At 43.3% G+C, this 70683-nt stretch overlaps 4 protein-coding genes across 5 annotated transcripts in view; 2 read left to right on the top strand and 2 right to left on the bottom strand.

Annotated features, from left to right (window-relative positions):
- The window catches only part of AGPAT5 (1-acylglycerol-3-phosphate O-acyltransferase 5), a 60764-nt gene extending 60127 nt beyond the window's left edge, over positions 1-637 (top strand). Inside the window, exon 8 of the mRNA XM_005009206.6 lies at positions 1-637. This exon is cut by the window's left edge and continues 1938 nt beyond it. The gene's annotated coding sequence lies outside the window, so the exon portion shown is untranslated.
- Positions 638-36264: 35627 nt separating this feature from the next.
- TMEM14A (transmembrane protein 14A) lies at positions 36265-44602 on the top strand. Of its 2 annotated transcripts, none has more exons than XM_027455111.3 (5): positions 36265-36400; positions 38287-38372; positions 39857-39958; positions 42912-42999; positions 43985-44602. In XM_027455111.3, the coding sequence occupies exons 2-5, from the start codon at positions 38297-38299 to the stop codon at positions 44022-44024; spliced, it is 306 nt and encodes a 101-aa protein (XP_027310912.2). In that variant the 5' UTR covers positions 36265-36400; positions 38287-38296; the 3' UTR covers positions 44025-44602. The 2 variants fall into 2 exon arrangements, with proteins under 2 accessions (XP_027310912.2, XP_021123567.2); XM_021267892.3 differs by lacking the exon at positions 36265-36400 and adding an exon at positions 37579-37646.
- A 1003-nt stretch (positions 44603-45605) lies between these two features.
- LOC101798048 (glutathione S-transferase) lies at positions 45606-58120 on the bottom strand. Its single transcript, XM_038176366.2, has 7 exons — positions 57963-58120; positions 55147-55252; positions 54187-54238; positions 53788-53920; positions 52248-52389; positions 48338-48469; positions 45606-47481 (listed from the first exon to the last, which is right to left on the bottom strand). Exons 2-7 carry the CDS (start codon positions 55231-55233, stop codon positions 47359-47361), a joined length of 669 nt encoding a protein of 222 aa, XP_038032294.1. The 5' UTR covers positions 55234-55252; positions 57963-58120; the 3' UTR covers positions 45606-47358.
- An 851-nt stretch (positions 58121-58971) lies between these two features.
- Positions 58972-65502, bottom strand: LOC101797566 (glutathione S-transferase). Its single transcript, XM_005009202.6, has 7 exons — positions 65457-65502; positions 64276-64389; positions 63255-63306; positions 61621-61753; positions 60866-61007; positions 59881-60012; positions 58972-59341 (listed from the first exon to the last, which is right to left on the bottom strand). Exons 2-7 carry the CDS (start codon positions 64360-64362, stop codon positions 59222-59224), a joined length of 666 nt encoding a protein of 221 aa, XP_005009259.1. The 5' UTR covers positions 64363-64389; positions 65457-65502; the 3' UTR covers positions 58972-59221.
- Between the last annotated feature and the right edge of the window lie 5181 nt (positions 65503-70683).

Here is a 70683-nt window from a genome sequence, read left to right as displayed (position 1 = left end):
TGGAGTTATTTATATCGGTGATTGATTCAGGATATGTTGATGAACTGTTTTAAAAACAATGACTGGGAACAATGTTGAAAAACAGTATTGTTATGAGGCTGTGAAACCAGAAAAAAAAAAGCCATTTTATGTAACAGCCAAATGTGCTCACATATAGTTCTTCCTATTCTCAGCTGACTGTTTCCAGTAGGTATAACCAGAAGGCAGTGTTTCTGTGTTAGTTTGATTTTGAATCATGGAATGAAATTTTACTGTGACATGATTAAATTTCTTTGTAACAGCTAAGAATAACATTTAATTACACATCAAAAATAAATGCAAACAGCTTAACTCATTTGTAGAAAAAGAAGTGCTGTTTTGGAGAGCCTAATTACCACAAACGATTGGACCTCTCTTGCTGTTTAATTACCAGGAATATAATTGACGCAGTGCAACAAACAGGATGTTTATTTTGAACGTTACTCTCTATGTTACTCTTAATTTTTTTTTCCTTGCAATTAATTTATAAATTTTTGAAACTGTAATTTGCTGATGTATTTGGCGTTGGGAGTATCACATGCTATTTCTAAATATGCACTGATATTAACTTGAAATATTTCTTCATTAAAATAAGAAGAGCCAATGCTCATTCAACTTTTCTGTCCTGTCTACTTGTTCATTTTTTTTTTCTGCATTTGTATGTTTGTAACTTGGATTAACAGGAATCATTCACACACACAAAAAAAAAAAATTCTGTGTGTGTATGGTTTTAGGTCCTTGATGGAAGTGTTCGTGTGAGAAGGAGTCAATGAAAAGAAAACAGCTTTGTCCTAAAATGTGTTAGAATCAATTTGTGCTTTATGTTCTAACCCAACTAACATACAGCCAGCTGGACTGGAATAGCCTTTTCACCTGCGCCAGTTGTTCCTTATTAATAATGGTTGTTAAGGTGCAGTACCACAGTGCTGAACAGGAATCCAGCAGGCTCTGATGCAATAGGTCTTGTATAGACAATGCTGGCAGGCAGCATGATCAGGCTGGGCAGAAGCAGGGGATGGGAAGAGGTATTGCAAACAAATACATGAAGTGTATCTCAGTAGCAAATGCCACATAAGTTTTAGTGATTAATTAAACCTGAGGAGCAAACTACATTCTCAAGAATGTATTATTATTTTTCCAGCTCTATCAGTGCACCTAATACTCCACACAAGTATTTTCTTGTGCATCAACTATATGTAAACATTTTATATTCAGCAACACACCCCACCACATGCTTGTTCCAGGTTTTTGTACTTGGGGAACTTCTGTACTTTTGTGAAAGGAATTGGGCTAATAAGGAAGCATTAACTTAAATAATGGAGAACATAAAAAGTAAAGTGAGACAGAAAACTAAGACAGTGATTTATGCTACAATGAATAAATGAACAAGTAGGACATGTGAGGGGAAGATCAATTGGGAAAAAAGAGGAAGGTCAGTCAAAATCAGAAATTTCTGCAAAGCTCTGTGCTCGGTCTTGGCTTTGTAGCTGCTCCAAACCACTGCAGTCTTTTGCTAACTCCTCTGAAGCATTTTCGTTGTGAAATACTTGGCTTTTCTCCATTCAGTAGAATGTAGCATACCTGTAAAAACTGTTGGCAGCAGCATATTTTTAGTACTTAAAAGTTGGCCTCTGATTATTTTGGCATTTTAGAGTGCATAGACTATATACTCACCTTGAGGAGGAGAAAGGTATCTATTTTAGGATTGGATAATGAAGGGGAACAGGAGGAGGTTTGGGATTTTGGGCTTAGTGTTGCTAAAAATGATGAGAGACTTCTCCCCTCTCCAACCTCCAAATAAAAAACCCTTTTAATGGCACAAATTTCAGGTCAATCATACTCAGAAAGGCAATGGAAAAACAGTTAAGGGGTTCAAGATCTTGTCACCTTCTTTATAAAGTCTTTATTAAGGCTTTTCCTTTGTAAATATGGATACCAGTGGTTAGGTCTAGGTCACACATTTTAGCAAATTGGCTCTGATGACAGGGCTCAGAGTGAACACAGTGGGGTTTCTCTTGTCCTCTTTCTTTTTATGTCTTTGTCTGTCTCATCAATTTGCAGCTCTGTGGTCCCAGTGAAGCTCTGTAGCATGCTACAGAATTTGCTAAGCCTAAGAGAAAAAAAAATAAAAATATTATTTTAAGTTTGTATAATGGCAAAAGTCATGCAGCTGAAACAAAATATGTAGCAATCCAAGGAAGGAAAAGCAGCAACAACCTAATGCAACAAGATTAGAAACATCAGCTCCAATCAGGCGAAATCACATGTGATTGATTCCAGGGAATATCTGTTTTCCATGTGGGGACAAATTTCCCTGTCTGCATGGCAAATGTTTCTCCTACCAGACCTCTTTCAGTCCCAGCTCTGTGCCTCCACCCTTGACTGACTGGTCTACTGTTTTCCTAACGAGCAGTCCCTCATCACCAGAGCCTGATTTTTCAGACACTGCTGTGAATCTCAGGTTTCCTCCATTCTCCTCCCTGACCCAAAGCATTTTTGTATTTGTATTCTGCTAGATAAACTGCTAATGGTTCAGTAATTATATACCAGTGCAGACGCTTACCTCCTTCAAGCTACATTCTCCTTCTGAGGACTGGCATTGGGTGAGCAAAGCCTCTCCCTGCTTGTGAAGAGCTGAGGTCTGTTGCTAGTGGACTGGGACAGAAATTTTGCTGTCGAGGGAGGTTATTTGTAGCTCTGCATTGAATGTGCTGGATGGGTTTCTCTTCCACCTCCGCTGGAATGTGCTCTTACATTGACAGGCAGTCTGCATGGCTGTAAGTAAATACACAGACTAGAAGCTACCCTCAGAAATGATGTTCCTGACACATATTTGTAATGTGAAAACTTTGTTAGTTATGCTTGTACAAACTGTGTTTCACAGCCATTCTGCTTCCCTTTTATCTTGTGTGGGAATTCGGCGTTTGAATGACATTTTGATGCCTCGTGTTTGTCTTCCCTGCATGACTAATTCGAACCAGAATTGCTCTAACCTGTTTGCCTCGTTGGGAGACTAGCCCAAAGATAACACAGAGGAGACAGATGCTGAGCGGCAGAAGTTGCTGTTAGCCAGCTGGGTTGTGTGGTGGCATCCCAAACTCCTGCTCCAGGCCACCAGGCTGCCCACAAAGCCTGTGCAGTAGAGGGGCCCCTCAAGTCCCAGTCCCATCACCACATGCCGAGGCAGGAATCACCCAGAGGTGTCAGGACAAAGGGTGCAGGAGAGAGGCATGTCCTAAAATCCAGCCCTCTCCCGAGAGTACAAGTGAGGCAGTCACAGAAAACGTTTGTTCGCAAAGTATCCAGGACTGGTGCTCTCCCAGTCCTCTCCCGGCCTGAGGAACACCAGAGCTACAGCGCTTCCCCAACACCCCAAGTCCCTAGCAAGTCTATATCAGGCCTCTTTTGATTGCTCTGGCAAAGATCTAAAAAGAAGTCAAGGTCTGTAATGCCACCACATCTGTAAATGGTGACTAAGGCACATGGAGTCCTCATTCAGATGCCACTCTGGGGTGTTTCGTCACCCAAAAATGAACAACCCAAGGGACAAGTTGGAACCAGAGATTTTCCCTAAGCGTGGTGGTTGTATCCTCAAGGCTGTGGTTACAAAATAAGGAAAAGGGGAAGGATTCTTCTCCAATGTGCTGTTTGTGTCTGAACGTGAGCCAGCAGCATGCCCAGGTGGCCAAGAAGGCCCATGGCACCCTGTCCTGCACTAGAAACGGTGTGGCCAGCAGGACTGCAGAAAGGATTGTCCCCTTGTACGTGCCACTGCTGAGGCCGCACCTCAAGTACTGTGTTCAGTTTGGGGCCCGTCACCACAAGAAGGACATTGAGTTGCTCAAACGTGTGCAGAGAAGAGCAAGGAAGCTGGTGAAGGGACTAGAAAACAAGAGTAATGAAGAGCAACCGAGGGAAACTGGAGCTGTTTAGTCTGGAGGAGGAGAGGCTGAGGGGAAGCCTCACTGCTCTCTACAACCACCTGAAAGAACGTTGATGTGAGGAGGGTGTCAGTCTCTTTTCTCAGGTGGCAAGTGATAGGGCCCAAGGAAAAGGTCTGAAGTTGCACCAGGGGAAGTTTAGGTTGGCTATTAGGAAAAATTTCTTCACAGAGAGGGTGGTCAAGCATTGGAACAGGCTGCCCAGGGCAGTGGTGGAGTCCCCATCTATGGAGGTACTTAAGAGACGTGTGGATGTGGCAGTAAGGGACAGGGTTTAGTGACAGGACACTAAAGGTAGGTCAGGTAGGTCAACCTGTAGGTCAGGTTGATGGTCAAACCTGGTGATCTTGAAAGTCTTTTCCAACTTAGATGATTCTGTCATTCTATCATTTTTGAAGCACCTTTGTTTAGAATGAGCCTGGCACCTCAAGGGCACCAGAAAATGCAATGCTACCTTGTCACAGGTACGCCTGCTTTGGTCCCATACTCGCTGCACCAAGCCTCTCCTCCCCACCCTGTCTTCTTCAGAGACTCCCATGAAGGCTGAAATTGCCAAACCAATTTTGCATTTCTGGATGCAGCAAGCCTCTGGCCGTACGCAGCTGTGCAGCTATTTCATCCAGTTGGGACCACAGGGGAAACTGAGCGAGGGAAAACTAATTTGCATTTGGCCAAGATGCAGGAGTTAATGTTAATGGTCTCAAAAAGAATCAAGTGCTGTTCAACATCATTAGGCACAAATAAAAGAATATGCAGACTTCCCAAGGCTGAAACCTGAAGTTCAGGTATTAAATTAAATTGCTTTTCATGCTGTATGCTTAATACATCCTGGTTAAATTTTTTCACTTACACTTCAGCAGACATTGACATCTCTTATATTATAACATTGCATTTTTACTAGAAATTTTATTGGCATTGCCTTTATATTAGTTTGCACTCAAGTTGTTTAAGTCCCATTTGATTAATAGAATATAAAAACGTACCTCTCCTCTATATAATCTATAATAACTTTTGGCTTCTATAGACTAAGAAATCTTCACTTCTCGTCACATGAGGTATATGAAAAAGTTGTTTTTGACATCAAGGTAAATTCCTCTTGACCACAGAGAGTTGTATTATTGTGGTCATATACTGATGAAAGTTGAAAAGACATTTTAAAAAAGATTTTTTGTTTGTTTGTTTGTTTTGTTTTGTTCTGTGTTTCTTTTACAAGGAGGGAAGATAATTTAAAATGCAGAATTATTTCTTTCAGAAACCACACAGGTGTAGATAGGACACAACTGCAGTCATAGGCCTACCTGCTCTCCTAACAGTAGAAGAGTAAATACAGGTGGATGACATAAGCTACATTGCTGTTTAACAAGACAGAAAAGTAAAACTTGCTGAAGAAACTGTGTTTCTATTGCCCAGAAAATGACTGGTATTCCAAACAGCTGACAAAATAATTTTGCAGAACAAGTAGCCCTACCGCCAGTACAGGATGTGTTATTGTTTTCTGTGTTTAAATAGTAATAAGAGATTTTGTATACGTATCCTGATACTGTCAGTGGTATTCCTGTCCTGTGACAGGAATGCAAGAGATGCAAGGAGTCGCAATATTTAAAAAACATCCTCTTCTGCACTGCCAGGCTGGAAGTTTCAAGTGCCTGTTGTCGCTCGCTTGTCCTCGGCAGCCTCTTGAAAAGCTGTCAGGTGCTTTTGGAGCAGGTGTAGAGCGAGCAGATGTTCTTGGCGGCGCCGCGCTTGTGAAAGATGAGGTGCTGGCAGGGACACGTGGTATTACTGAGAATGCTGGTCAAGGTGAGACAAGTGAATCAGCCCACCAAGAAAGTGGGAAGTGGATGCTGAAGCCAAGTGGTGGGACCACGGGAGTGATGAGGTGACACTGTGCCCCTCCGAGCAGAGGGGACTTGAGAGCAAGCATCAGGTGTCCACAGTACAGCCATGTTCTTCCATGCACGGTTATGGCTCAGTCTCCCTTCTTCCATGGAAGCCTGACTTAAAACTAAGCATGGTTTGTGGAAGAATTGAGGACCTGAATGTGCTGTAGAAGGCAATGGAAACATACCAAGTGCATCTACAGCAATAGAGAGATCTCCTGGTAGAGCAAATGTCTTCATGTACTTCATGCTCTGATCAGGAAATGCTCCGGGGTCTGGCTGTTCATAACATGATGGCAATGCCCTTCCTTACATCTCGAGGGTGTTCTATGAGCACTTTTATTTCTGTTTTGCAGAGTTTGGGAGCATTTTAATAGAATTACCATGATGGCACCAGGAGGAAATGTATAATTCTGTCATCATAACCAGGTTTATTTAATGTGCACTCAGTAAGGTATGGGAAGGCCTTCCGAGTGAGAACAGCTCAACTGTTCCTGAGTGAGCTCAGGAAAGCGTGCTCAGCGAGGCTGAAATGAGATCCCTCGCATCCTTCCCCTGTGCGCAGTTTCCCAGTTGCCTTGCCAGACTCTGCTCTTTGCCTTCCCTTGATCTTCTGCTCTGATTTCCCCCAGCCTCCCTGCACTTCTGCCTCTCCCAGTGCTCATTTTGTCTGCTCCAAGTCTGCTTTTCCAAGTTATCTCCTCCTCCTGGACTTCTCGTTTCTTCTGAGTTCAGTTCAGCTGATGTCTTCATGTAGCCTGCATACAAGCAGGTTAAAAATACTTTATAAAAAAAGTCACCATGCTTTCAACTCCAACTATCTGGATTTAGACCTGCTCTGGCCCGAAGCAGTGAGGAATTGCAACAGCTAGGGAAGAAGTCCTGGTCCTGCGGCCCCAGCACTGGAGCAAGTCCCGTGCTAACGAACTCACCGGAGAATGAACCCCACAAGCTCTCGCAGGCTCTGCCGAGCATGTGTGAACGACAGCTGCTTTGGTTTCCTTCCAAAGCCATGTGAGTTGGCCAAATTGGGACAGACTTTTTGCCGAGATTACAGAAAGTCCATCTCAGCAGTAAGGTTACTTCTTTGTCCCGTTCCAAGTCCTCTTTCCAACAAAAAGCTCACAACAGCTTTTCAAAGAGGATTGCCAGAACCCTGGGAGCGGGACTTGGGCTCTTGTCTGTTTTAAACCTGGCTATGATTAGGTAAAAGGATGCTTTCAGAAACATTGAATTGTTTTGGATGAAAGCTTTGAAGGGAAATCAGCCTTCAACACATACCTGGCAAGGAAAGCTTTGATGTAATTATGTTCTGATTGGACAGAGGTATGTGCAATAAGCCCGGGAGGCAAAAGGCATGATGCATTGGGCAGCCCCAACCACAGCTTGCATTCCAGTCACGTGTGTAACCCACACCTTTTCCTGCCTCAACCTCAACCTTTTGGGAAATACAGACACAAGGATTGATGCAGAATCAGTTGTGATTTGGGCCAGGTCTGGCTTAGTGTTTGGTTTCAACTGGGTCCCTTCATTGAGCTCATTTTGTTGCTGTACATAGCTGAGAGTCTCCTGTCTGTGTCTGGCACTTCAGTCACATGAGCCAGACCTGATAATGCACCAAGACAGCCTGGCCACATAAATGAGGTTGTAAAGGTTTGTGTGAACCAAAGCACCAAAGCAGAGAGTAGTTAAGCCACCTACGGAACAACTAAGTGTTTCACTTCTTTGTGTAAGTAAATTGTGTGTTTCTCCACCAGCTATTAATTTTCCTGAGCACATCTTTGTCTGTCCAACGCCGCTGTGTTTCTAAAGCCATGCTCAGAACTGATCCAGGTGAGGTCAGTGGGGCTACCACCAAGCTGCCTGCTGGGTGTTACTGACTTCTGCCTGGAAATTTGGTCATTTGGTTTTAAAATGCCTTAGAAACACGAGATAAGGAAGGGGTGAAGACTGCATCCCTTAATTGAAAAGAAGAACGTTTTCTGCCATTAAGCAGACATTTCTGCCGGACCCAGTTGCTCAGTCATGCAGCATGCCTGGACTGCATGTTCAGCAACAGGCACGTAGCTGGCACGTTCAGGCTCATGGGGCTCCTTTTTGGGGTTTCAGCATCTTCCCCAGCTCCTAAAACAAGCAGTCGCAGCTGGAGTTTGCATCTTCATGCTGTGCGTGGAGGTCGTGAGAGGCGGTGCTGCAAGACCCCAGCGCCCTGCCAAGTCTCACGTCCCTCTGTTCTGGTTCAGAGAGGTCCTCTGACACCACCTGCGGTCTGAGCGAGTCCACAGGGTCTGCAGAGGAGCAGAGCCAAGGGGCAGCTCCCTGCGAACAGCAAGGGTCTCGGTAGGCAGGCAGCAAGGATGAGCCGAGAGGCCTGTCCAGCGTTAGGACTGAATTTGTTCGCAGCAGCAGCCGTTCAGTCAGCATCTTGGATTAAACCCCAGGGCTTGGGCCCAGCTGACCCCTGCAGATCTTATTCTGGCAAAGCTCCTATGCAGAAGGATTGGAGAAGATATTAACACTGATAAACTGAGGGTGAGGGTTGTCAGGAGGTAGTTATCCTGCAGAAAGCACGCAGGGAGGCTGAGCATGCTCGGGGCTATGTTGCTGCACCTCACCTCCCATGGGGTCTGCAGCTGAGCAGCACGCACACACAGGGGGGGGATGCACGTGTGTCTGAGCATGAGGACTGATGGCTGCCCCTGTTTTTCCATGTTTTTCCATACAGGTTTTCACTGCAGAGAAAAGCTCAGCGCTGGCTCCGCGAGGTTTCTACCAGTGCTTCACCCCTGGGCTGCGCACGGCGTGGTGGCTGCCCCAGGGTGGGTGCTCCCGCAGTGCTGGGGAGCAGGGTTTTGGGGCAGGTTTTGCCTGCTCTCTGCAGCAAATTTGGCTTTCCCACTGCAACATCCAGGTTTGTGTGGAAAACAACGCCTGAACCCCCGACACCACACAGGGAGAGCACTGGTCCTGGGGGGACGGGGTTAACAGCCCGGGTAAGACTTTGACTACCCAGGCAGGGACTATAACGTAAAAAAGGTAAGGGAGTCAGGAGAGAAAATGGGGCTATAATGAAAATGGAGTGTGTTACGAGCGCTGCTGATGCCTGGCATAAATCTGTCGCTGCGGAATGGTTTTGGGAAGGGGAAGAGTGTGCTCACAGGGCCATGGCCCCGAAAGCAGCACAGAGCTAGCGTTTACCACCATCTCGTGGCCAACTGGAAGATACCAGCTCCTCGCCTTTCCACCGACTGATTACTCAGAAGGGAAGGGGCAGTGAGCTGATCCTCATGTTTTATGTCCTCCCAGCAAGAGGCACCCACCGAGCATCGCTAACCGGAGGGCGATGAGCAGCTCGTCGCCTGCCCAGCACAGGCTGGGTGCGGTCCATGCCCAGCCCGGAACGGGCCTGAAAAAGTCCCTCTGACATAGCTGCACTCACCAGGCTCACAAAACTTTACAAAAAGAGCTGAATTCCAGCCTGAAAAAAAGAACTGGGGCAAGCTCAAAGCACAGATTTGCAGCAGCAGACCAGGTTTGCAGCAAAAGAAAGGATGGAAATAGGTTCATAAGACAGAATTGGAAGGGAGGGCAGAGGAGCAAGAGGGCTGCCCAAACGGCAGGGAAGATTTATGATTTCCTCTGAAAATATGCGAAGCAGTTTCTGAGCTGTGCTTTAGCTGTGTTCAGAGAGCAGCGACAGTAATATGTCTTAATGCCCTATGCATTATGTAGGAAACTCACTTAATGCACAGCGGAACAATTACTATGCTGGAGCTTCATTCCAGCCCGACCATAAATCACAAAAGGTCTCCAGAGTGTGCTGCAGGGGTTAGCTAGCTGTGCTCTGAAGCAAATGGAGGGAGCTGAGCAAGCACAGGGGCAGTGTGAGCCCAGCAATGCCTTCTGAGTGCTGTCAGGGAGCAAAGTGGGTATCTAAGCCACCGCTCACCCTGTCAGCTGGGTGTTTTACACCTGCTTTACCCACACAGAGCCCAGACAGTTGGATCTAGGGTTTGATGTATTGACTCACCTGTGTTCTACACAAGAAAACACCTTTTTTTCCTCCCAGTCTCCTACTTCACAGCAAAACCAAGGAGAGGAAGCAAGAGCCCTGCAGTCTGCCTTTCATCTCCTCTATCAAAAAAAAAAAAAATGTGGCTTAGCTCTCCCATTACTTTGAGGAATCACTAGCGTGGGCTGTTCTGCCTCTGGATGCCATGCCAAGCTCCCTGCATTCCTCCTCTCCCTTTTTGGCTGTCCAGACTAGAAAGAAGGTGTCTGATTTTAAATCCGTGGGTGGTGATCAGCAGGCCTGGGAGCTACATCTGAGCAGACAAAGCATTTGGCATCATACTCATCACAGATAATCCAAGACATCCACGATATTCACAGCTACAGCTGACCTGGACTCCCTTGGAGGAGACAGAGGAGCCCAAACCCTCTTGCTCCTCCTTCCTGGGGGCTGTTAACAATGATAACTTTGGCTGAGCTGCCAAAGAGCCTCGCCCAAGTAACTGCAATGAGTGTCTGGTTTGGATTCAGTGTCCTGATGTCCTCACAGAGGGTATCCTGCCCTCCTCCCTTTTGGGGATGGGCTTGGGGAGAGATCTGTCCTTTTGCCGGGTCTGCTTTCTCTGCCCCTTTGTTTTCTTGACATCCAGCAGGTGTGGAGCTACTTGTATTGTTCTGAGGAGAACAACAGAGGCTGTTATATTTAGCAATGCTCCCATGAAAAAGATTGGTCTTGTTAGGCAATGCCTGATGTTCTTCATCTCAATGCCATGTTGTGATCCAGAAATTTCCATTGCCCAAGCAAACAAACAGCCTGGGAAGCGTAATTATGTGCCTGTGTTTAGAAGGAATAGCCTAAACCACGGTGAGGCTAAAGATACCAGAAGCTCTATTTCTATCTTACTTTGGATACTTCTGAAGTGCATTTTAGGGCAGTCGGTGGTGTGCTGGTCGGGTAACCAAGACACCCCCAGGTCTCACCACCACGACAGAGCTGAAGGCCCCCAGGTTCTCCACAACGTTTGGGTTCAGCACGTCGTTCCCTTGGGGTTCAGGGCAGACTGCTCCCGTCCAGTTCTCAACAGACTTGCACTAAACCTTCAAGTCAGTGGACAGCTATAAGTTTTAGTTCTCCTCTCAGGCAGGATCACTCTCTCTGTGGTGTTAATGATCTCCTGAGCATTCCTGGTGTTTAACTTTCCATGCAGACCGGTGCGTGACGAGAGCGGAGCTGGATTATATTACATGACATTAGCATTTCTCCGACTGATAAAATGAAATACCTGCAGTGGAGCCAGACTGTCCGAGCATCCTGGTGTGTGCTCAGCAATACAGCGCATGCAGCTGTGCATATTTCTGTCTGCGCTGCCCGCTGTCAAAGAAAACCGAGGATGAGCAAAAATTTGTCTTGTCTCACATTAGGGGACCGGGTGCTACAGAAGGTTTTTTGCAGAGCAACTTGGGGCCTGTACTCTCAATGAGCTGTGGAAGGACAGACGAATGGAAAAAATGCAATTTCCTCTCAAACACTGGACTTTTGTTATTTGTTACAGCTTTTGTATTAGCTAGCACGCTTACTGCACCCCGTAACCTGCTCTGCCTCCACGCTGCACCCTTATCTTCAGGATCTTACACATACTTTTACTGCGTGCAGAGCACATAACTTACATTGCCAACAGCTCGGTTTATATTTGGTCGTTATTAAAAGCCGGGGGAAACAAATAAAAGACATTATTGGCTCTGAGAAGCTCTCTGCTCTGCAGGCAGTCAGATGAGATGACCTTGAGAGCTCCTCCATCGCTGGTTGCTGCAGCAATCTCTGCTGCTGCTGCTGAGAAAATGAGCCTGAACAAAATGAATTCAGCACACGATTTCGTTACATTTTTCTGCACTTGTTTTTATCTAAAAGCCTCCCACGCTCTCAGCTTTCAACTTTGTTTCTCTGCTGTTCAGTTGTCCTAGAGGTTTCTAGCCCCTTTGCTTTGTGTTGCCTTCCCTCTTTCTGTTTCCTTACCCTCCTTGTGGTTTCTGCATCACTGTTTTCCTAGACATGGTATATTTCTGTGTGTGCTGTTTTCTGGTACCCCAGACTTCTTTGCTGTATCTTTTGGCTTTACCCTGCACCCCCCCCTCTATACTGTTTCACCTTCCTCCACTTTGTGTTACCTTTTTCCCCATCTGTTTTTGCCTCATGCTTTAGTATGCTGGTTTATATAATGCTATTTGATATTTGGTCTGGTTCTTTGGGTTTGTTTTGTTTGTTTGTTTGTTTTGGTGGGTTGGTTGTGGTTTTTTGTTGTTTTTGTTTGTTTGTTTGTTTGTTGTGTTTTTCTCTTTTTTTTCTTTCTTTGTTTCTCTCTTTTTCCTTCCTTCCTTCCTTCCTTCCTTCCTTCCTTCCTTCCTTCCTTCCTTCCTTCCTTCCTTCCTTCCTTCCTTCCTTCCTTCCTTCCTTCCTTCCTTCCTTCCTTCCTTCCTTTCTTTTTCTTTCTTTCTTTCTTTCTTTCTTTCTTTCTTTCTTTCTTTCTTTCTTTCTTTCTTTCTTTCTTTCTTTCTTTCTTTCTTTCTTTCTTTCTTTCTTTCTTTCTTTCTTTCTTTCTTTCTTTCTTTCTTTCTTTCTTTCTTTCTTTCTTTCTTTCTTTCTTTCTTTCTTTCTTTCTTTCTTTCTTTCTTTCTTTCTTTCTTTCTTTCTTTCTTTCTTTCTTTCTTTCTTTCCATGTTTAAAATAACTGCATTTCTTTAATCTTCTCTGTATGGTCTCACTATCACTCACACTCCATTAGCTTCATTGATTTAACTGGCATGAGAAAGAATAAGAAGATAGCAAAATTTGGAAGAGATCAGGACCCAGACAGTACAAAGTGGCAAAATGAGGAAAGGAAAGCCTAAGATAATGATTAGGGTAGATACAGGTGCTGCACAGGGCAAACTCTGCCAGGAGTATGGATTTGCTACACCCAGGAGCAGCAGAGGACCTGCAGGCACTCCACAAAAGCACCTGAGCTTTCCGGAGCCAAGCAAGCAGCCATCAGTTTGCCTGCACGACTTTCCAGCTTCCTTGCTGAAGGACAGCGTTCCTCCACTAGCCACAGTCCCACAGTAGGCAGCAGGAGTGGATTTGGGGCTGCAGATGCCAAGGGACACTCCTGCTGTGCAATCTGCCTCCCTGTCCCCTTGTTCCCCAGCAGCCAGACAACAAGCTTTTCTTTTTCCCATGTTATCTGGGCAGCGAACATCTGTCCCTTCGTTCGGTGAATCTGCTGACACATTTTTATTTTTACATTTTTTGAAGACAGAGAAGTATTTGGACTGGGGAGATGATTTCTATTTATGAAAGCAGCACTCTCAGTCCAGTCCCTGGTGCGAGGCAGTTTGTACAGCACAGCAGCACCTCGCATCAGCTTTGTTTATTCCCTGGCTCGTACTCAGGTCAGCAGGACGGCCTCTTAATTGCCAGAATGTGCAGAAGGAAATGTGAGAGCAAAATTAAATGGCCAGCCCTAGTAACAAGGAGTGTGTGGGTCAGGCTGCCAGCTATTTCCATCACCTTCCCGACAGCTGAACTCGCAGGCCTGGTACTGCTGCGAGCAGCGTGACGGCAAGGAGGGGAAGGCCTCCAAGCAGCAGTTCTTCCTGTGCAGTCATAAAAAGCTGCATCTAATCCATCTTTATTTAGTCACAACGATTTAATATCCACAACACGTTCACCCTATATAATTCCCATTAGTTGTGTTCAGAGCTCTTTATGTCTTCCAGAACCCTTTCAAAGGCCCCAGGCCACAAGGACGAACGTATCACCTCACTGTTTCTTCAGACCCCATCTACATAAGGCCGTTCTTTTCTGGCTCCAGTTGAAGGACAATTTCACAAGTGCCCAAAACTTCTCCCATGCACTAATTTAAAAATCAAAACAAAACAAAAAGCAAAAGAACAATGAAACAACAAAAAGGACCATGCCTTGGATCTCAGACAGCCTCTGGATGCTGGAGAGATGCAGAACCACAGAATCACAGAATCATCGAGGTTGGAAGAGACCTCCAAGATCACCTAGTCCAACCTCTGATGTAACACTAACAGTCCCCACTAAACCATATCCGTCAGCTCTACATCTAAACGTCTTTTAAAGACCTCCAGAGATGGTGACTCCACCACTTCCCTGGGCAGCCTGTTCCAATGCCTAACAACCCTTTCGGTAAAGAAGTTCTTCCTAAGATCCAACCTAAACCTCCCCTGGTGCAACTTTAGCCCATTCCCCCTCGTCCTGTCACCGGGCACATGGGAGAATAGACCAAGGCACAGCTGTCCCCAGTGGTGACAGGAATGAGTGGGGACCTCTCTGAGCACTTCACACTGCTCCTAACACACAGCCAGAATTGCTGTAAATGTTGAAATTGCTGAGAAAAAAAAAAAAAAAAAAAAAAAAAAAAAAAATTGCTCTGTGCCTGGCTAAAGGGTTTAGCGAAAGTGGCTAAAATGTGGAAGTGTATTAAGTCACGTCTTTACAAATTGCATAATATTACAAATTTCTCAAAACAGCTGCACTAAAAGTTGTCTTGACAGCATTCCCAGTGAACATAGAGTAATTTTATTTATTTTACCTCGAGCAGATTATAACAGGCATATGAATAGTCCGTCTCTTAAATGGAATTGTCATCTCTTTTAGTGAAATAAATTACTCCTTTGCACTTTATAATGGATATATTTTTCATAACAGGAATGTTTAAGACTTACATTTCATTGTCCAGAACTGTCAAGTCTGTATGTGCTGGCTGAGCTGCGCCTTGCAGTTTTGCCTCAAGCTTTTCACCCATCTCTGTGCACGTCCTTGCCATTTCCCCTCCCTCCATCAGTTGGAGCTACATCCCATGCCCCAGCCAGCAGTCCCCCAGCACCTCACTCCTGCAGCCCAGCAGCCTAGGTCCCTGGGGGCTGCCCATGGCCAAGTGCCTCCAGGAAGGTAATATCTTCTCTTGTTTGTCTTTTTACAGAGGAAAAATATTACAAGATTTGCATAGGTTTGTGTAGAGGTGGCTCTCTGAGTTGTTTGGTGGGTCTCTCCATGCAGACCAACCCTTGACAGACCAACCCTTGACAGACCCTTGTCCTCCACCCTGCTCCATCACAGCTCCTGCTGGGAGCCCAGCAATGTCCAGGCTGCAGAAGGCATGAGGCAGAGAAAGCAGAAAACATGAACTGATAGGGGAAAATAAGGGTGAAGTGGAGAGAGGTGAGATAAGCCTAATGAAGAAAGATGGGAGGTTGGGATATGAGTTAGGGAGCCCACAGAAAGAGGTAGGAGAGTGAGATCCTGAACTGAGAGCAGGTTGTTAATGGGAGAGGGGTGCATGGGGTTTGCATGCCACATACCAGTGTAGTGAGATAGGATCTTATTAAAGGAAAGGTGAGGTTGGAAGTATGTCTTCTTTATTAGTGCTCATGTAGAGCCCATCCCAGGTGTATTTGCAGTCCCTGGTGACAAGTGGTCTTCCCTCCTCACCTTGGTCTTTCCCTGAAGCCTGATAACCAGGTCCCAGCCCAGGACTCTTTTTGTACTGTCTCACTTTTCCTCCATGGGTTCTGTTTTTCTCCATGCTCAGTGCTGTTAGATGTTCCAGCTGCGGTGATTTTTATCATGCTCCTATCAGGCAGGAAGCCCGATGCTCCATCAGCCTTTCAACTGTGGACTGTTTGATCAGGTGCACAGAGGTAGCAGGGAGGATTCAAATAACGCTCCATCCATACAATAGCTATTGTTTCCTCTATCTCTCAGCTCCAGAGCTAGAAAAGAAAGATGTTGCTTCCCATCTTTGCTTCTGAAAGCCAGGGTTTTCAAACAGCCTTTTGATCTGACTTCCACCGACTGCCACGGCAGTGGGTTCCCGGCTTGCATACAAAGGGCTCTCGCTCTCCCTCTCCTACGTACTTCATTAAGCTTCAGGGCCTAACTCACTGCTGCTGTTCATTTCAAGTTGTGAAACTCCACTGCTGCCAGGTTTACAATGCCTCCGTGCAATTTTTGGAAACGAAAAAGTTCCAAAGTTTTTGAAAACTTTGGTAAAGTTTCGTTTCTGCTTCCCAAAGCAATGTGTAAATCACAGAGAACAAGGCCTCTGGTATTAATTTCCTAATCAACCAACTTGTACCAAGAAAATCATCTCTCAATCACTTCAACATGACTTCAAGTATGTCTCCAGAAAACCAAAGCACTGACCATGAGAGCAATGGACAAAGACAGCAATGGACAAGGAGAGAAAGCAGGCAGATAAGCCCAGTGGTCTTGATTTAAAAGCTGTGTGGATGTGAGATGTCTGCATTTGATTACTTTAAAGAAATCCATTCCTCTCATCTCCTTTCCCCTTTGCTCAGCCTATGGCAAGGGAGAAAATTCATCCCTGCTGTTATGTTAGCCAACTGAAGTCATCCTGATCTCGCTGTTTTTAATGCTCACTGCTGTGCTTTTTGTATTTATATGAAGAAATAGCAAAAAGAAAGAAAGAAAAAAAAAAAAAAAAAAAAAAAAAAAAAAAAAAAAAAGGATGGAGAGAAAAATTAGGCAGAGTTACAATAACAAGTGAGATACCAAGCAAAGATTAAAGTAAGACGCAAAAAGTTACAGCTCAGCATGGGGTCAAACACGCAGAAAAGCAGCATTTTATCTTTAACTCTAACTCTCCTCTTCCCTCTGTCTATGCATTGTCTCATTAGGCAGTTTGTAATGAGCTTGACATCTCACAAAGGTCTGATACATTTTAAATCTTAAAAATGGAAAATGGAGGAGAGATGAAAGTTTGCTTTTAAATAAGGTGGATATACTTCAAGCACAACAGATCAATTCCAACTAACACTAATGTGTTTGTGTAAAATACAGACACGCTCCTGGGATCTGAGACCTCAGCTGGGATTCTTCCCCCAATAAGTCATTGTTAATATATCTGGACTTCACAGTTGTGTGCCTTTTTTGCTTGTTTTATTATTTTTTTTCTTTATTGGATTCCTGTCAATGATGGCCCATCCTGTGGCACAACTTGAGCAGGAAAGTCATCTTCCTGTCATGATGGGTAGCTGTAGGAAGCACATGAGTAAAGGTCTCTCACTTCCTGGACCTCCGCTTTAATATTGCATTCTCCTCATATAAAATTCCCTTTTTCAATGTATCATCTCTTCCTTTCATGAGTTTCTCAAGGAAAAGCAGATACTTCTCGTCGCTGCGAGAAGCTCAGCCCATGCCAGGGCATACCACAAGGAGCAAACTGAAGCTGATGTGGAAGGGACCCTCGCTTTCTGCTCCTGCTCTTGATGAGCCAAATGCTAAGAGCTAAAACTTGCCAAGGCTTTGCTTATTCACCTCTGTTTCACGTATATATGTGTGTGTGTACATGTGTTTGTGCTTGCAGTTATGTGTGTTTTTGTATGTGTTTGTGCTTGTAGGTGCACATGTACATAGGTAATGCTTTAAAATCAATAAAGCTACCATCCCATTGAATCTTCCAAAGTTAAGGGCAGAGAAAGAGTAATTTTCAGAATTGTAAATTCACATTGACATATCTAAATCTTGTCTATGTTCTCGTTTTGTCTGGACCTGAATCTCAGTGTATCCAAGGTACTTATTTTACATGGTACCACTGCGTGGGGGTAAAGCCTGGGATAGAAGTCAATTTTTCTCTCATCTCCCAGACACTTTTTGTTTAGAGAAGAATAAATTGAGCAAGTTAACTGACAATGGAAAATCACAAGCTTTCAGGGACTCGTTATGTTAATGAATAGTGGCTAGCAATAAATAGTATATTTTGTCTTCCTCTCTCTAGTTATTTTGGATACTGCAGTATCACCATTTACTCTTCCAACTGCGAAGTATTCTCACTATGGCCATGAAGAGCACGCTGTTGCCAGCACTAAGGGCAAGCTCTACACACGCTTGGGGATATCTGCTGTATGGACTGCAGTATAACACAGAGACACCCACGTAAACCTCAGTTTTAGAGGTAACCAGTTGCAATAACTCTGTGTCCCGAGGTTGCAAAGCTCATGTAATAAGAAAGGTCAAATAGCAACATCGTGCTCGCTGCCTGGTGTTCGGTACTACTGCAACTGCTAGTCAAGGTGTTTGCAGCACAGCCCTGCTCTACACAAGCACAGAGTAGCAGTCAGGGGCAGGCATAAAATGAGGAGGCCACAGCTGGAGAGCTGCCACTTACATGCCAAACACTTCTGTTTTCTCTCTGAGGTAAAATTCCTGTGTTGTCTGGTTGCAGCTGTGTTTGTGAGCTCAGCTAAGGGCATCAGCCCTGATAAACGCATCAAAGTGGATCAAAGACAAAGCTCCAAATACGGATGTTGGTGGCAATACAGAGATAATAAAAGTAGATGTGTACCCAGCTTGTTGGAGAGGAAATACAGTTGTATAAACACGGCACTTGTCTTTGAACATAAGGTGGCCATCTAATCATTTAATGGACTTGCTTAGGAGAATGCCACCCTGCTGGGACATTTTAAAGATACTGGATGGCAGGTAGGATTTCCCCATGTGTACCTCAATAAGTCTCCAAATACAATGAAACCCAATCCTCATTAAAGGTAGGTTACACAGAGCACTGCAGTTTTAGTCTTGTCAAAAACCATGGCTAAAATCTCCCTTTAAATAGAGAGCTGCTGCCCTTCTTCTATCCAGCAGCCCCAGGTGAAAAAAAAAAAAAAAACTGTCTTCCTAATTCCCAGGCCTTTCTCTCATGGCTTCCTTTACCCTGAGATCTTGTGCAGTCTCTTCCTTTACATGCCCATTTCATCCACCATGATCAGTGAGCAGGAGCAGGCTGTAGCCAGCATCCAGCACATCCAGCACAGGATTCCCCTCTACAGTGGCCAGCGACAGATGCACAGGAGCACAACAATGACCATGTGTAGGCTGAAATTTCTCCCAATATGTCTTCTTGACCTCCAGCGAACAGCAATTTAGGAACTTCCTGAGGTGAGAATTTCATCCAAATCCCTGCATACCAGCAGATATATTTTCCATTAACTCATCTAATCACTTCTTGAATCCACTGGTAGTTTTAGCCTCCACAAAATCTTTCACAATGTTATTATATACTCATGGACAAGTTTTGTTTGTTTTTAAACTTGCTGCTCAATCATTTTGTTGAGTGCTCTCTACTCCTTGTATTCCAAGAAACAGTGACTAATCATTCTTTTTTTAGCTTCTTCTCAATATTGGTCACTTCATTGGCCTGCAGAGCACCCGGATCCAGCAACTCCTCATGTCGCAGAACCTAGACAATTCAGTCCTTCCTCACAGTGTTCTTCTCTGCATCTTCCCCTGTTCTCCTATAACTATTCTGTAGAAGGGTGGGTGAAACTAAACAGAGCATTCAGTAACCCAGGCACAGGAGCACAACTACCAGGACCATGTGTTCCTGTTGGCCTATTTCTCCAGCCTGCCTAGGTCACTCTGAATGGCACTCCTGCCCTTGAGCGTACCATCTGGTTTGCACCACCCCACTTTGGAGTCATCTGTAAATCTGTTGGGAGTGCTTTCCTTCACCTCCTCCAGGTCATTGATGAAGATGTTAAAAAGGAGAGACCCTGGAGTACCCCACTCGTTACTGACCTCCAAGTGGTACAAACCACCAGCCACCACCTGCTGATCCCAACCATCCAGCCAGTGTCTTTCTGGACTAAAGGATGCTTTAAAAATGTACATAAACGTGATAAGCAAAGGTTTGGCAATCTGTTTCTGTGACTGATCAATATTGGTTCACGAAGGTCTGCGGCTTTAGTTATGCTCGTTTTGATCATTATCACTAATGGAGGAATTTGTTGGAATAATTTTCACCTTTGGCTACCCTTATGTTCAGAGGAAAGAGAGAAAGAGCAAGAGCCTTATGCAAGGCATTCCCCTCACTCTGATACAGATGGGATAAATCAGTGAGGGCTTCCTTGTCTCCACCAAGGAAGGAGCCCAAGCAAATAGTCCAATATTAAACATCTAAGCTGCAAGCAGCTCAAGTCTGTGAGACAAGCCATACATGTGCTGTCTTTGTATTTTAATTCCTCTTCTGTAAAATGGTGATGCTAATGCTTCCTTGTTCCTCACAGCTATTTAAATGTATGTATATGTATTTTGTATTTTGCCTGGTATAATGTACATGTATTTTGCCTGGTGCCTAGAATAACAACAACCATCTTTTTAAGCCTCTCGTTGGCTTCACGCTACCACTATTATTGATGAAGGGATGGAAGATGGAGCTTCTGGAACAGATTAATTTTGAGCACCTGCACTCAAATGAGAAAAAAAAATAAAAATAAAAAAATAAAAAAAATTAGGCAGTGGTGAATTTCCATAATTTGTCATTCTCTCAACCTTTTGAACTGCTGCCAACTTCAAAATCTAGATTGGCATATTTCTTATTTTGCTGTTTTTAACAGGAGGTAATTATAGCTCATTGTTCCACAGCTCGCTGTGTAAAATGCTGAGCAGTACTTCTGTCCATTCTCGTTGGCTCTAAGGAACTTTAACTACTTTTGCTTTTGTGTCCCAGTAACCACTACTTCGCAGTTAAAAGTTCATTAAAAATGAGGCCAAACATAGATGAAAATGCCAACAAAAACATGCCTGAAAAGACAGATGAATAACGTGGCATTTCCAATAGAAACACATTTTCTCACACTACATTTTTAAATGTATCTAATGAACATTTTATAAACTTTAAGTGCATTTGATGAAACTGGCTTCCTGCAAAGTAATTGTCCTAAGGGTGGGAAATTTTAAAATGTAAATGATACTCTAAAGTAGCAAACAAAGAAGACACACTCTGCAAATATCCATGAGTGTTTCTTCCATGACCTAGAGTTCAAATTTCTTGACTGTTTTGCACACTATGGAAAGAAGCTTAACCTATAAAGAACAATTAAAATGAAGATGGAAAAAGCGTGTTTGTGTTGCACTCCTGCACTTTCCACAATTGGGAAAGCAACAGTTCCCTTCGGTTTTCTTTCTTTGGCTGTGAAGGCAAATGGCTAAAGTTTCCAAAATATTTCTGTGCTAGTCCATGACATCAATTATCTCAATGAAAGGAGGCTCCTTCTCCCATTCTTTTAATTCAAACTCCAAATGGAAATACATCATTAGAGAACATTCTTTTAGAATTTCCTCATTTTTTTTTTTCATTTGAAGTTTCCCACATAGAAAAGATGCTCAGAGCAACTCTTATCTCAGCTTGAGCTCAGTAGCGTACTTAGAAGATCTTCAGCTTTTTTATTCTTGTGGATTGGTAGGAAAAAAACAGTGCCTTTCTTACTAACGAGAAAACAGAGTGACTAAACAGGGCACCAGAATCTTAGATTAGGACAAAGATTCATCACTGCCAGATTGGACAAAGATCGAATCATTTCTTACTAGAAAATCTATAAAACAGTGAAGCAGATTTGGATGCACAAGAATGACCCAGTCTTAGCCTCAGAAACAGATTGCTAGCCTCTACTTATCACATTTTCCCATTCAGATGCAAATTTTTAAGTATTCTTCAGTCCAGAATGAAACCAGAACTCTTAACCAGCTTACAGTAATAAAATCTAGCTCCCTGTATTTAAAAACAACTCTAAAATACTAAACATTTATAGCTAGTGATGGAAGCAGCCTAAGAAGCTGGTAGTCAGGGCTGGCATACAGGCAGCAGGGGAGGAGGGAAGCCCTCGCAGGGTAATAACAGCGTGCCTCTGTGTCAGCAGGCACACCTCACAGGCCAGCATGTTTGTAGAAACACATTCTCACTACAGCCTGAAATAACTTTTTGGAGCACAAAGTAGGGCAGTTGTACGGGCTCAGTATCCACTCCCTCCACTAGGGTGCTGGCTGGCAGGAAAAGGATACAGATAACCACTGATGTGAATATCTGTTGGGAGGAGAATAGGTTTTATTTGCCAGAGGCCGCAAAAATCCCTGTGAAAACTGTCATTCCCCCATTCCTAACAGTTTACAGTATTGTTAGGGATGTCTTCCAATGAGAACCTGATGGTTGCTCAGACGTACAAAACAAGCCTCTCTGTTCATGTTATGCTATGGGCTGATAAAAAGAGACAAACATCAAGTTCTTGTTAAAGAATAAAAGAAAACCAGAATGTTTTCATTAATCCATCAGAGGCCTGACATTGTACCAAGGACCACTGACTAAATTCATATTTATTTTACAGGGATGTGTCTTGGTTGGGAGTATCTGGACTGACATTGATTGGTCATTGTTTATATTGGGAAAACGTTATGTCATAGGAATGGCTAGGCACTGCATGGAGAACCAAGCAGGACACAACGTAAATCTGTAAGGAAATGGAAAATCACCCATATGTTAATTATCTGTTGTGGAGGAGATGAGATGGTTGAAAGCATGCAACTTCTGCTACAAGTGCCAGGAGCTGAGCTCATAAGTTCCCTGTACCTTCAAAGCTTTTTCTTCCCTAACTTCATGGAAATCTGACAATGTTTTTACATTTTCTTCTTTACTGATGCAGAACTTCAGCAACTCAGCCTCAAACTGCTGTGCTTACATGAACCAAAACAGAATAAGAAAAAACTTCCATGGTGACCACAAAGTGCCAAACAGAAGAGAAACAAATTGTGCATGTACGTATGATATAAAAAATGAGGATAGGAATTATATCTGGCTATGTGGTCACCTTGATAATTTCAACAAAGAGCCTTTCCTGTTTGGTTTTCAGGCAATGTAGTGTTTTTCTCTTATTAAATAACTTAAATGATTTGTGGTCCTGTTTGTATGTTATTTCCTCCACTTTAATCTTCACAGGATCAGTGAAATGTTAGCTCAGGGATACTTGTTCTCTGAAGCACAACAGGCTTGGTCAACCTGTTGTGCATAAATATCTGAAAACACATAGACGAATTGACTTAACAAAGGCAGTACAGTATCTAACTTGCCCATTCCTTCCTGTCCCAAGATAGTAAAGATTAGAGACACGAGACACATTTATTATGTTTTCCATATGCTTGAACAGTTGTCATAAAAATGCAGTTCTGTTAAGTCGGTGGATTTAAAACCAAGGATATTTTGACTCCCTGTGCTTGGCCATCACAAACAGGACTTCCAGGGAAGAAAGGTGATCATGTTGGCAGTCAAATCCCACTGTGTTTTCTTCCTCCCATTTCTGAAGGACAGTCTGGTAGATGTGCAATGTAGGACTGAAATAAAAGGGGTGGCTCTAGATTTGGTAAAGTGAGACAGTCCTGTTACTTGTTCAGGCCCTAAGATATAGAAATAGCATACACAGCTCTTCTTGTTACACAGCACCTTCCATCCAAAAAAAACTCAGGCACAGGTAAATGCTTTCATACACCACTGAGAGCCTGAAGGTCCCCAGGTGGAGTTGGGGGCCATGCTCTGTGCAGATGTAGGGACCAGCACATGCAGCTGTAACTGCAGGAAGCAGCAGCAGCAGCAGCAGGTGGCTGCTCTTAACTACATCAGAGCTGGCTGAGAACCAAACATCTACCCTTAATTTATAACAAGGCCCGTGACATGTTGAACAACCACAGTAGATCGGGATGATGGCCAAGCCAGCATTCTCAGTACTATACAGAAACCTGATGCACTTCGTGTACCAATTAAAGAACATTGGGCTTCAGTGTCCCAAACTGTGCAGCCCCAATCATTCTTCCAGCTCTACCTGGCCAGGCAAACTGCACCAGGAATACATTGGATTTGAAGACACTATCCAAAGCATGTGTTTTCATCCTCCTTGTACCTGCTCTTCCTGAGACCTGATCACCAGATTTGATCACTCACAGGTGAAGGCCTGACCTGGGACACCCATCACGTACCTGACAGTTTTAAAAGCTCATACTGAAGGAAGAACACAAGCCAACGTTGATTTGAGCTTCTCTGGAGCAGCTGAAGGGAGACCCTCTGTCAGCCCTCGGTGTCTATTCCAAAGCTGAGGAAAAAAACTGCAGACCATGAATGCAGCTGAAAGAGGCACATCTGTATCTCTGCCTGCACACTACCCAGAGCCCATTTTTACCCACTGTTATAGCTAAGATGGCTGAATTACAAGGTCACGTATTTTGCTGAAGGCCGTATCATGAGTCATTTGATTAAAACTCTGCCCTTCCTGGCTCTCAGTCCTTTGCTCTACTCATTAGTACACACAATGTAATGAAATGTTGGAATATCCCCAGAAGGGAGTCTTGCTTAGACCACTTCCTCTGTAGTTCACTACCAGAGACCTCAGTTCTTGGCTTGGGCAGCTTTCCAGCTGAACTACATGATTCAAAATAACATTTTAAGTTAAATTTCAAGTGGGATAATGAGCAGCTACAGAACTTCAAACTACAAACATTGTTCTAAATTTAAACAAAACAGCAAGAGGAATTTTAGAGAATATTCAAGAGAGTAAACACTATAGAGGCTAAGCATATATATAGTGGACACTATTTGCCTTTCCTGTTACCCATCTTGACAAGCATTCTTTGATGCATTTAGTAGCTTATGACCTCCATTGCCTTTTTTTTTTTTTTTAATTAAACCTTTTACACAACTCTCTAAAGCAGGATAAAATGAACACTAAAAAGCTGGTAAAATTAACCAGCTGTGTTGACTGCTGAGAAATTATTGATAACATTAGATAGTTTATTAAAGTTGCATTAAAACTCTTCTATTTAATAAAAAATTAAGGAAGGCTTCATTTTATAAACTCATAGGGTGTTGGAATGAAAGATGTGATAGTTCCCATGTAACCTCATAAATTCTCTTGTTAGTCAGTCTTGAGTCTATGAGCTCTAATAAAATTCTCATGAGAACAGAGTATCCGTCCATAAAAACTCCTGAACCCCCCATGGGAATCAGCTGGTTTAGAAGGGTTCAGAGGTTCAAGCCTGTGGTTTATTTATTAAAATTTTCTCAGTAAATATATCATGGTATAATAGATAACAACCACACTGTTCTGTGCTAGTAACATCCGTCTTCTATAAAATATATGAAAAGTGAGCCTCAAAAATAGGAATGAGGAACCTTGAGTTACAAATAAATGTGGGTGCATTAGACCTTTTCTCAAAAAGAGACTGAAATCATAAACAAGAGTGAGAATTTTCTTCCTTAGTTTTCTCCTCAAAACCACAGAAGCAGCTCAAATGTCACTCTATGTAAAGCTACAAAAGGGGAAATTCAGATGCCCTGATCTTTTAACAGACTGGGCTGAGGTTAGATGCTTATAGTCCCAAAACATGATGATGAATCAGAGATAACATAGATGTAGTTATAGAAGCATGAATCTGATTAGGAACACCATGTCAGTGCTAGAAATCAAAGCATTTTGTATAGTCTGTGGTTCTCAAGCAACTTTACCGTTACTTCCCTCCATAAAGCCTCCAAACAAACCCTAAAAATGAGTACTGCAAACTCCTTCCCTTGGAGCCAGAGAAGAGCCGTAGGAAGGCAATATAATACTCAAGAACTGCTCAGATCATCGTAAAGGGTTTGACAGTCAGAGAATCATGGAATCATTGAACAGCTTGGTTGGAAGGGACCTTATAGACCGTCTAGTTCCAACCCCCCTGCCATGGGCAGGGACAGCTCCCACCAGAACAGGTTGCCCAAAGCCCCACCCAGCCTGGCCTTGAGCACCTCCAGGGATGGAGCATCTACAGCTTCTCTGGGCAGCCTGTGCCAGTGCCTCACCACCCTCCGAGTGAAGAATTTCTTCTGAATATTTAACCTAGATCTTCCCTCTTTTAGTTTAAAGCCATTACTCCTTGCCCTATCACTACAATACCTGACAAAAGAGTCCCTCCCAAGCTTTCCTGTAGGCCCCCTTGAGGTACTGGCAGGCCACTGTAAGGTCTCCCTGGAGCTTTCTCTTCTCCAGGCTGAACAACGCCAATTCCCTCAGCCTGTCTGGATAAGAGATGTGCTCTATCCCCTTGATCATCTTCATGGCCCTGCTCTGGACTTGTTCTAATACATCCATGTCCTTCTTGTGCCGGGGGCCCCAGAGCTGAACACATTACTCCAAGCGAATTCTCATGTACGTGGAGCAGAGGGGGACAATCACCTCCCTCACCCTGCTGCCCACACTTCTTTTGATGCAGCCCAGGATACGGTTGGCTTTCTGGGCTGCAAGCTCACATTGCCGGCTCATGTCGAGCTTATCATCAACCAACACTCCCAGGTCCTTCTCCTCAGGGCTGCTCTCAATCCATTCTCCCCCCAGCCTATATTTGTGCTTGGGACTGCCCTGGCCCAGCTGCAGGACCTTGCACTTGGCCTTGTTGAACCTCATGAAGTTCACACAGGCCCACCTCTCCAGCCTGTCCAGGTCCCTCTGGATGGCATCCCTTCCCTCTAGCATGTCGACCACACCACACAGCTTGGTGTCATCAGCAAACTTGGTGAGGGTGCACTTGATCCCACTGTGCATGTCACTGACAAAGATGTTAAACAGTGCTGGTCCCAGTACTGACCCCTGAGGAACACCACTCATTACTGATCTCCACTTGAACATTGAGACGTTGACCGCAACTCATTGAGTGCAACCATCCAGCCAATTCCTTACCCACCGAGTGGTCCATCTGTCAAATCCATGTCTCCAACTTATGTTCAGAAAATTTGCTTAGGTTGGATTATAAAGTTCTAGTTTCATATTTCATTGTACTTCAAACACTGTGGGAATTAATTTTAATTAATATATATATATATATTCTCTGTATCTTTCTGGAAAAAGCCAAACTTCCCCTGTTTGTGTGTGCACACACGAGTGTGTGTAAGAGCTGGTTTCCTTCACACTGACACACCCAGTAAATGTTTAAATGGAAACGTGTGTGTGTAAAATTCAACTGTTCAATGTATACGTAACAATTAAAAATCTCTTTTAATTTCTTAATGCAATTAAGAGTTTAACCCTAGAAATGGTGCACAGTATTATTTACGATTAACCATCTCCAGATTTACACATTCCTGAAATCTGAGGGCACAGTACCTTTACACATCTGTGCATCTCTTCTCTGGAACAGAGCTGGCCTTCACATTCACCAAATGATTTATACCATGATGATAAGAGAGCAAGGGAATACAACATTCATTGCCTTTTGCAAGGTAGAAACTAGATCTGAAGTCCATTATAGACCACACAAAATCCTAAGACTTTAGGGAAAGCTTCTCCTTGCATTTTAGCTCCAGCTGTAATAGTGGCCTGTAATTTACATAGCACGTCTTTTGAAAAATCTCCAATTTATAAAGATTTATGAGGGGTCATTTCAGCCAACAGTGAACTGCAAAGATGGGGGGAAGTAAGTCTGTGACATTCAGCTTGGAAACTGGGAGACATTTCTTCTCAGAAAGAGCAGTCAGGCATTGGAATGGGTTGTGTCACCGTCCCTGGGGGTGTTCAAGTAAAGGTTGGACATGGTGCTTGGGGACATGGTTTAGTGGGTGACATTGGTGGTAGGGGGATGGTTGGAACAGGTGATCTTGGAGAGCTTTTCCAACCTTAATGACTCTATGATTTTATAAAGGGATAGGACACAAAAATGAAAGACAAAAGACCAAGAACACTGTATTCCCTTGACAAAAATAGAGGAAAATAAACACAGAGGACTATACATTATGCCACTGGATTATCCTTCAGCTTGAAAAAAAAAGTCAAGAGATCCAAAACACCTACAGATGGTCAGTGCTTCCATTGTCAGCCACCTCTGACAGACGGCCCTTCCCTGGTGCTGATGTGCCAAGAGCAGTGATGAGAGACTGACTCAGAGGCACGAGCGGTGCCGTGTTTCACAGCTGTATTTATGGTGTCACCCAGAATTTTCCTTGCATGTCTATCTGCAATTCAAATATGTACCCTGAAAACATGCTGAAACAATAGCAGCCACATAGCTCAATCCCACACTGTTCAGACCACCACAAATTGCACTGGGCTGTGAGAAAAGGCGATTCGTCAGCTAAATTAAGACCCCAGAACTTATCCTTTCTAGAGCTAATAGCTTTGTGTACGCTTAATACGTTACATTATCAATGCATCTCACTTCCATTCCCAAAAGCTGAGGACTCTGTTATAGATCAAATCATTAGTTACGCTGTTGGCCAGTCACCACAAAACCCAGGCCAATTGCTGACAAACCAAATCCATAACTGGCATCGATACTAAATTAATCATGTAACACGTGGCATTTGTTAGCGCTTCACTATGTTGTACACAGTCTGGTTATTTCCTGACTCCAGGTCCAGTTTCAATCTCAGCTCTTCATTTTATGTAAAACGTCCAAAAAATAAAGTGATCCAAATGTCTGTATTACCTCGGAAAATGTAAACTGTGGGAGCGTGAAATGTAAATTCTTCACCATCCAGTAAAGCACCGGGCCCAGATGGCTGCTCTACTGAGTTTTTCCAATGATCCAATTTGCTGCTTCTGTCTCATTGATGATCCCTTTATTGAGAATCGTATTAGGTGTTCAAATGACATTTAGTAAAGCAAACGTTAATTTCATTTTGGGATGCTGGAGCCTGAATGGGGTCTGGAAATAGATTTGCTTGTCCACTTATTACCTCCAGCCATGTGGGATGAATATCAAAGCCCTTTCTGGTTTGAGCAGCATCACTTGTGTGGCTGGAGCCAGCTGCTTGGCCTTGTCCCTTGCTGTACCTCCCGAGGATGGCTATGGACTTCGCTATGGACCCAGTAGGGATGCACAGTCCCCCTTTGCCAATAGCCAATGCAATGACAACTGTGACGATAAAGATGTGTCCAAAGTGTGTGGACTGCACACACCAAACTGCCTGGTCAGCATCTGCCCAAACTGATCATGTTACAGAAGATAACCATCAGCCAGATGAAACAGTCATCAGGGATTTACAGAGAGACTTGACACAAAGCTGGAGTCAGTCTGAAAGGAAGTATAAAAGTGTGAAAACTCTTAACAGGAGGGAAGGGGGGGCTTATGTTTTCTTCCAGAGCACTGATACCGAATAAATTCAGATAAAGAACAAATTCATGTTCAGTGATTCACCTCTAAGCACAGATGAGATCTCGTAAGATGAGATCTGCATGCAATATTTGCCTCAAAATAATTATTTTGAAGTCAGGCATTACACATCTGGTTATTTCTCACCTATTTCCCGTGTGTTTACACACTGATGCTACATGGTGAGCTTTCGTAATTCTTAAACATGTCATTACACTTCAGTCAGCACTCAGTGTTGCCACCTTGTTTTCCCTTTGAGCTATCTGTGAAAAGAATAAACCGGGCTGGACTTGGGGCTCAGTTACCACAATCCGACAGAGATGAGAGCCAGCCTTAGTTAAGTCCTGCTGAAAAATTGAAAAATCAGAACCTAGCAGTGTGAGTGGTTTTTCCATGCTGCAGAGTTTCAGTAATCATATAACCTCTTTTTTTTTTTTTTTTTTTTTTTTTTTTTTTTTTATTTTACATAATTCAGAACTTCCTTTTTTTCTGTAAGACGACAAATCTTTTCAGTTGTACCCATTTAATTGGCCTGGCCAATTCTCCTTCCTTCCATAGCTGTAATAACATACCCCAGTATTCCCCAAAGCCTGTTTTGCTGTGCATGCCTGGATATGCTAGTCAGTACTAATTTGCTATAACCCTGCTGTCCTGATTTTCCCAGACTGCGCCAATGCAAGCACAGACAGTTTGGTCCAAAGTGTGGACGGCCCCGAATACAGCACAGCATGGAAGCACCAGCAGCGACAGCAAAACCTCTGTGCATCCTTGCAGTATGGATGTTGCCTAACCAGGAAGGCTCCAACTCTTATTGAACAACAAATTTTGAACAACTCGGTAAAGGAAACAACAACCCCCAAAAAAATCAATTTCTTGGCTGAGATTATAGCTGGGTATCCCAGCCAAAGATAATTGCATTTCACGAAATTACAAACCTCACACGGGGGTTTATAGTGGAAAAATACTGACAAGCCATTGTCTGCAATGTTATATTCACAATGCTGTAATTACAGCTTTGCCATAACGAGTGTAACTCTGTGGTCAGAAAGATGGCAGGAATACAATATTTGTCCATGGAATATTTCTTCCTTCATAGATGTCTGGCTTGAAATCTGGAGTTTAAGTCACAGTATTGTTGGCATAATTTTTCCCATATATCCATATTTTGGGGCTGATTTATACAAATGTCTTAACTTGGCTTCTCCTTTTAGGTGTACAAATGAAAATTACTTCATTTTTTCCATACTTGAACAATTGCTCATAAAAGCAGATATGTAAACCCCTTCTACTGTCTGATGTTTATAATCCTCCCTTTGCACCCACAATGGTGCTCCCTCGGGTATTAGCCCCACAAAGATGAAGACAGCTTTTTTCTCTTTTTCTCAAATTAGATTACCGCTTTTATAAGGCAAGATCCCCAAGGTCACCCTAAGCTGTGCTTCTCCAGGCCTGGCTTGGCAGGAGACGTATCCCAGCCCACGCTGCCTGATGAGAAGCACCATGAGATACCAGCCTTACACCCACCAGGGACTCCTTCACCACATGGCTGAGGAAGGCTTCTGGCTCATCCGCACTGGAGGAGAAGCTAAAAAATCCTCAGCAGAGACCAAAGATCTGGCTCCGCACCCAATCAAGCATGAAATATAGGGCTGCCTAATAGACCCTGGTGTAGCTAAGTGTGGGACGAGCTTTGGGAGGAGGAGGAAAATGCTTGAACTGTTAAAAATATTACTCCTGATAGGTCTAGCAAACGGGTTGGAAATTGTTCCTGGAGGCTGCTGAGCAGTGGGTGGTCCTCCTTCCTGGATGTCCCAGCTCTAATGATCTCTGAAGAGGAAACAGGGTCAGAATCTCACTGGGAAAGCAGAGGAACAAGAACATTGCTTTGAGGGCCCACGGCTGCTCACCACTTTTTCTCAGTAGTACTTGTGTAAGCAATACTCCCCATGCTAACGTGATTAGCTAAAGGCAGAAGAAATACTCATAAAAATAAAGGTTGGGATTCATGCCTAGAAATGTGTCTAATCTGGCACTCTCTCTCCTTCAGCTGCACTAGATCTTTTCCAGTAGAGGACTCCCAAATAATATATCCAAAACGCACGGGTATCCTAGGGGAAAATTCTTTGACAGCTTAAGACATCTTTCCTGGGACAACTTTATCAAGTTCAGTGCAGACAGAGCAGGAGGATCCCAAGAGAGTAAGGCAACATCAGGAGGGCTACAGTTTAGTTCAAGGGGCCCCTTCTAAGTGCTAATAGCACGTGGGTTGTCCTAAAACTACTTGTTCCTCAACAGGGTACAAGGCAGTGGTGGTGGTCTAAACATCAGGTTTCACCGAGGTAAGAGAACCCTGAGATGTTACGTTTGAAAACAAAATGAAATACTAAGTCTCCTACCAACATCACACTTTTTGCTCATATGCCTCTGAACACAATGTTAGGGCCCTGTACAGAACACGAGGGATGCCCTGATGGGTCAGACCAAGGTCCAGCTATCACCAGTATCATTCCTCCAGTTACAGGAGATGCTACTAAAAAAGACCATGCAAGCCTGCCCACTTTATGCATGTCCCTTGTTCTCCTCCAGCATCCACAACCACTGCATTAGTGATGCTAGAGAGCACATCCCTACTCGTTCCTTGAGTATCTCTTTATGAACCTGTAGTCCATTTAATTCAGCTTCTTTTTCAGTCTGCTGACCTACCTGCTCCCAAAAACCTCTGCTAGCAGTAAATTCCTCAAGTTAACAACCTGCCACATAAAAAGTATTTCCTTCAGTCTTTCCTAAAGCAATCTGCTATTGGTTTCAATAAGTGCCCCTAATTCTAGTGCTGCAGAACTTGGAGAATAACAATGTGCATTCACCCTACCCACTGCCTTCATTTTGTAAATCCTGACCATAGCCACCCTCTCCAAATTGAAACTCTTGCTGCAGAGTGCCCCCCTCCTGTGTACCCCCTGAGAGCATGGCACGTGGGTTTGGGCAGGACAGTCTGTCAGCCTTTCACTCCCCTCTTCCATGCATAAGCAAGGATCCCAGGAACCATCGGCTCTCCACGACTGCAATGACAGAGCAGAAATGTCAGCAGTAAGCGATGCCCTTTTCCAGTTTCCTGATGATTTATCATAATTACTTGGCACAGAGTTCACTGAGTGCCAAAGCTGGTTCATGGGAGGGACCGAGAATGTGGAAGCCAGCAACTGAAATAACCTCAGTTATTGTGAAATCACAGCTCGAGCCACTGTTTGTGCACCCATTAAAGGCCAGGATCTCGTAGAGCTCTTCCCTTTGGGAGAGATGTGTTTTCCTTTCCTTTCTGTTTTGGTGTTAGAATGATCTGAAGGATGTCTATGATTTGGGTATACCTGTTCAAAAGACCACTAAATTGTCTATAGTGGACTTGAGCAAAGATAGAGCTCGAACAGTGTCCATCAACTGATGTCTAGGAAAGAGTAAGGACAGGGAATGCAGATACGAATTTTCATCCTAAAACTTTCCTACCTTCAGGCTATTTTGCAGCTCAAAGAAGCTGCCGTGAGGCATATACAGTTTTAAATATGCCTTGGTGCTCCTGCTAGAATTTGGGAAGGGTGAGTGATCCTGTGCCTGTGGGCTCAGGCAAGCTGTTGTCTGGCAAATTTGTCTCTCAGTGTGTGAAGCTGCAAACAGCCCCTCCTGTACCAAGCACACAGTGCTGAGAGGCATCAGAGACCTGATTTCTACCACAGGACCACAAATACTGCCAGAGGGGTCTGAGAGCACACGCACGCACACATTTCCCTCCTCCCTCCCAAGAAACTTTCATCTTCACGAGTTGCTTTCAGCCAGCTACAAACAACACACAATGACAAACAAGCCGCTTCAAATGAGTCTGAAATCCCGTGGGGTTTCACTCCGACTTCCTGAACGACCCTTAAATCCACATATCTATTAAGAAAGATGGGAAATGTGGGACAGAAGCCCAGCACAGCTAGTGGTCCTAATCTGGGTTTATTTAAATCCAGGATTCCCGAGGCACTGAAGGGAAAAATCCCCATTTCTTCAGGAGACACATTCTATCAGCTTTTGAAAACTCAGTCGGGAAAAGCAAACCTCTGTGCCGATGAGAACCCAAGGCAGCTGGATCACTCACTCTTAACCCCTGCTACAGCCCTTTGACCATGCTTGGTGGGCAGAAACCATTTTTTTTACACATGCTCTGTCAAATCCCTGCATATCACAATCACATTCTTCCATTTTGTCCTCCTTAATCCCTCCGGTACTAAAGGCAGCAAGAACCCAATAACTCTGGAGCTGTCACCATAAAATCCTGCTGGATATTGTCAGCCTGCAGGGTCCACGTGGACATGTACCTTTATTGAACAAAATAAGGGACTGGAAAGGAGAATCAGAAACTAAGAGGCCCTTTTGGCAGCGAGCCTCTAAATTAGAGCACCAGCTCCACTTGATCCCACTGTCTATGTCATTGATGAAGATATTAAACAGTACCGATCCCAGGACAGGCCCCTGAGGGACACCACTCGCCACCAGCCTCCACCTGGACATGGAGCCATTGACCACCACTCTCTGGGTACGGCCTTCAAGCCAATTCCTTATCCACTGAATGGTCCACCCACCAAATCCATCCCTCTCCAATCTGGAGATCAGGATGTCATGTGGGTCTATGTTAAAGGCCTTATGGAAGCGCAGGTAGATGACATCGATCAGTCTTTCCTTGTCAACTGATGCAGTCACCCCATCACAGAAGGCCACCAGATTTTTCAGGCATGATTTGCCCTTGGTGAAGCCATGCTGGCTGTCTTGGATCACCTCCTTGTCTCACATGTGCCTTGACATTGCTTCCAGGAGGAACTTTTCCATGATCTTTCTGGGCACAGACGTGAGGCTTACCAGTCGTTAGTTCCCCTGATCCTCTTTTCTACCCTTTCTAAAAATGGGAGTGATATTCCCCTTTTTTTCCAGTCACCAGGGACTTCACCTGACTGCCAGGACTTTTCAAATATGATGGAAAGAGGCTTGGCGACTACATCAGCCAGTTAGCATTAAACCCTACTTACAGTCTTCAGTGTTCATATAGGAAGACCAGCAAAAGCTATAAGCAGCTTATAGCAGGAGATGGGTCTTGTGTGTGATCCTTTCTGCCAGTACCCTAACAACAGGTAGCCAAGCAAAAACGTTCAAGGAGAAGGAGATGAGCTGTTACATTGCATCCCAAGCCCTTCTACTCTTCTTGTTTTATACAAAACACTTGTAAATCAAGACAGAAGTGCAGCCTTTCTCTGGAGAGAGTATATACATTTGGACATGAATGCAGATGGGCCTAAAAAAGGCATCATATTATCAATACAGATGGAAACTTCTGGGCACTGCCTGTAAAATATTGAGAAGCTTCCTGTCAATATATTTATCCCTTTCTCTCTTCAGGTCTCATTTTCATGAAGATGAAAAGCATATCCCTGAAATTAAAGCAAAAAATGAAAGCTGCTTTTCCAAACCAGAGAGATGCTAGAAACTGTTCAATGAAACAGTTCTGTTTATAATGGACAAAAACGTGTATTCTCCCCTAAATTCATCCTTGTAGTTGGCTCAGCTCTTGTAAATGGAACTCTCCAAAAACAAAGCAAACAAATCATAACATAAGACAAAATAACCAAAACAAGCTAAAATAAAGCAGCTGGAAGTAGACACCCAACAGGGGAAATTTCAGCTCAAACTGGCAGTTAGGAACAACTGAAAATGAGAATAGAAAGTGCTAAGCAACATTAACACTAGCTTTGCTGCAAGCTCTGTTATACCTCGCTGTTAGGACCGCGGGGTATGATTTGCCATGTTACCAACAAACTAATTGAATGAATTCTCCTCCCACTAAAAACCTCCCCCAGGAGAGGGAATGGTTTCACAACAGACAGTAGTTTAAGTAACAGCTTAGGGAAAACAATACCAAATATGTTTCATAATTGAAAGTGTAGGAGAACATAACAAGCAGAGTGTAATTATGAGAATTCAAATTTAGCCCAGACTTCTGGGCTATCCAGTCATCAGTGAGGAGTGTCATTGAATCAGTAACCACAACTGGTCATTATCCTGTAGGTGCCAAGAGACACTGAATTTGTTCCTCTTTGGAGCCACCTCAGACAGAACTATATGATTTTACTCAGTTTAATCCACTGTTTATTTTGCTGTGCTCTTCAAGAGCCGCAAGTCTCAGAATACATCATAAGGAAATCCAAGCTATCTGGGCCTCAGCTTCACAAATCCTCTTTTGGTTTGCATTTTGGAGCCGTCCTGCCCTCAAGTGTCCTGTGCTTGTTTTCCAATGTCGCTGTACCTTTCCTCTTCCTTCCCACAGACACTTGTGAGATAAGGAGAACGGTTCTGTTTTCCACTGAGCAGACAGACTTGGACAGCTCGCATGGAGTGGGTTTGTGTCCCAACAATTAAACGCTAACAGAAAAAACAAATGGAACGTTAGTAGTGGAAATAAAGTACGTTAACCCTAATGAGAGTACTGATTCACTTTCCAGCGAACTCTTTGGAGCGGAAAACTCCCACACCTTTAAGCAAAGACATCTAAAGGAAAAACAAGGTTTTGGCAGGGATTCTGAAATGACCCCTGAAGAAGGCAGGTATCCAAGTCCGATTACATGGCGTTGTGCGTCTCCCCCTGCGGCCATGCTTACGTTCGGCCTGCTCGCAGGAACAATGGGAAGTGTGGGGAATGTCAGACAGGCACCCCTGAGCTGAAGGACATGTCCCGCACCGGTCGAGAACAGCTTGTTTGAGAGAAAGCTAAAGGAATATTGAGGGGGATGAGAAAAAAACGCACTAAAATAGCCCATAGTGGAACAGCTCCAACAAACAAGGCCAGCAGATGAGGAGGGAATCCGCTAGAATAACCACGTCAAACGGCTTCATAAATGAGCTACATGTGTAGCATCAGAGTCTCGGGGTTTAGGTCTGCCGCTTTCCCTGGACAAACAAACAAAATCAGCATCCTGCCTGCGTGTCTGCATGCAGACAGCCCTCCGCTTGTAAGGATGCAGGCCAGGGACCGGGGCTGGCTTGGGCAATTAACACAGGGAAGAACAACCCTGTGTGAAGGGCTGCGGGCACAGCAGGGACCAGCCTCCGTGCTGGGTCGCAGGGTGGCTCTGAGGGGGGTTTCAGACTTAAAATCCCAAATTAAAGCCCAGATCCTTCTCGCTGCAGGTCGAGGACTTCCACCAAGCAGCAGACGACCCTCGCAGAGCCGTGGGCTGCCGCTGAGGGGCGCAGAGCCCCGTTGCCCTCCGTGCCACCCCAGTTTTGTCCCCACATTTCGTTTTTCCTCCCCGTTTCGGCCAAACTCCCCCAAAACACCGCTCCCCTTCATGGCCGCGCCATAGCGCAGCCGGGTCCCGCCGCCATGATGGCGGCAGGCGCCCTCCAGCCCCTTCGCTCCTCCTCGCTCCTCCTCGGCCCCGCCGAGGGGCACAAACCGGGGAAGGGGCAGCGAGGAGGGAGCCAGGGGCACCCCGCAGCGCCTCACGCCGCCCGCCGGCAGCGGGGAAGGCGGAGCGGAGCGGAGGGAGGGCGGAGGGCGGCGGGACGAGGTACGGGGAGAGCGGCCGGGGGGCGAGCGGGCGGCGAGGGGGGGCTCCGCTGCCTCCCTGCTGCGGCCGGGGGCTGCCACGCAGGCGGCTCCTCGCTGCCCGCAGCGGCACCGGGGCCGCCGCGGGAGCCGCCGCCGCCAGCGGGAGCTCGGAGCTTGGGGCTGGGGAGGCCGAGGCCCGGCGCCGGGCAGGGCTGCAGCGGGGAGCCGGGCAGGGCCGGGGGCTGGGGGAACGGGGAGCGAGGGGGCAGCAAGGGGGTGGGTGGAAGCCAGGCTCTGGTCGGGTCCTGGTGCAGCCCTGCGTCTTCCTTCCCCGGGGGGTTATGGACAATATAGGGCTCGTTCTGAGTTGCTTGTTTTGATATTAAAAGCTTGGCATGAAGTGACGAGTGTGTGCGTTTTCCTGCTGCCGTCTTAACACCAGACACGGTGCCGCGGGTGGAAGGAAGGGTGCACTGAGATTGATGTGGGAGAAGGAAGGGAGCGGTGGGGCCTTCCCGTGGGTGCTGTGCGTGACACATCACGTTTTTCAGGCGTTCGAAGGTCGGTTTAAGTGCCACCTGTGAAAAAGGGTTATTTCTTAGAGCTACTGCAGGTCCTGTGAGGTGCTCCACACAACCAAGGTGGGATGGCTCCCTTCCACCAGGGCTCCTGCAGGGACCTGTCCCCGGGCTGGGGAGCTGGGCAGGGGCCGGGCAGCAGCACAGTGAGGGCTGTGGGGCTGCTTCAGCACCTGCCAGACACTGCCCCTCAGGGCTTTAGTGCTGTGAGGTGCAGCTGAGGGAGGTGGGGTTGTTTAGTCTGGGGAAGAGGAGGCTGAGGGGAGACCTCATTGCTCTCTACAACTACCTGAGAGGAAGGTGTGGGGAGCTGGGGGCTCCTCACAGGTAACCAGTGATAGGACTAGAGGGAATGGCCTCAAGTTGCACCAGGGGAGGTTTAGGTGGGAAATGAGGAGACATTTCTGCTCAGGAAGAGCAGGCAGGCACTGGGACGGGTTGCCCAGGGAGGTGGTGGAGTCACTGTCACTGGGGGTGTTCAAGGAAAGGTTGGATGTGGTGCTTAGGGACATGGCTTAGTGGGTGACGCTGGTCATAGGGGGATGGTTGGATCAGATGATCTTGGAGGTCTTTTCCAACCTTAATAATTCTTTGATTTAGGAACCAAAGGAGTCAGTGGTACAGGGACTTAAACGTGCTTCTGGAGAACAGAAGCCCAGCTTCAGACCAGGTGTCATAATCTAAAAGGTATAAAAAAAGACATAGATAGGATAATGCTTTCGTATATGTGTATGTATATATATTTATACATACATACGCATACATGCATGCATGCACGCACACACACACACACATATATATATATAAAACATCCCCTAAACAGCCTGTGTGAACTGTCTGGAAACTTTGGGAAGGCTCCGAAAACTTCCCACTTCATGCTGGTGTTGTAGGGCCTGTGAGTACGCTTGGAGTACGCTATGTGCATCCTGGTTGAGAGAGCACTAAGCTGTGCACTCAGCACATCTATGTCCAGATCAACCATGCAGCACATGCGTAACAAATCTGACACTTGGGGTAGTGTCAAGCTTATTGCTTGAATATGTTTTTTGTTTTGTTTTATTTTTGTCCTGGAACGGCCTGATAGAAATATGTTATACCTAACTGTATATGTTATACTGAGCTGTAAGGAAGAGCATCAGTTTGTGCAAAGATAATACAACAGCTAACAGACACACCTTCATCCTTTAAATGTTTTGACACAGTAGTAACACAATAATCAAACACAACTTATAAGAGTGTAGTGTTACTTAGAATACTTTAAATAATGATTATTTTACTAGGAGGAAGGAACTTGTTTGTCTTCAGTTTCAATATGTTTTTCCTCCAGGGTTGGGACCATGGCTATTGACTGGATTGGATTTGCATATGCTGCACTGCTGGCTGTTGGAGGTGTTGTAGGATATACTCGCAAAGGTAAATTCATATACTTGTAAAGGTAAATACTGGTACATTGAGATTTGGCAGTCTGAGTTTCTTCTCTGATACACTTTATGAAAAAGAAATGGTGAAAGGCATGAAACGTTTCCTGTAGTGAACACATCTGTATCTTAAATCCAGCCTGCACTGCTATAAATTAACTGAATCTCATGGAATTTGCTTGGGTCAGCTTAAATGGTCACTTTTTTCTGTTTATCTAACTAATGAGTTTGTTTGCAGGGCTAAAAGCTGCTGTCATGTTATTTTTGACACTCGGTATATTTTGGGCCTTTTCATTTCCTTTAATCATTTCTGTCTTAAACATAGTAGATTATCGTTGATTAAAATTTGTTTTCTTCAGAGGAAAATCATCCTGGATTGATTTTGAGATTTCCAGATGCACACCAGGGAGAAAACCTTTTATTTACTTATTCTGATCTGGTGGTTAATTATGTCTTGAATTTTTAACGATGTTAATTTTCATTCTAAGGTAAACATGTAGGCTTTAGATTATCATGTGCACATTTCCTGTGTTCAAGTCCTTTTTGTAGTGCTTTCTATGAACTGGTCCAGCTAGCGGCGTCCTTCCTGAGCTGAGCACAGCATCCCAGCAGAGGTCGCAGTGGTACTGAGGACAGGCAGCCTGAGCTCCAGGCTTGCTGCCTGTTAGCTGTCCCGCAAAGAGCATGCCCCAGCAGCACATCACTCTTGTTCACCATGGCATTGCACCAGGAGCTGGTACCCAGCTGGTGGTATCCGTCATGATTCTTAGGATTCAGGATCACTGTTTCCCTGCAAAATTAGTGCATGCTTTGGTCCTAGAGACATTGTTTTATATCTTGACTTTTTGAAAACACTTGTGTCTTTGTTTTGTTTTGTTTTGTTTTGTTTTTTCTTTTCCTCGCTCCCATCTGCGCTCACTGAATATCCCATTCACTTGTTCTCTTCTCTTTTTACTAGTTGGTCAGTCCTTGTGGTAAATGTGATTTTTTTCTTGGTAATGATTTCTGTTTTCTTGTAGATTCTTGATTAATAACATTCAATATAACAGGACTGGGAGCTATATGACATCTGGGGTTCTAGATTCTTCCTTTATAATCATTTTGGGATCAGATTAACCCAGATATTGCCAGCTCTGCTGATTCTACACTTATCGTGTGGTGTCACGTAAAATGCATATTCGGAAACCAAAGTATATTACTGAAACTCTAAACTTTATGAACCAGTTTTATAATAGCACTGTAGGAAGATGTCAAGTTAATTTAAAAAGCTGAGTTTCTTCTTCATTGCTATGCAAGAGAATGAGTAAGAAGGGTTACATAAATATTGCCTCTCTATTTGCACAGGGTGAGTTGGCTGCACAGTGGCAGAAGCAGCTCTGTTTTTAAAATATTTGGATAATGCTGTGTCGAGAGTTACTGTGTACAGCCTGAGCTTCAAGACATTGTATGGAGAAATAACATTTGAATGTTTTCTTGCAGGTAGTAAAATCTCTTTAGCTGCTGGTCTTACCTTTGGCTCTGTGGCTGGGTATGGAGCTTACTGTGTGACATGTGATCCGAAAAATGTGAAGATATCATTGTGTAAGTGTTTTACTCCAGTAAAAAAAAAAAAAAAAAAAAAAAAAAAGGAGGTCACTGAAGTGCCTGTAATAGTCTCTTTGAGAGTTGTGACCATGTGTGAGTTTAAACGTTAATTTTTAAATAGAGTTAGACACTTTAGCTTAGCTTGCAGAATTCAAGAGCTCAAATGTGGAACTGTTTGCAAGATAAGGCAGGTCATTCGCACAAAACCAACAGGTGTGCGCTACCACCTGGCAGTGCCTCCTCTTATTAGGTGGTTACGTAACGCTGTACATATTGTGAAATCCAGCTGGGAAACATGGAAGAGATTTCTCATTAGAGATATCTGCGTTATTATCTCAGTATTATTATCTCACTAGAGATAGAGGTTAGAATTTGTTTTGAGAAGCAAAGGTGGTGCGGGATCTGGTCTTGCATAATGCAGCATTTCCTCGACTCTCAAAGAAAGAGTTGACACTGTGGTTTTCTTCTGCCAAGAAAGGCAGGGTGCAAGCTATGCAGTAGTTGTCATCCTAGCAAGCTTGCCATGAAACCCACATGGAGGTAAGGAACTAGAGTCTCTAAGGGGTACAGCATTCACCTCACGTAACCAATTTGCAATAGGAGTTCTTGGGAGCTTGTGTCACTCATGGGTTTAGTACTGATGGTGAGGCTGTGGTTTCCCATGCAAAAATACAGTTAAGATACATTTAAGCATGGGGGTTGGTCTGTTCTCCCACGTGCCTGGTGACAGGACGAGGGGGAATGGGCTTAAGTTGCGCCAGGGGAGTTTTAGGTTGGATCTTAGGAAGAACTTCTTTACCGAAAGGGTTGTTAGACACTGGAACAGGCTGCCCAGGGAAGTGGTGGAGTCACCATCCCTGGAAGTCTTTAAAAGACGTTTAGATGTAGAGCTTAGGGATATGGTTTAGTGGGGACTGTTAGCATTAGGTCAGAGGTTGGACTCGATGATCTTGAGGTCTCTTCCAACCTAGAAATTCTGTGATTCTGTGAAGCCAGATTGTGTGAGCCCACAATCACTTTTTCTGACTGTAGTCAGAACTTACAGTAGAGTGTTTCTGCTGGCTTTATGCTTTAAACCAACCATAGCTATAACAACTTTCATTTCAAAACAAAGTTGAATAGCATTTCTAGCAAAGCGCATTCACACCAACTGGGTTTTTAGCAAAGGTGGTCATAGCATATCTGATCTTCTCCTCAGTGTCCTAAAATTGGATATTCTAGTTTTGCAGTCGTGATCTTGCACATATTACTTATCCCACAGTTAAAAAAAAAAAGTAAATCTTTTTTGTAGTGAAGACAAAACCTTAAGTCTACATGAATTTGTAATCATTCATTGTGACATGCTTTTAAGCATCATCCAGTATTGTACTTACATGGGTTAGTGAAACATGAATTTGGATACAGAATTAGTGGAAGAGTAAACAATTTTTACTAAATGTGATTGCAGTAGGTGTAGAAATTCAGTATGCAACAGTTAGTGCTATTGAGAATGCAACTTGTTGTATCTGGCATATTGAATTTCTGGGTCTGATTTACTGAGTTGAATATCTATTGAATTTCTTTGATTTCAGCTGAAATAGTGAATGTCTTGCACTTTTGAAAATCAGGTTTAAAAGACGAACTTCTTAAAAAATCACCAGCACATTTGCAAAGCCGAATATTAGTAACTGGAAGAAAGAACATTACAGGCTAGACATGCTTTATAGCTTCTAATTAACTGTAAATATACTCAGGGCTCTAGATGAGACACACGCCGTGGAACAGTCTGCTCTTCAGACATTCCTGAGAGGATCAAGACTATGGGACCAGAAAATAAGAGAAAGGGATAATGGAGCAGGGTGCCCTTAATGAGTGCACATGCTTAGCTGGTAGAGTTTTCTAAGATGTGTGCAGCTGGCAGAGCTTGTCGTATAATGTTAGAATGAGTTTAAAACTGATTCTTGGCTACTGTGAGCACAGCTCTGTTCACAGGAGGAGATAGCGGAGCTGGAAGAGAGTTAGCAAGATGGTTTAACTGCTCCATAAAAATGGAGGAGATTTATGCAGCTGTCATTACTTCAGCTGCAAGAGTGATAAATCATAGCTGCCCGTGCTGCCTCTCTGCCCACTTCTAGGAAGCATTTCAGGTGACGGTTCTTTAATTTAGCTGGCTACCTTTGCAGTTTTATCTATTCTTATTAATCTTCTCATTTATTTATGTAGCACTCTGTAGTCATTAATTCAATTTGAAATCCCCATGCCTGGTTGCAGTTCATTGCTACCTCTGTTTTTAGGTAGAAGAGCTCCAGGAAGATGATATAATTCCTTTCATGATGTTTGTTCTCTGCTGTTAACACTGCATCCGATGCCCTCTTGGGCTGTCCACCTCTTGTTACTGGGAAGGACAAGAGGAAGGCTTCCTTGTAGCAAAGGAGATGGCCATATTCTGTAGCAAAAATAAGTAGCAAAGCTTCAAGTCTAGTTTTTCAGGCTTAGCAAATAAGAGTGAGCATTCTAAAAAGAAATTAGATAAAGTTGAATGCTCTAGCTGCTGGAACTGCTAGTAAGAAAAACAGTTGCGTTGGTCTAGGGTGGTGGGATTTATGAGACATTGTACCTGTAACTCAGCATAAATGTTAGTGTTACAATGAGGATTCTTCATATACTTCATTTGTAGCCCCACGAATGTAGATACGGAGGGATACACTTCACTGTCTGACAGACTTGCTTAGTATCTTTAGCGGATTTAGCATTCTGCTGCACCTGGAAACACTATTTGCTGCTGAAGGAGGTCCAGCTAGAGAATTTTGGAAAAGCAGGAATGTTTTTATAGACTTTTTTCTCTGGTCTAATATTTTATTAAACTGCATCTCATATCAAAACATAGCAATGACCTTTGATAACTCTCCATGTTCCTGAAAAGTCCACTGGGAAAAGTGAGAACATAAATATATTGATTTGCCTTTTACAGTTTCAGCTTTTCTTTTGACCCTTATCATGGGAATGAGGTTCAAGAGGTCCAAGAAATTAATGCCAGCTGGACTGGTAGCATGCCTGAGGTAAGCATCTATTGAGGATCTTAATGTAAAGATTTCACTGATTTTCAAATAGTTGTCACCCAACATCCAGTTCAGGCCAGTGTCAGTAGAGGTTACTGTTAACAGAAACTATGAAAACTAAGTGAAGTGAGTTTAGAGGTCTCGCTCCCATTTCCACTAAGCAGCTCTTTCATCTCACAAGGCAGATACATCAGAAACGGGCTTTCTCAGCAGAGAAATATTAATTAAATATTAATGCCTATCGATAAGGTTTTTCGAAGAACCTGAGGTAAGCCTCAGTGTTTCCAAACAGACATGCATAAAGCCAGACATCAAACGTCATACAACATCTTAACATCTTTAAAAAAAAAAAAAAAAAGGAAAGAAAAAAAAAAGAAAGAAAACCACTTTGACGTAGAAGTACTACATTCAAAAGTACTGGAAGCTCAGCACCTGCTAAAACTGAGATGTTTTTGAGCTGTCCTAATCACTTTGGTCAGTATTACTGCAAATTATATTACTAACCATCCTGATTTCTCTAATGCTGCTGTTTATTTTGATATTCTGAAAAACTTAATATTCTGTATTGGAGAAAGTTGAAACCTTTTTTTTTTCTCCCCCTATGAGTGAATAATGTATTATTTTTTTTTCAACTCTAAGTCAGAAACTGTTTTTTGAAGGAAGAATGACTGTCGCTTCTTTGTCACCAGACTTAATGTAACTCCATTAACTGATTTATTTGTAATGCATACAGGGAGGAAAAAATCAGATGCAAAAGTTTTGAATCAGGACTTAAACTGGAAAATATTATTTTCTGTTGTGGATCTCTTTTCAAGCCTAGGCAGACTGTTTCAATGGACACTGAGCTCTAGATTGAGACATTGTGAAAATTTGCTTACTACAGACTCTAGTGTCAGATATTTGTAAATGTGCTCTTATTTTATGAAGACTTTCATTGTTTGTGCACAGCCATACTTATAGGCTTTGTTGTGCTTTGTTTTTACAGCCTTCTGATGATTTTGAGGCTTGTTTTTATGCTGATGTAGGAGAATTTAGCAACTTAAGAATCGAAGTATGACTGTCACACCCACCTAACAAAGAGGCAGGCTCTCCGTACTTGAAAGACAAGTTTGAACACAAGTCTTAATTTGCATTTATCTTTTCTGTAAAAAATCTGTACCTGTAATTTAATTGTTGGCACTTGCTGGTATTTTGCAAGTTTTTTAAAAAACTGAAACAAATATTTTGTTGATGATGTGTTTTGATCTTCCATTTAAGCAATCTGTTAACTCAAGGGATCTATACCTGTAAGTTTGATAGCTTTCAGAGGTGCTGAGCACCCCAGGAAATTGCATTCGTCTTGCACTGTATCTCTGAGATAACATACACATAAATATCTCATTATGTTAAAAAGATAAATTGTTCTGAACCATAAATTTGTAACTTCTGTAATTAAGTAATCCATCCTAATCATATTGTCAGTTAGTAATCAATAAAGACGTGTGCCTGTACTGTCCAATACTGGAAAACCCACATTCCTTTCAAACACGTGCATCTTCTTCCACTAATTCTAAGTGTAAAAATTTTTATCAGTGTTCAAATAAAACAAAAAGTTCAAAGCTTCTCTCAGTTGTATGTACTGTACCACGTGCCACTGTGGCATTAAGGGACATGGTTTAGTGTCCCTGTTATTATATATATATATACATATATATATATAGCATTACAAATATATATATACTTATATAAAAATAAGTATATATACTTTTATATAATTATGCTTATATAAAAATGAGTATATATTATAAACATTACTATAATATTATAAAGGCCACCTATCTCTAAGCACAGACATCACATCTTAACGCTGCACAAATCCATCGGAACACCAAGCTTGTTATTCTTGGCAGGAGCCTACGTGTAGGTGGAGACAAGGTATGAGCAGCTCAAATTTCTAAGGAATATCTGACCCAAAAATAAAAAATAAACAACAAAAAAACACGCCAATGTCAGCCCCCACCTCTGAATCTTTTGCTAACAAATCCTGGTACCAGTCACCTCTCGGTGTTGGCAGGCTTACAGGTGGTTGAGTTGGTGTATTATGGATTTCAGTTTGGGGCCTTGGTACGTGCAATGGCAGCCGGACAGGTAAGATGTGTTTGTTTTTTTTTTTAATCCTGAATTAGAACTTTAAGACAGGTCAGGGGAATTGGACTGTCATGTACCATAATTACAAGCGTAGGTGACCAATGCTGATTTGGATATTTGTACTGTAGATACAGAAGAGTCCCACCTTAGATTAAGCGCTACTAAAAAAGTTTCGGCAACCTAGTGCTGAAATGTGGACACCATCCTGCAGTTGCCTGCTAGTTCAGATCCTCAGTGTAATAAGATTTTATATTTTTCAGCACCTCCAGAGTTGAGCCATTCATGCATTCTCAGAATTACCCCGTGGGGACAGGGGTTGGACTCCAAGCCCAACTGTAATCTAAAAGCTTTTGCCTAAATTTCTGTGCCACCCAAGTAAGCAGTGATCTCAGCAAGTGTCCTGTATCCCTGGTGGATTTGTGTCCGTAGGGGATTGAGCATTGCCGCAGGTAGAAATGATGTGCACTTCACTCAGAAAAGAGAAGTAGCAATATGGTTTATGGATATGATTTAACAGATGTCGAGGTACACCTGATTATAGCTGGATGATACACGTAGTTGCACACTATGTAAAAGACACTAAATGAAAGACATTGTACGCTACATAGAGACTATGTGAGGAACTGGGGTAGGCGACGTTACATCAAGGAGACCATCCCATTGAGTCTGGAGGTTCAGAGTGGACCCCCTTGCTTTCTAAACTCCATGAGCTGAAGAGGAAAGGAGCCTAGAGAGGTGTGGCTGAATCCACTCCCAGTCCCAGACTTGGTCAACAGCTTATGTCTAAAGGTTTATATGCATTACACAAACCCTTTATGCTACTTAGCCAGTGTAAAGTTTGATCATAAAGCACCATTACAGCACGCTAGCATGCTGTTACTTAGCTCTCGGATTGCTCACTGTTTATGAGATGAGATGATTGATTCTTGGTCATATTTGCATTCAGGTGTTAGTTTATTCCAAACTCAGCTTGAGTTGGACTTCCTTCTTAATTTGGCCAGCACTGTAGTTGGGAGGGGGATGTGTTGCTCAAATTAGCCCTTGGCTATTTGTCTTCTGTCTCTCCTGAATCCAGAATACAGCCGTCACGACCAGACATCCATCAGGACTGCCACTGATGTTACCTGCTTAGGCCAGATGCTCTGCTTAAGCAGGTGGTTGGGAAGGGAACACCACCACAAGCACTCACAGCATGCAGAGGCGATGCCCTGTGTCAGACCCTGCAGAGGTTCAGTAACTATTGCATTGCTTTGGAACAGAGGTGCTGCAGCTCAAACTGCTGCTGCCAGCTAGCAGGTGATCTAAATATAAAAGTGCTAGGAGCTAATGTGGGTAGTGCCTAGGTGAGGGGGCTGTTCCAGTTTGTACTTGAGGTACAATATGTGGCTCCTAAACAAGTCAGAGAAAGAGGTAACTTTGCTGGGCTAACACTGTCTCTACACTGGCTTCTCTGCCTTATCAGTCTGAGTCCTACTGAGAAAGAAAAAAAAAAAAAAAAAAAGGAAGGAATTGTTTATGGCACTATTTGTGACAGTGATGGTTCCTGTGAAATTAGGGTAAAGAATCTGAAACAAGTTTTATCCCAACAGTGCTTAAAGCATTCATAAACTCTTACAGAAAAGGTGAGCAGCCTCACAGCTCTCTTGAGAGTTCTTACTTGAGAAGTAACTGGGGAAAATGAAATCTTACCGAAGTCAAGCAGCATTTTCCCTGCTGGGGCAATCCAGCCAAGCAACAAGAGGAGAAGCAAGGGTGTAAGTAGCACGGATGAAAACTACATGGAACTAATTAGACAAATGTACTTTGATCTTTCAGTGAAACAAAATCTCTTCTAAGAGATTCATGTGAGGATTAAAATAGTTTCTTGCTTTCACCCATAAATCACGAGTTCTAATTTATATTTGCTATTTATATAGCTTTTAAACTGTAGCTCTAAAAGTACAGACAGCAAATAAAAAGAGCAGGGGAACATTGAATTTTGGAAATATTGCAATTAAGTAAACATAGAATATTAGCATATTTTATTTCATGTAGCTTGTGGTAGTAAAAACTGGTGGTAATAAAATACTACCTTTTGAAATCAACAGGTCCTACAGCCTTTTATCCCAGTCTAAACCATCTTCTCTTTCAAAGATTAATACTACAGCCATAGAATACATCTACACAGTTTGCACTTATAAGGCACAGCTCAGGTAATATGCTATAGTTGTGTTATCTTCAGCAGCCACATGATTAGATATTGAATATTTTCCTCACGTTAGCAATATACTTGTCATCTGCTGGTGGCTTCCTCTGGCTGCCAGGCTGCAAGAATTTTTTGATTGTTGGAATGTTGCTTATTCTTCCTTTAAAAGCCTGTAACAAGAAGCAAGAAAGCCAGTGAGAGCGAGGATATTATAATCCTTTATAGCTTAAAAATCAGATGACTTGGATTTTTTACTTCTCAGCCATACCTATTTAGCAGAGAAAGTTATTGGTACTTATAGCCTGCTCAACACTCTGCATTTTTAACTTTATATACATATATATATATAAATTATATTAAACAACACAAAAGACAAGAAAAAAGGAACATAACAGATTCTGTAATTGTATATGATTTCTTCCAAATGTAACTTTGCTAGCCAAAGCAGAAGGATGGGAACTGCAGATGTAACAAGCTGTGGACCTCCCCTCCTGATGCTCACTGCTGTGCTTGAAGACATGGAAGCAGCAGTGACAGGCCTGAATGGGTAGAGTTGGTAGGATATTAGGTTGGATATTAGGAGGAGTTTCTTTACTGAAAGCATTGTGTGGTGCTAGAACAGGCTGTCCAGGGAAGCGATTGAGTCACCATCCCTGGAGGTTTTCAAGAGACATGTAGATGCAGAACTTGGTAGCATGGTTTAGTGGTGCACTTCAGTACTAGGCTAAATGTTGGACTAGATGAACTTAGAGGTCCTTTCTACCTTAATAATTCTGTGATCTTATGGTAAGTGAATTCCTCCCAGCTGAGAACGACTGCAGGCTGCAGAGCTGGAGAAAGGTGAGCCCCCAGCAGCTCTGGGGGCAACACTGAGTGTGTTCAGCTTGTCAGTGGTAGATCAGAGAGCTACCAGTAACATAGCACAATGCTTCAAAAGATTTAAACATCAATTAGCTTTCAGACCTGGGCCGTGAAATTTGCTTGTTACGTTCTGTGTTGATGAGATGAGATGAGATGATCACTAACCTGTAGCTGAGGGAATGCAGACAGGATATCTGGCTTACATTCTTCTACCATTAGAATAGCTTCCAGCAGATGGATGTCTGCCCAGCTAAATTTGTTGCCAACAAGATAATCGTGACCGTGGTCTTTTAAGGCCTACAAAACATGAACAAATAATAATAATAATAATAATAAGGATGCAATCATTTTAGCTAGATGTTTTATTACAGACAGATTTCTACAGAAATACACAGCACAGCAAATCCATACGAGGACTTATGAAGATAGAAAGTAGGTATTCTCATGACAAAAAATATGGAACCAGAACTCATGTTTCAGCGTATGTGGGCTTATCACTCACTCTAACCTGTCACCCCAGGTTGCTGTCCCACAAGAAAGACTCAAATCACAGAAGAGAAGCAGGACTGGAGTAATGGGAAGACGTAGTTAAGACAGCTTAGCTGTAATGTATTTTGACAAAAATAATATAAAAAAGAAGAAACAGCCCCTAAATTCCCAGATGGTTCAACTGTCCCCACAGGAAGCAGCAGAATATTATTCAGCAATCAACCAGGGAAATCTCCAGAGCCTCAGATTTGGCAGCACAGCCTGAACTGCTGCTGCTACACCCTAACAATGAGCTATTTTCAAAACTATTGAATGCCCCAGTTCAAAATCTTAGAAAAAAACTATGAATGCCTGTGGAGTGGAGGAGTTGCTTGGTTGTTTTCAGCCAAATGTGAGACTTTGGGTTACAGTCTGAAGTAGGTCAGGAGCCAAGGAACGCAGCCTTTGCACCCTTCGTCCTGTACTGAAGGATTCTCTTGGCAGCCTGCTGATGCCAGAACCACAGCCCTGCAAAGCTACTAGCAGCTGTAACACACAATTTGCAGCGAATGTTGCTACACAGCAGTTCAAAGCAGTTACCAGCTCTCCAGCTTACCCTCCTCTTGAAGATTACCACCCTTGAAGCAGAAGAAAACACATCTGTGCCTACACTGCGCTGATGCTACACTCCACTAGGAAGCATGCACTGAGACTAGGGCACCAGCCTGTGTCCCCAGAGCCAATTCCTTCATTACTTTTAGCTACAGAGGTTTTACTGTCAGGACAGTGTGATGTATGGACTGCAAAGCCTGCCAAATCAACGAATCAATGTACTACTTAAGCAGCCTGTACAGAAGTAAAGTAATTAATCATTCTGATGAAATTAGCTAGGTTAAAAATCATGCAAAGTTTAGCTGTGTCTAACACCAGTTAATAAGGACCATTTTAAAGACTTTCCCCCACTAGGCACACACACTAGATATACCATAACAATTGCCAGTGGCAAGTAGGCACAGGCTTGGAGAATAATGTAATGTAATTTTGCCTTTTTTTTTTTTTAGTAATTTTTCTTTATGTTACCAGACCTCAAATCTTTGAAAGATTGCTGTGTGCGATCAGTCTCTCCCAGCACAGCATCCCACAGGTATGGAAATGCAGCTGTGTGATTACAGGAGCGCTGGCTTACGTAGTTGATGTGCAGTCTCATCACAGGGCAGCCTCTGTGGGTTTTGCGTGCACAACCTAAGGCTATGATAAAGACACACACAAAACTGCACCAAGTCCTGTTTTTCTGTTTGTTTGTTTTGAATGGTACATGAAGTAACAGACAATGTGGTTTGTTCCCTGTGACACAAATTAGAAATTTCCCAAATAGATGCCAGATGTTTTCATGCAGGAGCAAAGACATTAGAAAAAGTGCATATTTCTGTATTCCAGAAAGTTGTATAAACAACCCTCCAAAATAATTCTGATTTCCCAGAGCTAGCTCTTAGTAGCAGATCCCATGACGAATTTGCTCTTGAAACCCCCATCTATCCCTGATCTCCTCTATAGCCTCTCCCCATATTCCTCCTAGGAAATGAGGGATTGAGCCAGGCACCCACCCCAGCTCTGAACCAATGCAGCTGTGTACCCTTGGCACAGACTTGGAGGAAACCACTACAGTGAGAAAGGGCTGTGAGAAGGTCTGCACAGCACCGTCGTGTAGGGTGCAAACAGGAGCAGGAAAGTGAGACAGGAATCATCGCTAGCTGAATTCAAAAAGGTAAAATGTTAATAAACACACACACAAAAATAAGAGGGAAAAACAAAACACAAAACAAACAGCAAGTTGGTAGGAAATGGCAACACCAAGGCTATGTTCCGGGGAGCAGCGGAGAATTCTTCCCCTCCTGACCAACTCTTGCATAGCCAAGAGGAGCTCTTCATGTGCTTCACGAGTGCAGTAAGCATACTAATGCTTTACCTCGTGGCTCATCAGAGGCCACCTCCTTAGTGCGTGTCAGCCAGTAGGTAATTGCTTTAATGCTTTTAAGCTAGATGCATCCTGTTTGCAGAACCTATTTGTTGCATGCCTAAGGATGCCCTAAAAGCAATTTAGAAAAGGACAATAATAATCTTTAGGTGAATTCTACGAAAGCAATGGGTTTGAGAAAGATCACAGAATTAGGTCACTAATTATAATGCACAGTTAGATTTAACTTTCAACAGCAAGAGTGTGTACACTTTTAGAAAGCAAGTTCTGAAGGCTGGCACAGGTATTTAAATGGGATATTTGTGCAAAATGCTGTAAGCTACCAGTTACTAAGCTAGGTGTAAATAATTGAAGTCCAGTCTTTCCTCATAACAAGTAGAATATGCCCTCTGAGGAGTCTTAAGGACAGCAAAGATGCTCAGTATTGAGATCAGCCCAGTATTATTTCGTGGCCTTCTTTTCCCATTCCTGAATGCAATTTCCACCACACAGACCCAGGTGATGTGTCTGTAGTGGGTTTACGTGGCAAGGCTTTGGTAGCAGGGGGCCATAGGGGTGGTTTCTGTGAGAAAGATCTAGAAGCCGCCCCATGTTTGGGAAGGGCCCCATTGTTTTCCAGATCTGAGCCAATAAGCGATGTTGTTTTGCGCCTCTGTGAGAGCATATTTAAGACAGGGAAAAAACTGCTGCGCCACACAGCAGCCGGGAGAGTCAAGGGAGTGAGAAACAGCCTTGCAGGTGCCAAGGTCAGTGTAGAAGGAGGGGGAGAGGTGCTCCAGGCGCCGGAGCAGAAGTCCCCTGTGGCCTGTGGTGAGGACCATGGTGAAGCAGGATGTCCCCCTGCAGCCCATGGAGTACCACGGTGGAGCAGGGTTTCACGCTGCAGCCCGTGGAGGAGACCACGGTGGAGCAGGTGGCCCTGCACCGACGGAGGCTGCCGCCTGTGGAAGACCCCTGCCGGAGCAGATTCCGGGCCGGACCTGTAGCCCGTGGAGAGGAGACCACGCAGGAGCAGGTGATCTGGCAGGAGCTGCTGCCCGTAGGGGAGCCAGGTTGGAGCAGTTTTCTCCTGAGGGATGGACCCCATGGTACGGACCCATATCTGGAGCAGTTCTGGAAGAGCTGCTGCCTGTGGGAAGCCCACGCCGGATCAGTTCGTCAAGGACTGCATCCCGTGGGTGGGACCCCACAGCACAGGGGACGAGAGTGACCGAGAAGGAGCGGCAGAGAAGAAGTGCTGTAGACTGACCATAACCCCCATTCCCCCGTTCCCCTGCGCCGCTGGGGGGGAGGAGGTGGAAGAGGGTGGATGGGGGGGAGGTGCTTTTGGTTTCTTTCCTTTGTTTCTCATTTCTCTAGCTTGTTAGTAATGAGTAATAAATCTTACTATCTGTCTTCTTATGCTGAGTCTGGTTTGCCCGTTACACTAATTATTGCGTGATTTTCTCGTCCTTATCTCAATCCTTGAGCCCCTTTCACATATTTTCTCCCCATTCCTCTTTGAGGAGGGGAGTGAGAGAGCGGCTGTGGTGGAGCTCGGCTGCCCACTCGAGCAGAACCACGACAGTCACAACCTGCCTTTAGAGTATATGGGGAGGCTGCTATGTGGACTCATGCTGATTCATCACTTACCTTTTCATAAACAGGAAAGTATCTGGTCTTAGATCGTTCAATGATTAAGGCAAGATTCTTTTCTCTCATCTCGGCTGACTGCAAAGGGAGCTGCATGATCATTCCCATCAGGTCTGTTGTTCCTTCCACATACATATCAATCCTGAAACATTTTAATTTAGCATTGATCATGTGAACATCCCATGTTGGTTATTTTTCTGAAATAACAATGCTGAATGGATCACTGAGTCTTATGCTTATTAGTGAATTCAGCGTAAGACACTGGTTCATTTTCTTGTTCTTCCATTTTGATTCCAGCTCAGGTTTCTTTCTTTCAAAGCACAGATCTTTATAAACAGACCCACAGTGTCTGCAACACAGTAAAAACTACAGTACAGCTGATGCAAAGTAGAGTTCACATTGTTTTCCACTGATATTCTATTTATCTATGCTGTGGGAGAAAAGAACACATATGCAAACCACTCTACAGGAAAAAAGTTTTGAGGTCTGATCAGAAAAGGATTCAGACATCAAATGGCTGCCAATTGCCAGTTTGAATCACAGAAGGGTTTGGGTTGAAAGGGCCTTAAAGACTACCCAGTTCCAACCCCCCTGCCATGGGCAGAGACACCTCCCACCAGAGCAGGTTGCCCAAAGCCCCATCCAGCCTGGCCTTGAGCACCTCCAGGGATGGGGCATAAACAGGTTCTCTGTGGCCTGTGCCAGGGCCTCACCACCCTCATGGTGAACAGTTCTTTTCCTTATATCTAATCTAAACCTACCATCTTTTAGTTTAAAGCTATTACCCCTTATCCAGCCCTCTGATCATCCTCGTGGCCCTCCTCCAGACCACCTCGAATAGGTCCATGTCTTTCTTATGCTGGGGGCTCCAGAGCTGAACACAGTACTCCAGATGAGATATTACTGTCCATAATAACCATAATAACACTATCTCTGGAGCTGTCTCTCCATTTTTACCGAATAAACCTTTCACTATCAGTGGCAGTCAATTAGGTTAAGGACTTCATTCTCCATGATTTATTTATTTAAGAGTGATGACTTTTAGTTTTTCATTAGTTCTTTTGACAATGAAAAGTATCCACAGTTTACACGGTAAAGGAATATTATGAAACAAATGGTTCAACTTTCAGGGACATTAAGTCACTGAGCATTTCTTTATTATTGTTTTTAAAGCACTTCAGTTTCTCCAGGCAGCTGTAGTTTTCCCTACTGTTTTCCATCTAAAAAAAATAAACCCACAGAAAAGCAACCTTAGCCATTACAATTGCCTTACGGTCCTCCAGTTGCCCAGCAACTTAAACCACTTCTGCTCTGTGAGTTCAAATGAGCCTGAAAGCAGGCATAACTTTCTAATTATATTGACAACAAACAATCATTTCTCAATCACAGTCTGCTTACCCAGCCCCTGGATCTGAAGGGACTAAGTGCTAGCAGATTATTTGCATGTCTACATGCAGACATTTCAAAGCAATACTTTTTTCTTGTATGTTGAAAAAAAGTGGAAAAGTATGAGTGAAGATGGTGTGTACTGTTACCATACCAGGCTCTCTCCTTCAGGTCCTTCCCATAGAGGTTGTATTTCCCTGCTATATAGCTGAGGATGGCTCTGGTCTGCACCATCTTCATCCCATCGATCTCCACCATGGGCACTTGCTGGAACAGCAGGTCTCCATCTGGAGAACAAAAGAAGCAAACTTCTCATGCAGCTGTAGTACTATGTTAATTCTGAGAAAGATTATCTGTAGCATACCAAGACATTTCTAATGCTGAGCGATCTAAAGCTTCTGCAATGCAACCAGGTCTCTCCAATCTCTATATAGGTCACGTCGCACTGGAGATCTTACCAAAATCTCACCTCAGGCTAACAAAGTCAGAAGAAGTACTCCTTTTGTTATATTGGTGTGAGCTTACGTTTAGGGGACTGTTTACAGAGACTCACCTTTGCGTAGTTTTTCTAGGTGTTCATTTTTTTCTATGAATTGTTCCTCAAACTGAAAAGCAAAGACAGAAAACAACATTGTGTAACTCCAAAGACAATGGGAAAGTGGCAGAGTCTGGTAGCTGGACTCTGAAATTTTTATCAAGTTATGCCTCTCATACACAGTATTTACCCCTCTCTTTCCCCCTGCTGTTGTATATATGTTTTTGTTGTTGTTGTTGTTGTTGTTGTTTTGGTTTGGTTTGGTTTGGTTTGGTTTGGTTTTTACTTTTTAAATGAAGAGGACAATTCATTGAGGGCAAGATCTCTGTTTCCTCAGCACTCGTGATCTTCAGCTTCTCTGTCAGCAACACTCACAATGAATAAGCACCATTAAAAAAGACATTCATTTCCAATGGAATATAGAAAGTTTCTGAGAAAACAGTTTCAAACCACTACATTCAAACAAAAAAGTGAATGTAGAAATTAAGATGCCTTAGGACAGCTTTCAGCTGATGCAAATCTAAGATAGCCCTCCACTGGCTTCAGGGCAGCTTTGCTGATTTATCCGAGTCAGGTCCTGACCAACAAAAGAAAACCACTTTGTTTGGAGATTGCACTAAGTTCTTCATGTGGTATGCATGATCTTTCAGTGGAGACCAATCATAAGACATGGGGAATTCAGAATTTGCATTCAGAAAACCTTATAAACAGTATAAGCAGTGATTTAAGATCTTGATGGCATAAAGTATGTTTCAAAAATGAATAAGTTATTATTTTTGTATATTAAAATCAAAGAATATCTTAAATAATAAGAGAGTATGTCACTGAATCTAAGCATTCTGTATCACAATGTGATGTTGTGCGTATCTCTAAGCAGAGATGTACATTGAAAATCTTTCCAAAACAGAATCCATATTTTAATCACAGATTAATCGGATCACTTTATTAAAATAATAAATGTTTAAAAAAGGTACAAACCTCAACCCCTGCTGCTGCTAACAGCCATCGGATTGACTCCATTTTCCCCCTTCCACAGGTATAGTGCAGCTTAGGTTTCCCCGCCATGATTTCAGAGTTGTTCTTTCTGACAAATTCAATAAGATATATGAAACTGTTTATTTTTTAATTATTATTTTTATTTGTATATAAAACGATCCATTCCAAATGACTAAATACAGTTGGATGAATGTGAAACTAGAAGGGTAATCAAGACCTAGATATTCAGCCTTGATGCAACCAAGGTTCCCGTGGATTTAGTGGAAGAAAAAAACATTAGGGCACATTACCAGGAGAACATGCAGCGATTCAACATGGAATTGTGACAGAATAACCTCACAGTGATACAATCTATTCAGTAGGTGTTGGGTTTTGTGACAGCATCCAAGTCATATCAGACTAGAAAATGTACTATGTGAAACTGCTTGCAAGAACATCGAGTTTAGGATAGCCATTTACTTTTACCTCTCTCGTTATGAAGTTTCAGGCCTCTATGTTGCTGTGCCTTTACAAGCACGAGCTTTTAACAGCAATATATATTCCACCAGGCCTGCTAATATCCATATTTAGCTAGTTGTTTTGACCATTAGCCAAATCACAATATATCCATTATAGGGCACATGGACTGACTTCAAGACCTGTTCCAATCTTATGGATAACAGTTAAACTCAAACAGGGATGTAAATCCTGCTGGCTCTGAAAACTTAAAATTAAGGCTGAAACCAAACAAATGAGACCACGATCTCCATTGGATAGATAAAGCCTGATCAATGCTCCCAGCAGCAAGGCCACCAGATAATGGCATGGGGATTAAACATTGTTCTTCCAAAGTCTCAGTAACACCAGGTACACTCACATGCTGTAGTTTGAACCTGGCAGCCAAGGGGAGCTTGTCTGGTGCAGAAAACAAAGTTATCACTGTACTCTTATCACCAGAAGAAAAAAACAGATTTGGTAATAGGACAAACTCACAGACTGATTAGCAGAGTGTTTCATCATTAAACCAAGGTTTCATCTCTTTACAGGCATGTTCAATTACTCAAGTACAGACTTTACAGCACTCATCTGAGCCACAAAGTAGAAACCCTGGCCACAATACCAAAGCTGTCAATGAAAATGCACAAATGAACAGTATAACAGTGAGTGGGGAGACTGCATGTCAGGTCTTCTCCACTGAACTCCTTTGTGTTGGGGGGTACCTTCAACATGCCCTATAAGGAACAGCCATTGCTTTGCAAAACTGTGGCATCCCAGTCCAAAATATGCTCCTCAAAACCTCTGCTCAGCTTACACCCAGCCCTGGCAATACCTGTATTCACAGCAACCTCAGTCTCTTCCAGAAAAGTTCTCCTTTAACATAAAAATGTACTTGATAATGAAGACTTGTTTATGTCTTATGTTTAGTTTTCATCAGTCTACAGCTGCCAGATACCTAACTAATACCTGAACAGGAACAGAGTGCATAGACAAGGCATTTAGAGAAGTGCCTTATTACAACCACCTTCCCTACATGCCCTACACTACATTTCTAGTTCCCATAAGCACATGAGTTACACTACACCGCATGAAAAGCTCTCAAACTTTGGTACTTCAAAAATACTTAATTCCTTCATGCTCAGGGAGTATCAACTCCACTCCATCTGAGAGGAGAGCTGCACTTGGGCCCTTCACAGCCTGGACAAGCACTGGACAAGGACTCCCACCTCCAGCATTTGGAGTAAATGTGAGAAGTACACTGCAAGGACAGGCTTGCTTAAGCAGAAAGAACAAAGTTCCCTGAACCCAAAGCAGAGGAAGAGCTAGTAAAAAAAACATCCATCTTGCTTGCCAGTGTCAGCTCAGTGCCCCTCTCCAAAAAAATAAAAGAAAAGCTGAACAGCTGATGATATGTCAGCGAGAAAAAGTCCTAGTATCGACATAAGCTGTACGTGCCCATCACATTTCCTTTCCAGGGCTAGCCAAGGGCTGAGTCTTTTGTGCAGGTGAGGAAAAGCTTAGTGCTTTTTGCACGGCTTTGGGGTTTAGGCTGAACACTTCCATGTGGTGGCAAAGTACTGCAGTGATTCTGTTACTGCACTGCAACAAGCATTCCTCTGAGAAGCAAATGAGTCACAAAACAGGAGCAAGGCTGGTAAATTATTTTTTGAATAATAATGGACTTGAAGAGAAATCCTTAACCTTCTAGATGTCCTAGTGCATGAGACCTACCTCAGGCTTCAGCTAGGCAGGTGTCAGAGTGACAGCTACCGCTGCAATCTCTGTTTTTGGTTTCTTTGTTTGTTTGCTTTTAAATAAAGTTATTTTATCCCAAACAATTCAGGCACTGGCCTTCCAGTGTGAAGCAAATAAGCGAACTTTAGCATATGTTTGTAACCTGCCCGATCTTAAACTTTCTTCCTAGCTTGACGTGGCCCCCAGGCAGCTCCTCGCAAGGCCTGGCTCCTCGCACACCGCTCCTGCACAGCTCGACCTCCTAACGCTGTGCCCGACTCGCTCTGCAGGAGGTCAGAAGACCATAATTGCTTACCAGTGTGGGGTTTCTACTGGGCTCCAGGCCAAACGCTCAACATGGAGAAGTATTCCTCCCACCACCCAAGCTGGAAGAGACACTCGCAAGAGGCGAAAGGCAAATCACCCCTGGAGATTTTAAAACTTATCCATGAAGAGCAGCAGCTCTGTGCTCTCTGCCCACCCTAATGAGCAGCGGACCCCTCGACCCCGCCACGGCCTCTGCCTCTGACCCCAAACCGGGCTCACGTCCCCCCACCCTGGTCCCCCCAGCCCACTGCCACCCCTACCCTCTGCACCGAGCCTCCGCTGCACCGTCTGATCCCGATCCCTTTCCCGATCACTCTCCCAGTCCTGGGCCCGATCCTGAGCCCAATTCAGACCCCGCTGCTCCGCCCCTGCAGCCGAGGGGATGGGCTCCGGAGGAGGGTGGGACGCTTCTGCTGCAGGGGGGCAGAGGCTCTCCGTTACGCTTGTGCAGAAACCTGTGGTTTCAGGTGTCTGGTGTTTTACTTCGAAAGTCAGTAGGTGAGAGATAGCAGGAGTTTTATTGCCCGGAGGCTACTAATCTCAGGCTGGCAGTGCCAGAGCAATCGTTTTTTAGGGTGTTGGCAGCTGCATACCACAGGTTGATGTACAGAATGCCTGTTTATGTATTCAGCTTTCTTGCTAGCCTGGATTTCAGTGATTGCAATGCACAGTTCATAACCAAGTTTAATATGAATTAACATCAGTCAAAACAGAATTCCAAATGCCAAAGTCCTGGTAGCATAGGGACATGGTTTAGTGGGTGATATTGGTGGTAGGGGGATGGTTGGACCAGATGATCTTGGAAGTCTTTTCTAGCCTGTATGATTTTATGATTCTGACACCAGCCAGAGCCATCCTTCCTCTGTTGATAATAGTTTTTCAACTTCACAGCTGGCTACAAGCAATCATCTTTCCATCAAATGTGTGTGAAGTGCTCTTAGCTGCTACAGCAGGCTGTCTGTTAAAGGAGATGTTGGTGAAGCTACCATACAAGAGTTTGAAGAGCTAGTGACAAAACAGAAGTACGGTAGGACCGCTGATCCCAACGTACTCCAAGCCAAGGAATATTAAGTTCAGAAGAAAGCTGAATCCAAACATTTCATCTCCATCAAGCCAGAACCTGCAGGCTTCACTTGGCTTTTCCCAGGAAGGGCACATTGCCCACTGTGTGGGCTAAGCCCCCTTCCTATTCCAGCAACACTAGGGTTGCCAGAAGGAACAAGGGATCCCTTCAGTATATAAGTAGCAGCAAGAAGTCATTGAACAGACTTTTAAAAATGTAAATAGTGAGACTTTATTTCAGGTAATCTCTTAAGTATTTTAGACAATTTATTTCATACGGTGTAGCCCCTAGTTCAGTTAATGATTTTATTTCCTGGTGTGTTCTTGTAGATTCACTTCGAATGTGTCTGCAGTAGGCTGAAGAGTAATCGAAAAACTATTTTCATTAATTTTACTTTTCTATTATCAGCAAATACAGACAAAATGAAATAGGGTTTCTGTGGGTTTGGGTTGCTGCTCAATGGAAAATTTGCATCAGTCTTGGTATATCTTTTTCTTGGATGGGTTGTTTCCTCTGGCTGCCAGGCTGCAGGAATTTCTTTATGTTGGGGATATTGCTTGTTTTTGCTTTAAAACTCTACAAAACAAAAAGAAAACAGCACTATACTTAAGAATGATGGTAACTGTCAGACATTTAGATGCTACCCATGCTGTAAAAGTAACATCACAGGTTGATCCTGCAGATTATAGTAAAGGATTATAGTAAATGTGGTTACATGGGGCTGGTGGCCAATCACCAGTGGGGTTCCCCTGGGCTTCGTTTTAGGCCCATTTCAACATTTTTTATAAATCATCAGGACGCAGGACTCAAATGCATACTAACTATTGCTAATGATAGCAAATTAGGGAGAGCTGTTGACTTCCTCAGTGGTGGAAGTGGTTTTCTATGATTATAAGAATATATGCTTCATCGTATTATCCCTTTTAGTGCCCTGGTGGCTCTAGTGACAGAAGGCTGCAATAACTATCAGTATTTCTGGTTGGCTAAAATTACTTGTTAAAAATAACATAAAAATCAGATAACCCTTCTTTGCTTACCCTCCCGCTCCCCCACAATTCTCAGCCAGTTTAAATCAATGGTTCTGCTTTGATTTATCATTAAAACTGTCTAATTACCTGCAAGAGAGGAAATTTGGCAAGTATATCAGGCTTGGACTCTTCTACCAATAAAATAATTTCAAGTAACTGCACATCTGCTCTGCTAAGCTTGTTGCCAACAAGAAAGTCTTGTCCGTGGCCTTTCAAAACCTAAAAACAAGGAACAATGACCAGAAACAGATGTAATTTGTAAGTGTATGATTAAATATATCTTCATAGTAAGGTCCTACACTGCGTGGAGTTATCCTTGAAGCAAGGAAGCACAATAAGAACATCCGTAGTACAAACAGATAATTTGACCACGGTGTCATCCTAGGCATTATACATCAGTCCTTTCTCTTCTTCATTTTTTTTCTGACAGTTCAGGTCTACCCCTCTTGCCTTCACTTCTATAGCTCTTGTAATTAGAGCTGCTGCATTGAAGGCTAAGCTTCATGGAAAACAGCCATCACTGCACAGTATTTGCAAGTTGCTCGAATTCAGCACAGGGCACAGTAAGAGAATCTTGGACTTTTTCAAATTATGGGTAGCTTCCTTACTTCTCACCTGTTTCTGCTTTGATTTTGTGAATATTGCACTGGGGGTTACTGTGCCTCAGCTCTCCAACACCCACAGCTTAGCCATCCTCCTTTTTTACTGAAGGACCTCTAATGCTTGTTCTGTATGTGTGGTGCAGTGCTTCTCATGGTCAGAGGGTCTTGTACTTCAGAAGGAAATTTCATATAAAAGCCAATGCTATCAGGGCTTTTGTCGGCAACAACTGATATAGACAGCTGGGGATTTCACTGTGTCCTGGGCTGCTGCAGCTCTGCGTATCTCCCAGATTTGTAACATCTTCTGTCCCCTCTGTGGAGTCTTGTCCTACTCCCAGCAAAACCATGGAATTTATATTTAAGTGGTAATTTGTCCTTTCTGTTTTCCTGAATAAAAATTGTTTGTGTAGATCAGGGACAGAGTTTCAAGAAAATAGTATTAATTATGCTGTTACATCTTTGCCACATACCTTCTCATAGACCGGGAAGTATCTGGTTGCAGCCTTGTCCATAACAGTCGCGAGATGTTCTTCCTTTTTATCCGCTGGTTGGAAGAAATTGCTCGAGATTAACTCATTCAGATCTGCTAATCCTTCCACATACATATCAATTCTGGAAAGGAATAAATACAGTTGGTCAATTCAAACACAGGAGAGGTCTGAGTAGCACAAAAGGAACTGACATAACTGCAAAACTATAGGGCTGTGCTTCTTAATTTTTCACCAGGGATGATACTTCACTACATTAACTTTTTTCAAACCACTCAATACAGAATTGGCATATGTGTTATCTAAACCCATGTTAAAAATCAAAGCAGATGTTCTTTTAAACAGCGAGTCTGTACAGTTTCTAACAATTATCTTGAAATGTGTTTACCTGGGCTGATCAACTTGAAACATTTACAAATATTTGAGGTAAAAACATGGCTCCCCTATAGTCCTGACAGTTATTTTTCTGATGACCTCTGTTCTTTTCATTGACCTCTGATTGATTTCTGGTCTTTTCATTGACCTCTGTTCTTCACAAACTCCCTTGCACCATTCTGCCTATCTTATCTGTATGGTTACTGTTACTGTAGTCATCACCAACAGTCACATTCAACACATGCTACATGAAAACCTGCGGAATGTCCCTGAGTCTAAATGTGACCGGGGATATTCTAGTGTTACACAGAGAGGTAGCATGGGCTGCAGTCTGACAAACAAAGGTAGTACTGGTACATTACAGTGCTCTCTCCTTCAGGTCTTTCCCGTAGAGATTGTATTTCCCTGCAATGTAGTTGAGGATGGCCCTGGTCTGCACCATCTTCATCCCATCGATCTCCACCATGGGCACTTGCTGGAACAGAAGGTCTCCATCTGGGGAAAAGGGGACGAGACAAGGAGATATTTAGTCTCTGAATGAGCACCATCAGTAGATATGTTGGGAAGGAACCAGCCCATGTTATTTTTGATTTGTGGTACTCCTTCTCACTCTCATGGTGTGGAAGTAGCTTCCAATGAAGCCAAGAACCATTAGTGAAATGTTAATAACTGACTATTATAGCAGTCAGCTTCCTGAAGTCTATTCACCTCTGATGAAGGACCCAAATGCAGAACTTTCAGTAGCCGGTGAAAAAGTCAAGTCCCACACTGCATGGCCCTAACTCATATTTTTATTATTATTTATTTATTTTTGTGGTTAATACAGATAGGAAGGACTAAAGGATCTGACCCACAATGAGCCAGTTTTTGTTATGTGCTATTAAGTATTTTGGAAACCTGGACTATTTAAGGGTTTGTCAAGGTATAACATTAATATGCATGCTAATATTTATCTTTGTGACTACTATATTGACTTTATACGGATAGAAACACCTATACAGGCCTGAAGCAGGGAATAATGAATGGAGTTTCATATGGTTCCAACAAAAGCCAAATACTTCTTGATGTGAGATTGTAGCTGTGTAAGTCCCTTACTAGTCGGCAGAAAGCTCTTTCTAGGAAGGAAGAAGTCAAAATACTGCCAGAAACTGCTCATAGCAGCATGTCAGAGTATTTGTTTCATGGAATCACATTTCCTGACTCAGCTAACTGACCAGCCGTGTCCTTCTTTGTATCCACTGCAAGGCAGGCATGCACAGAAACAGCTTGCTATTAAAGTTATCTTCTTTTATGCTCATGCCTCAAAATACTGCTGTGCTTTTTGAAAGCTAGCAGGTGGCAGAGGGGGGAATAAATTCATTGTTCCTGAAGGACAGTGGGGCTGCAACTGCCAACCCAAGCTCAGATTTCTTTGAAAAGCCGAGTGGACTGGATTGGATGAGCACAGACATGTCTTTTCCTTTGGAGGAAATATGAGAATCAGTCCCACAAAGATGAAAGCTAAAGATAGCAAGTTGAACAGTTGCCTCAGGAAACAGGAACACGTCAGAAGTACATGTTAAACTCAGAAATACGGAACTCTGGTTTCATACAGATTATAAAACAACAGCTTTGTAGGCAACCTAAAATGCTTTTGAATTTCAAGATGATCTGATTACAAAACATGTATTATCATATGGCAAGAGACAGTGGGTACAAACTGAAACACGGGAGCGCCCACATGAACATCTTTACTGTGCACATCTTTACTGTGCAGGTGACTGAGCACTGGCACAGGCTGTCCAGAGAGGCTGTGGAGTCTCCTCCTTGGAGATCTTCAAAAGCCTCCTGCACATGGGCCAGGCTCCAGAGGAGATGCTCACTGCAGTGGGCATCTGTGATACCACCTGTTCAATCCAGTCTACATTATCCTTTGAAGAGACATAAGTTTCCTTAGGTGTCCTAAGACAAAAAATTCTAATTATTATTATCTAATTAAACAGTGAAGGAAACTTACTTGTCTGCAACTTTTTCAGGTCATCCTTTGTTTCCAGAAAGGCTTCTTCAAACTTCAGGGAATAAAGAAGAAAAGTTATGTTGTTACTGCATGTTTTAAGTTCTGCTTGTCAAGAGACAATGAGGGTTAAAAAAGCTGCGCTGTTGGGAATTTTCTTTAAAAAAAAAAAAACAAAAACTTTTTTTCTTAAAAAAAAAATGTATTTTTTCCTTAAAAAGTAAATCAGGTTTAAAAATATATGTTTTGCTTTTGCCTTACTCTCCTCATCCTTCTTCTCCATGTTTCATAGTTCTGTGCATGTAAGATTTTGGCTAACCCTGGGGTGACCAGAAGGCACAAAGCCCTGTCTTCTGAGCAAACCACCACCATGACTCTTCTGTTCTCGGTGCTGGCAAGAGACATTGCAGGGAGGGGGACAGGTAAATTTGCACTGCAACAGTAGAGCCATGTTAGAGTTCCTTTACCATAAGCTGACCAAAGGAGGGATGAAGAGACCATGTGCTCTATGCATCTCATCGCAGTGATGAAAAAAACACAGCTCTTAAAACTCACAGATCCCCACACTCCCTCTCCATTTTGATATCAGAAATCATTACAGATACAAATAATTAATGGGTGTTTTATAATACACAGTACTTCAGGGGCAAACAATGTTGTAATAGTCATAATATATATGCTGTTTTGGACACGGGGATTTAACTTGAGGCCTTCAGAAGTCAAAGTGCTTGACTGATCAGTGCTTAGGAAACCAAGTTCTGCTGCTGTGGTTTTAAATGTTTTGTTTCAGTGGCTACATGGGAGATGCATTTATAGTGTTAAAAGCAGACTTGGCACAAGATGCCTGGAAGTGAAACAGCAACTTGTCCCCTGCTAAGGGTGTGCTAGTGGTCATTGTTTGCTTGGTCACTGCTGTGCACTAAGTGCAGAACTTGAAACTGCTGCTCAGTCCCATTTTTGATCATTAAAAATGCATATTTACCACATGCTTTTAGTATAAAAAGTATAAAAACTATAGACAAACCTCAACTCCGGCGGCTGCCAGTAGCCACCGTATGGGTTCCATTCGGCCACGTGCATTGACATAGTGCAGCCTTGGTTTCCCAGACATGTTTCCACGTGTCTGATTTCCTACTACCTACAATAAAGAAGTAAGAACTAAAATGAAGAAGGTTCAGAATGCTGTCCTTGAGTCTCTAACTGGTTCTCAAGCACTGGTCAAAATTGTTGTTAGAAACCAATGCTTGATGATCCAGGTCTGTCATCAAATCAGCAGAGGAGATAAAAGTTAGAATACACTGAGAGGTTGCACTGCATCATTTTGCCTTGAGATGTTTTTTATATGTGCAGGTTAGTGGAAAAGAACTGTGAACCAAGAGTGACCAGACCATGTCAGAGACCATGCAAGTCAAAGACCACATCCAGCCCAAAGTCTTTTGTTCTGACCAAAGAGCAGGGAGTGTGATATGCACTGCTCTATTTGTTTTGGCCTTAGTTCAGGATACAGTTTACTATTTAGTCAGGCAGACAATATCAGGTGAATGATTGCCATAGTTTCTCCAGTAGCCATTAGGCTCCCCTATAAAGTGGCAAGAAGGCTTTTTCCCCCACATGTATGCATTCAGTTTCATTCACAACAGTCCCCACTCCTCTCATTTCTTTAGGCAATTGCCTGAAGGCATGGAATTTAATTTTTAATTTGGTAACATCAAACTGGCTGTCACTACAGACAGAGACAGAGTAAAATATCTGCTCAGTTCAACCCCAGCTCTTGCAGGAGCTTCAAGCAACAACTGTCCCCAGACACACGGCATCTACCCCATTCAGAACCAGTGCACAGCAAATGCAGTGAACCTGCAGGCAGTGCCCAGTTCATACTCACATCGTGTTTATTAACGCCATGTCAACAACAAAGCTGGAGCGTTAACAGCAGCAAAAAGCAAATGGGTACAACAAAACATATCCCCCTTGTAAGGAGTGTGCCATCTTCCCTAAAATAGGAAGCACTTCATTCACACATCTGAAATCTAAATTGCTCTTTCTTAAGTCTGTATACCTAGAAAGCAGTTGATTAATAATTAAATATCTGATGCACATAACCAAGTTAGTAAAGCACATTCAGGACTTTAATCCACAAGATCAATTCACTGACTTTCGTGTCAAGTGCACTAATTCCCCATGCATGCCAAAATCCCAAAAGCTTACCTTGTACGGAGTATATCCCTCTCTAAGCTCTCAGTAGCTTTGCCGTGTGATTATAAAGGTTTTAGCCCCTCCTACCAAGAGAATTACAGACACTTCTCTGCTGTTGGGAAATTCCTATTTCTCAAGCTAATTAAAACAACTAAGTCTAATCACTTCTCATCTAAAGGAAATAAATTCCTGACTCACGCTGATGGTGCACTAATGTAAGACTCACGAGAGGTCATGATTGTTTGGGAGAATTATGGTGACAGAAATTGTGTGCTTCCTAATTTCATTGTTTGACAGTCTGCTACCTAAAAATAATCAGAGCTGCCAATAAGCTTCCAAGATTTAAAAAGATGCTGTGATAGCAATCAAAATTTTATTTAAATTCTTTATGATTTTGTACATCTTTATGCATGTTGTATTGGGTAATTCTGCTTAAATCCTTCATAACTTTCCTTCTCTTCCTTTAGTGATGGGGGATATTTCTTCAGGACATTTTTTTTCTGATGAATTTCATGCCTGGACATAGAAGTGTTCTTTTTTCTGTTTCTGTCAAAGATATTTCTCTGGATTTGATCTAGTGAAAAAAGGACATAGCTGGTGACTGATGAGGCAGCAAACAGAGGTTGGCGTCAGAAGAGTAACCTGCTGTTTCTTTTTGAGAACTCTGTTGACTCCAAAGAGTCAACACAGCATGAACTCCTTTGCCCTGTCCTGCTGTCTAATCTATCTGGCTAATACTACTATAGGTATCACATGCAAGCTGTCGTGCTATGTGAAAATCTGCTGAATCACCCTGAGTCTGACTGCGAGCCCGGATATTCTTCTTGTGTTACACAGAGAGGGTTATAACTGTAGTCAAACAAAGAAAACCTGCTCTGGTGAGGCCAGATGCTGGCCCTGCAGGGTGTCCTGCAGCTCTGACCATGCCTCAGAGGGCCCCAGATGACAGCAGTGGAAGTCCACCACAAGTCACCCACATTTTGCTCGTAATTTGTTCCTGTTTTGTAATGAAACAGAACTCTGCATAAGAATATTTTGCTTGAGAAATTACCGCTTTCCCTTCTAGGCTTCTGAAAGTGCTGACACTTGCTTTTAGCTTTTTATTTTTTTTTACATGCTAAGCGGTGTGTCTCCAGCATTGTTGGACAAATATGACTTATCACCCAGAACCTGGGATAATGCAGGAGATTGAAGGTTTCTCTGCGCAGACCTGTGCACTGAGGTGTGGCTGGTGAAGTCTGCACACGTGCCAACTCAGTCTTAGGTAGAGTGCTGCCCATACTTTTGCAAACCTGGCTTTGACAAAGCCCAGAACTGTAGGAAATATCCCAGCAGGTCTAGTGACTACTCCTACATGGCTTTAAACCCACTGCATTAAAAGAATGCAAGGTAAGAAAACATGAATTTGAGCATCAAAGTTAATCACAGTGTAGACAACTGGGGTAAAACTCATCTCACCTAGCCTTGTACACACTTACATCTAGTCCATCTATCTAGCCTCCTTTAAATTTGTCTGCATCCAGGTAGGAGGTGTCCCTCACCAAGCACTTGAGCCACAGCTGGTATCCAAGCCAAAGCCAGCAGTATGCACTCAAAAGGTAGATGGATTTCTATCTTGCATGCCTGAAGGCATCTAATCTTCTGGGTTCAGATTGATGACCCAGGAGTTAAGGCTAGGGGAAACCTCAGATATACCCCGATAATTTAGGAGTCAACATTCACCACAGCTGCTGCTGCTGGCCATCAGCAGCTCCCATTTGGTGTCTTCTTTTAAAATAATGAGGCATAAATAAATATATATAATTATTTTTTTTTAATTTATTTTTTTTTTCAGACATGATACTGATTTCACAGAATCACAGAATCACAGACTTGTCTATGTTGGAAGAGACATCTAAGATCACCTAGTCCAACCTCTGACCTAACACTAACAAGTCCTCCACTAAACCATGTCACTGAGCTCTACATCTAAACATCTTTTAACAACCTCCAGGGATGGTGACTCAGCCACTTCCCTGGGCAGCCCATTCCAACACCTAACAACCCTTTCACTAAAGAAGTTTTTCCTAATATCCAACCTAAAAATTTCCTGACAAAGCATAGAAATATTTTGTTATCAAGCTTTGTGGATTTTCTTCTCTACATAAAACATGTCAGAATTACATTAGTTTGAGTTGGAGCTATGTTTAAAATTATGAGCCAATATGTAAAATGTAAGGGAGATAGATGCACACACAAACTGTTGTGTCTTACTGAATTAACAGGGGAAAGAGGGCTTGTAGAGAAGGGAGCCTCAGCTGGGACTAATAAGACCTGCAGAGATATGCCCAGCCCTGCCTTGCTGCGAATATAAAGGGCAGCTCTGGAGTTTCATATGATTTAAAACACTTGATTGTTGTTTTTCCAAACCAGTGCTGCATGTGTTTGGCGCACTTCATCGTGTCCCATAAAACATTTCTCCACGCTGAGTTACGCACACTGAACCAGGCTGGACAGGTACACAACCAGCCTATCTTATAAACCTAGGGACATGTTGTTTACAAAAGATAGCATTGCCATTATCTGCAAGATATCCCCGGGGTATTACCTGCTCACCGTTGCTTTTATAGCGCTCTCTGCACGTTAACAGCACACTAAGCTCCTGGGAAGCACATCCGCTGCTTTGAGATTTTCTTCAAGTTCCCTCTAGCTTGCTCCCTTTCTCTCTCCTGCTTAGTTTGCAGCCTTTAGCTTGTGTCTTCTTGGCAATTTCCAAGCTGTCCTCCTCATCTAGAATTTTTTCTTATTTTCCCCTTCACACTTCCAACCTCTGCACCTTTCTCCTCAGGGGATGTGGTTCTCCCCCCATGAAAAGAGAATTTAAAAAGAGAAAGTAGCATGTCATTAATAACCAGGCAATTTTTGGATTTCCAGAAATTTAGTACCTGAAAACCCTCTCCTTAGCAACATCTTTCCTCATATCTTCTCAGCTTTCCTCCAGACATCACAGAAGGGATCCTAATATTTATAGAAACTCAAGGCTTTCTCAGAACAGTGCTGGTAATGATGCTGAAATCAAGGGTGAGGAGATTAATTTCCTTTACAACTATTCCTCCAAGCAGTAACACAGTACAAAACATCAGAGCTCTGCTCCCAGATCTCTCATGGCCGAAGGTGAACCATGTCACTGTGTGCCCTACAGGTCCCCACTATCCCAGAGGGAGAGATGTCACCCACCTAGCTGCTAGCTCTTCCCTCAGGAGTCAGAAGTATAACAGTGAAGAACTGATAGGAAATACCAGTTCTGTTTTGAAACCCAAAGTGGGCATGGAGAAAAAGACTTCTGCACCAGGTACAGCAACTCTGCATTTGTCTGCCTGTTCCTGACAGTGTCCCCAGCCCCCTGCTCTGTGGAGCCCATAATGTCCTTATGGCTCCTTGAACTGCTTGTGCCCTCTGCCCCACACTACTTTAAACCAACTCATGGCCTGTACCAGCCAGCTCACCTCTGTGGAATATGTGATTTTATTTACAGGTGCACATCTCTTACAGAATTAAGCTGCAAATAAGGTGTGTTAAGAGTTTTTCCTGCACAATTATTTTCAGAAAATTCACTCTCTTGCTTAACTTACCTATAGGCTCGACAGCACTAAGGGACGTGCTTTATTATAATTATGATTTTAAATCCTTCTTACAATAGTCATAAAATTTTACAGGATGGCCCCACCTTACACACACACGTGAATAACTCACATAAGGGCATATTCTACTTGACTTCTCTTTATGCCTACAGGTGCACTTGAGTGCACAATTTGCTAGCACTGACTGAGATATAACTTTAATTAGGTACAGCCTTGGCCTCAGATGAAGAAGTACTGAAAAAAAAAACACAAGAGTTTTGGTGTTTGCAGGTCATAGCCCCAGGCTATAGAAATGTACTAGACATATCAGTAAAAGATAAGTTGCCTCTGACAAAATGCAGAGCATATTCTGTTAAAAACCCCACTTCATCTTGCTGCACCCTCACAGAAGCGATGGTCCTTCTGTTCTACTGCTAACGTGAAGAGGAGCTGATGGGGAGCAGCAGGTGAGTGGAAACAGATTTTTATTACTCCAGCAGCACAGAGAAGTGCATGCTTAATTCAACAACTGATTTTAGCTGTGATTCTGTTACCGCTGATGCTTGCAGGATACTACAATGCTTGCAGGAGACAAAAATGTTGAGTTGCCTGTCTCTGCTGAGGAAGAGACCACAGCTACACACAGTGGCACCACTCTGAAGGGAGTGTGTAGTTTCTGCTAGCTGGGGGAGCATGGAGGGAACATAAACCATCTGCAAACAAAGTCCATTCTTGTTTTCTGTCATATCATTTTCCAAATATTTTGTAATTTTCTTTCTTTTTACACTTTTGTTGTGGTGATATTAAACATCAGCTTTTGCTACTGAATATTTTATTCTATAATTTTCATTTTCAATTTTTAATTTTCCATTTTAAGACTCATTTCTGAGAGGTGTTATATTAGTTCTGTGGGGCCGATAAGTTTGCTGGGGCTAAAAGTTGGCCAAGGCCACTGCATCGGAGACCGGCACGAGCTGCCACAGGGCTGCAAGCTGGGCACATCCACTGGAGATTCCCTCTGTGGAGGTGCTGCCCTGCCACATCAGGCCCCACCTCACAGCAGGTTTTTTTCAGCTGTGAGTGTTTGTAAGCCCAGGTGCTTTTGTTTTAGGTTGGAGTTCACCGGGGAGGAGGTCTCTGGGCACAGGCCCAAGTGCAGTAGCTTTATTGTAGGGACAATAAAAGTCATTGGTTAGTGATGGGACTTGATAGGTCAATGTTGATGTTGGACTTCATGATCTTGAAGGTCTTTTCCAATCTAGATGACTCTATGATTGTATGCCTGGTGGCGTGAAGTGGCAATGTGCACCACAGCACCTCAGCCACACAGGTGCACCCCTGGCATTACTAACTACTAACAATTTCAGGTACCTTCCCTGTAAAATCCAGCCCTCTGAGCAGCCAGAAGGCTCCTCCAAGGCCTCCTGTGATTCCCATAGGGTTAGGTAGTCACCACCAGGTAGGACTACCAGTATTTTTGGAGCCAGGTGTCAATGCCAGCCCTATCTCACGACAGTTACCACTGTCTGGCCCTATAGTTCAGGATTTGGTGAAGCCATACATCTCTTCAGCCTAAGCCTCTGACCCTAATACCAGACCAGGGAATCTCTTGGGTGGGACATTCTTCACTGCTCACATTG

The sequence above is a fragment of the Anas platyrhynchos genome, chromosome 3 (genome assembly GCF_047663525.1).
Source record: "Anas platyrhynchos isolate ZD024472 breed Pekin duck chromosome 3, IASCAAS_PekinDuck_T2T, whole genome shotgun sequence".
Lineage (NCBI taxonomy): Eukaryota > Metazoa > Chordata > Aves > Anseriformes > Anatidae > Anas > Anas platyrhynchos.
The sequence above is the reverse complement of the archived record's forward strand: the minus strand, read 5'-3'. Positions and strand labels throughout refer to the sequence as shown.

What these genes read in the sequence shown, in the direction of transcription:
- TMEM14A (XM_027455111.3), top strand. Translation starts at nt 38,297, where the DNA reads ATGGCTATTGACTGGATTGGATTTGCATATGCTGCACTGCTGGCTGTT. An exon ending in TGTAGGATATACTCGCAAAG is followed by an intron (nt 38,373 to 39,856) that starts GTAAATTCATAT and finishes GTTTTCTTGCAG; the next exon opens with GTAGTAAAATCTCTTTAGCT. An exon ending in GGACTGGTAGCATGCCTGAG is followed by an intron (nt 43,000 to 43,984) that starts GTAAGCATCTAT and finishes TTGTTTTTACAG; the next exon opens with CCTTCTGATGATTTTGAGGC.
- LOC101798048 (XM_038176366.2), bottom strand. Translation starts at nt 55,233, where the DNA reads ATGGCGGGGAAACCTAAGCTGCACTATACCTGTGGAAGGGGGAAAATG. An exon ending in CCTAGAAAAACTACGCAAAG is followed by an intron (nt 53,921 to 54,186) that starts GTGAGTCTCTGT and finishes TTTGTTCTCCAG; the next exon opens with ATGGAGACCTGCTGTTCCAG. An exon ending in GACCTGAAGGAGAGAGCCTG is followed by an intron (nt 52,390 to 53,787) that starts GTATGGTAACAG and finishes AAAATGTTTCAG; the next exon opens with GATTGATATGTATGTGGAAG.
- LOC101797566 (XM_005009202.6), bottom strand. Translation starts at nt 64,362, where the DNA reads ATGTCTGGGAAACCAAGGCTGCACTATGTCAATGCACGTGGCCGAATG. An exon ending in CCTGAAAAAGTTGCAGACAA is followed by an intron (nt 61,754 to 63,254) that starts GTAAGTTTCCTT and finishes CCTTTTCCCCAG; the next exon opens with ATGGAGACCTTCTGTTCCAG. An exon ending in ACTTCCCGGTCTATGAGAAG is followed by an intron (nt 60,013 to 60,865) that starts GTATGTGGCAAA and finishes CCTTGTTTTTAG; the next exon opens with GTTTTGAAAGGCCACGGACA.